Source organism: Mustela erminea, chromosome 10 (assembly GCF_009829155.1).
Source record: "Mustela erminea isolate mMusErm1 chromosome 10, mMusErm1.Pri, whole genome shotgun sequence".
Lineage (NCBI taxonomy): Eukaryota > Metazoa > Chordata > Mammalia > Carnivora > Mustelidae > Mustela > Mustela erminea.
The window spans coordinates 6,389,920-6,462,008 of NC_045623.1; the positions used below are offsets into that span (position 1 = coordinate 6,389,920).

At 41.5% G+C, this 72,089-nt stretch overlaps 1 protein-coding gene, 1 long non-coding RNA gene and 1 other non-coding gene across 3 annotated transcripts; all 3 read right to left on the reverse strand.

Moving 5' to 3' along the window:
• Window positions 1-6,763: 6,763 nt before the first annotated feature.
• LOC116567390 (neuroblastoma breakpoint family member 6-like) lies at window positions 6,764-25,081 on the reverse strand. Its single transcript, XM_032302416.1, is given in 12 exon segments — window positions 6,764-7,245; window positions 7,367-7,580; window positions 10,471-10,664; window positions 12,134-12,185; window positions 13,232-13,427; window positions 14,613-14,664; window positions 15,699-15,984; window positions 16,663-16,716; window positions 19,744-20,010; window positions 21,917-22,112; window positions 22,877-22,973; window positions 24,904-25,081. Coding segments are annotated over 9 exon segments (1,368 nt in total). The 3' UTR covers window positions 6,764-7,245; window positions 7,367-7,580; window positions 10,471-10,664; window positions 12,134-12,143.
• An 8,036-nt stretch (window positions 25,082-33,117) lies between these two features.
• On the reverse strand, window positions 33,118-44,028 carry LOC116567672. The gene is made up of 5 exons (XR_004276294.1): window positions 43,766-44,028; window positions 40,515-40,802; window positions 38,567-38,762; window positions 35,558-35,771; window positions 33,118-34,322 (listed from the first exon to the last, which is right to left on the reverse strand). It is a non-coding gene; the product is annotated as an uncharacterized LOC116567672 (long non-coding RNA).
• A 1,902-nt stretch (window positions 44,029-45,930) lies between these two features.
• On the reverse strand, window positions 45,931-46,002 carry TRNAQ-CUG. Its single transcript has one exon. It is a non-coding gene; the product is annotated as a tRNA-Gln (tRNA).
• Between the last annotated feature and the right edge of the window lie 26,087 nt (window positions 46,003-72,089).

Below are 72,089 nucleotides of genomic sequence, written 5' to 3' on the forward strand. Positions count from 1 at the left end.
ACACACACACACACACACACACACACACACACACACACACACACGTATCTCCAGCTCTTGTCAATATCAATATTATTTGGGTTTTCCAAAATTAAAATGTAGCAGCTGATCTCCATTTTCAGTGTGATCTCTACTATCAGGAAACTAGGGGACATATGTGGGGTTTCTAAGTCATTCGTAATGCTTTCTCAGAACTTTCAGAGTCACTGCAGAGAGGTGATTTTACAGTCTTCACTTCAAAGAGGACCATAAAAGTAGTTCTTGAATCATTTATTAAAATATGTTGTACTCTTAGGAATCGGTTAAGAAATTAAATGATATATTTCAAGCTGTAATAGTTGGAGAAAATAAGGAAACAATTAATTCCTAATGAAATTAACTCCTAATGAAATCTATAAATCTATAGATTTATAGAGTATGGCTTTATATAAGACAATCAGATGTTATCGGTAGCACATTAACTTGAAAGCTTTCTTCTGTAGTGTAGTAGTACTGTCATCCTTTTGTCACATAAAGCAAATATTTTCCTAAGTCTGCTACATCTCTAACTTATCATAATTATTTGTTTCCATGCCTCCTTTCCTATTCTGTTGTCCACTTCCAAGGGAAATTCATAGAGTACTGTTCTCCTACTTGGCCTCAGAGCTGAACACAGCTCCTAACTCAATATAGGAGTTTTGAATTTAATTAAGTTGGATTTTAAGGATAAAGCAGGCATTCCTAAATCGTAGAGAGAGCATAACAAGACTCATAGGATCAAAGGTAAAAACATGGACCAACTAGAAAAGACAACACACAAGGAGGATTTGGACATGATAGTGTTAAAAAAAAACAAACTCTGAAAAATATTGTAGTAGCCAATTACAGAAAACAAAAAACAAAACAAAAACAATTTGTTCAGCACAATGGAATATTTAAGTAGTTAAAACATAAGGTTAAGCTTTCATAGGACAACTATTTATATACACATAAATCCATTATGCATTCTGAAGAAAAATTTGGAAAAAAATTGACTTGCATATCTACATAGATGTGTCCATCTGCTGTTGAAAGCAAGATCATTTTGAGATTGCATGGAGTCAACCCTTGGGTTACTCAACAATCTTCAGGTGAACTATTACATTTTAGATTATAGGGAACAGGGACAAATTATCTCCTCTTAGAATGGAGAAATGGTATAATAAATTGTAAATGGATTTAAGTAGCAATGGGTGTAGCACAGAAAACTTACATAAAAGTTCCAAGTATGGATCAATATTCTTTGAAACTAAACAGTAGTACATTGCCTCTTAAATTCTATCAAGTCTTACTTTTGCTGTTCTTAACCAGAAATATCAGTATTCAAAGCATAGACTTTACATTTCCAAAATTTGATGTTAATTAGGTTGAAGACATTTTTTCACCAACAGGTTTGAACTTTTTGGATGACCATGATATTAAATTTCATGAATATAAAACAGAGTGAAAGTATTTCCTTTCTGGAGAATTAATGAATTTTATAAATTTCCTTTAAAAGTTTTTGTTAATAATACCAACTATCCACATAACCACTTTTTACTAAAATCATTCTATAATGTAAGAACTTTGACTTCAGAACTGTGTTTTTGTTTTTGTCTGATAGATACATACATATTTTAGTAATAGTATAAAAAAAGTCTCCAAAAAAGTCAATATAGAACACAAGAGGGGCTATTCATTTAGGACTCCTTAATTAGAAGCAAAATTTTTATGCATAGAAATAAATACAATTTAATTAGGCTCTTCATATATGAGTCCCATTTTAACAAACTTAAACACAAATTTTGGTAAGGAAAGTGAAAGTTACATTTATTTGGTCACTTAATGAATTAAAAATTTTACACATCTACCATTTGTTCTTAAAGTCATGGTGAATGTGTTAAAAGAGAAAAAAGGTGTTTGTTTTGTTTTTGTTTTTTTCTCAAATAATTTATTTTGTTGAGAAATCTTTTTTAATTTATTTTTTATTTAAAAATTTATTTTTATTTAAAAAATTTATTTTTTATTTAAAGAAGTCAAGCAGAGAGAGTCAATTATATGATTTCACTTATTTGTGGAGCATAACAAATAGCATGGAGGACATGGGGAGTTAGAGAGGAGAAGGGAGTTGGGAGAAATTGGAAGGGGAGGTGAACCATGAGAGACTATGGACTCTAAAAAACAGTCTGAGGGGTTTGAATTGGTGGGTGGGTGGGAGGTTGGGGTACCAGGTGGTGGGTATTAGAGAGGGCACAGATTGCATGGAGCACTGGGTGTGGTGAAAAAATAATGAATACTGTTATGCTGAAAATAAATAAAAAATAAATTTAAAAAAAAGGTACAGAAGATGAGAAGAAAAAACAAAGGGCAAATGCAAGCCCAGAAGAAGCTACACAGTGTCTTAGGGCATTAGGGAATTGCAAATTAAAACAGCAAGATATCAATGCACATCTAGAATGATTAAAACCCAAAACACTGACAAGACCAAAATACTGATGAGAATGTGGAGCAACAGAAATTCTCATTCATTGCTTGCATGAAAGAGAATGGTCTGACCACTTACATGTAGAATACAGTTTGGAATTTTTATTTTCATCACAGTCTTATCCCATGATCCAACAGTTACTCTTCTAAATATTTATTCACATGAGTTGAAAACTTATGTTCACACAAAAGCTGCACATAAAGGTTCTATCACTTTCTTCATTATTGTAAAAAATGGGAAACAATGAAAATGTCATACAATAGGTGAACAGATAAATTGGTACATCCCAAGAACAGAAAATTATTCAGCAATAAAAAGAAACAGACTATCAAGTTTTGATAAAACAGGGAGAAACCCTCAATATTTACTACAGAGAAGCCTGTCCACAAAGACTACATACAGTATCCTTCCAACTAAATAACATTCTGAAAAGACAAATATATGGAGATAGTAAAAAGATAAGTGGTTGCTGGGGATTAGGGATAAGAGTGAAAGATAAGTAGACAGAGCACAGGAAATTACAGGGCAGAGAAATATTCTGTAGCACATTGTAATGAACTACATACATGATACTATGCATTTATCAAAACTTCCAGAATATACAACACAAAGAGTGAACTCTAACATAAACTATGTACCTTAGGAAATGATAGCATATCTGTCAATAAAGATTCAGTTTTAACAAAAGTATCACACTAATGCAGTAAATTACTAACACGGGAAACTAAAGGAAACTATATATGGGGGCAAATTACTAACACGGGAAACTAAAGGAAACTATATGTGGGGGCAAATGATATATATCAAATTCACAGTTTTTGCTTCATTTTTCTATAACCCAAAACTATTCTAAAATATAACCTATTAATTAAGAAAAACACCTAATTTCCAGTCCCAGTTCCATATGTCATTTCTTGCCAAGTTATAACAAATGAAAACACTAAACAGACTAAAAAAGCAGTAACTCTTCATGGCTCTCTAAGACAGGACACAGGGCAAAAAATCAACTGTCTCAAACACTGGAGAGACAAACACAGGAAGACATGGGAGTTACAACTTACCACAGTACAGACTCTAGAAGAAATCACCACTGAAGGAGAACTAGGGTAGGAAATCCTGAAGTGTAGTCACTCAGTTCCTACAGGATCAACACAACTCTGAGAGTTAAAAACTCCCAGGAAGAAGAGACCTAAAATGCCCCTCACCAGATACACCTCCAGCAGCTTGACCAGGTTTCCTCAATAAGTAATGGAAAGAACCTCCCTCACTTGTGTTTTGGGCAGGGTCAGGGAAAATTTGAAGTTGGTAAATGTAGATAATTATTCAGGATGACATGCTCGATATTTTGGAAGTTATTATACTATTTCTTATACTTTAGTAAATGTTTGAAATTTTCCACAGTAATAAAAACAATGATAGAAATCTTTAAAAAATTGAAAATAAAAAGAACTAACCAGAGCAACCTGCTTTCCCCTCAACAAAGCCTGCCCTCAAGGGAAACTATTTAACCACAGTCTAACCTGCTGGGGTGTTAGGAGATTCAGCTCACCTGCTGAAAGAAAAATAGCCAAGTCCAGCCGGTCTAATTTTCTATGGGAAATAGCCAAGTATAGACCATTCTAGCCATCCTCTACCACCTAAAGGAAAGGAAAAAAGCAAACAAAACAAAGCTGAGAAATGCTTCTGAAGTTCAAAGTTCACAAGAGACATCCATTAACTAAAAGACTCACTAAAATATCATGAGACTTAATCATAGAAATATAGAATGCTTCCCTTCTCCTCATACTCATACTGTAACACCAAAGGTCTATTTATTTTTTCTTAAGATTTTATGTATTTATTTGACACACACAGAGAGAATACAAGCAGGCAGAGCAGCAAGCAGAGAGTCAGGGAGAAGCAGGCTCCTCATGGAGCAGGGAGACCTATGGTATCATGACTGAGCTGAAGGCAGCTGCTTAACCAACTGAGCCACCCAGGCATCCTGCAAAAGTCTATTTATAGCTGGTCCATTTATTAAGTACATCATGTCTGGCTATCAGGAAAAAACAAAGCATACCAAAAGGGCAAAGAACACAATTTGAAGAGACAGAGCAAGCATCGGAAACAGACATGGTAAGGATATTGGAATTATCAGGTCAGGAATTTCAAACAACTCTAATTAATATTCTGATGGTTATAATGCATGGAACAGAGAGCATGCAAGAATACATGGGCCATGTGAACAGAGAAATGGAAATCCTAAGAACCCAAAAGAGATGTTAGACACAGAACACACTTTGACAAAAATGAAGAGCACCTTGGATGGGTTTGTTAGTAGACTGGACACAGCTGAGGAAAAAAATTCCTGCAGAATCCTAGAGGAGAACATAGACAGTAATCTCTTCGAAATCAGCCACAGCAACTTCTTTTTTTTTTTTTTTAAGATTTTATTTATTTATTTGTTTGACACAAAGAGAGAGAGAGATCACAAGTAGGCAGAGAAGCAGGCGTGGGGGGTGGTGGTGGAAGCAGGCTCAATCCCAGGACCCTGGGATCATGACCTGGGCCAAAGGCAGAGGTTTAACCCACTGAGCCATCCAGGCACCCCAGCAACTTCCTTCAAGATATGTCTCCAAAGGCAAAGGAAACAAAAGCCAAAATAAACTTTTGGGACTTCATCAAAATCAAAAGATTCTGCACAGCAAAGTAAACAGTCAAAAAAACAAAGAGGCAACCCATGGAATGGGAGAAGATATTTGCAAATGACAGTACAGACAAAAGGTTGATATCCAGGATCTATAAAGAACTCCTCAAACTCAACCCACACAAAACAGACAATCATATCAAAAAATGGGCAGAAGATATGAACAGACACTTTCCAATGAAGACATACAATTGGCTATCAGACACATGAAAAAATGTTCATCATCACTAGCCATCAGGGAGATTCAAATTAAAACTACATTGAGCTATCACCTTACACCAGTTAGAATGGCCAAAATTAGCAAGACAGGAAACATGTGTTGGAGGGGATGTGGAGAAAGGGGAACCCTCTTCCACTGTTGGTGGGAATGCAAGTTGGTGCAGCCTCTTTGGAGAACAGTGTGGAGATTCCTCAAGAAATTAAAAATAGAACTTCCCTATGACCCCATAATTGCACTACTGGGTATTTACTCCAAAGATACAGATGTCGTAAACAGAAGGGCCATCTGTACCCCCATGTTTATAGCAGCAATGGCCACGGTCGCCAAACTATGGAAAGAACCAAGATGCCCTTCAACGGATGAATGGATAAGGAAGATGTGGTCCATATACACTATGGAGTATTATGCCTCCATCAGAAAGGATGAATATCCAACTTTTGTAGCAACATGGACAGGACTGGAAGAGATGATGCTGAGTGAAAGAAGTCAAGCAGGGAGAGTCAATTATCATATGGTTTCACTTATTTGTGGAGCATAACAAATAGCATGGAGGACATGGGGAGTTAGGAGAAGGGAGTTGGGGGAAATTGGAAGGGGAGGTGAACCATGAGAGACTATGGACTCTGAAAAACAATCTGGGGAGTTTGAAGTGGTGGGGGGGTGGGAGGTTGGGGGAACCAGGTGGTGGGTATGAGAGAGGGCACGGATTGCATGGAGCACTGGGTGTGGTACAAAAACAATGAATACTGTTATGCTGAAAATAAATAAAAAATAAATTTAAAAAAAAGAGGGAAAAAAATCTCTGTGCTTGAGAATATCTCAATAGGAGCCTTCAAACCTGGGGGTGGGGACTCTTCAAAACAGACACAATGCAATCAGTAGCAATAGATAGCATCAGTGTAGCTCAGGATTGCCTACTACTAAATTCTCTAACTTCCACAAATTTGATGAAAACATTGTCCTCAACATACACACTGAAAAGGAAAGCTATTCAGTTTGATAATTTCCAAGATGTTTTATTTGTTTTATGAAAACTGAATACTGAATACTGACCTGAAACTGAAAACTGAAAACTGAATACTGACCTGGCGATTCACAAGGGATTTACCCCTGGGGATAAAAATACATTTTATGTTTATAAAAAAATAAAAGAAATTAATAGAAAAAAACTGAATACTGGAATGCAACAGATTCAAACATAAAACAATCTTTTTTTTCTTAAAGATAGTTGTAAATTACAAAAAAGAAAAAAAGATAACAGGAACTATTGGCCAATGGTGCATATTTACTACTTAATAACTTCATATTTTCAATGGCACTAAAATTGTAGACAACCATAAAAAATAAAAAAAATATTATATATATAGGGGGAAACCTGACTCCAGCTGGTCCTGTGTGACACTCCCAGCTGAGACTTGGGTTCTCATTAGATTTTGCCTTGGGGGTTCTTTCTTGTCAGTTTTAACACGTCTTATTCACATGGAGAAGTTGAGGGTTCTGTGTCCTCCTAGTTCAGATTCCCTGAGTATCCCAGGAGGAGAATGCTTCTGCAAGTGACTCATTAAGACAATGGTCCTGGGAGAACGAAGCCTTGCAATTGGAGAAGCAGGGAAGGAAGGCAAAGAAGCCAAGAAAGAGTGTAATTTCAGGCCAAGTTCTAAGTGTTTGATGGGTGGAAATAATGCTGCTCTGCTGAGGAGGGCCATAGGGCCTGCTTCCCCATGGCCTCGAGGAGAGGGGTGAGGGAATCTCAGGACAGCCCCTGCAGGAACACAGCAGAGTTCAGAGGCAACCAGGTGATGGAGATGGAAGGACCAGCCGGGTGACAGCCCCCGTGTGAAACAGAGGTAGCACCAGCTGTGGGAATGACCAAACAAGGAAGAGAACAGACAATGTGTGCGTTTGAGGGGGAGGGTGGAGCTATAATCAGAAGGAGAGCAATAGGAATTCATGCCCCAAGAGCCAAAGACGTGATTACCTCTGCACCCTAAGCTTAAAGGCCACGGAATCTATATGCTTGTCTCCCCTTGTCAAACTACAGTTTTCTTTTGGGAATCTTCTGTTTCATGACACTGAGGATTTTCATGTGGCCAAAGATTAGACACGCATCCCGGCCATCCCTTGAGTCCTCACCAGCATCACACTCAGGCTTGGGAGGGTTCTTTATGCAGATGAAGCATCCAAAGCCAGCTCTGAAAAGAAAAGGACAACAACAGGGTGTGTTGTGATTCATGATCTTTCTGAGCCTCCACATACATTGATGTCAAAGAAGGACAGTGGGCAGAATGAGACAGGCCATCCGACAGTTCACAGGTGAGGGGACACCAAAGGACACACTTCAATTTTTCCCTGTTGTGTTCATCTCTCTCACACTCCCGTAAGGATAATGGTGCCAGGAGGCCAACATGTTCAGAATGGACAAATGTGAAATCAAGAGAAATAAAATTGGTAAAAAGAAATAGTTCTGGGGAAGAGAAGCCAAAGTCAAGGAAATTGTGCTGGAAAGAGGCTGTACTGTTGGAGGGAAGAGACTACAGAGCTCAGCCAAAGTCAAGGTTGAAGGGAAGCCTTTTGGGAGCAACCAGGGAAGAGAAAGCTGGGGAATTTACACACCACACTTCAACATGCTGTACATTTCATACATGTGCACTATGTGTAATATAAACATTGAACAGACATCATCTATGTGACATAAGTTCTAAATGTGTGTGTCTGTCTGTATGTACATACCTATATTTAACTGAGTCAATGATTAAATAGGGATTGGGGGGACATGGAGCATAGCATTCTAACCCCACTTCTGCTCATTTGAAATGGGAAAAAACACATGGAATCAACAGGAATGAAAAAAGTGGTGCTGAGAAACAGGTGAGCATGGAAGGGTATTGGGGGAGCTGGTGGGAACAAATTGGAGTAAAACCATCTGTCACAGCACAAAAGTTTGCATTCACTTCTAGTTGATAGGCTGAAATGTAATCCCCAGTGTGATGGTACTATGGGGTAAGCCTTTGGGAGGCAGATCCTCCCATAAAAGGGATCCATGCCCTATAAAAAAGATCCCACCAAATTCCATCACCTCTGTGCCCTGTGAAGGCAGAACCAGAAGGTGGCCACCTCTGAACCAGGAAGGCAGTGTCACCAGGCCCAGAATGTGCCCCTGTTTGATTGTGGTTCTGTTGTGCATCCAGAACTGTGAGATACTGATTTCTGTTGTTAAGAAGTCAGCCCGTCAGTGGCATTTTTGTTATAATAACCAGAGAGGACAAAGTAACTGGCATGGAGCCTGGTTTCCTGCTCTGGCCTCTGTGGGAGATGAGTCAAAGAGAGAGGAGGAGAGCCAGCGGGATGAGTCAGGGCTGGGACGGTGGGCACCAAGGAGAAGTGACAGGCTTGAGGGAGAGGACTGTAAGGATGGCAAGTTCTAAGGCCATTGTCGGAGCTGTGCTTCCAGAACACTCACTGAGCTCTTTCTCTGGCACTTCTCCCTGGTGCCATAGTGCTGCTGCTGCTGATGTCACCTCTCTGTGGGAACTGCATCTCTTCATTTCTCAGGGAGATTGGTGTCTGACAGAGGAGCCCCGGGCCACCCCAGACTCCAAGAAGGGACACAGAGTGCTGGAGGGTAAGGGACACAGACCGAGAGGAGGGTGGAGAAGCTCAGTCTTGAGGAATTTCAAGCAGCAGTGGATCCTGATGAACAGGAGGCTGGGGATGAGGCCCCACAGGTGAGGGGAGATGATGGGCTAGATGGAGGATTATAGGAGAGAGTGACGTGTATACTTAATGGAACAAAGTAGACTTTTATTTCCTTAGAAAAGGAAAAAAACAAAAATAAGCAGGAGATGGTGTTGTGAGGCCAGTATTTCCACTGTGACTGTGAGCACCAAACAGAGAAGATTGGCTTGAAGATGTTGAAGGTGAGGAAACTGGGCACATGAGCCTTTCTGAGAAAGGCAGGCAAGATGGGCTCTAGCGATGAGCCTGAAACCATTTCCAAGAGTTGAAGCACTATAGGGATCTGAGGATTAGACGGGACAAGTTGATACATATTGCTGAGCAATTTTGTTGGATCAGGGATCCTAGAAATTATATTTCATGTTCCCAATCAATGAGATGAAGACACCATTTTCTGTGGTTTTCAGTAAGGGGACTGAAGGAAACATATGTAAGAAGAGGAAGAAGTTGGCCAATGAAAGAGCCAGGAAGTTGCAAGCCCAGCACGTGGTTCAGAGCTGATACTAAACACCAGGCTCTTGCTCACCTTGCTGTATTGGAGCATCATGGGGCTTGACACACACCTGCATTCTGAGAAATGTGTCTGAACCTTTCTCATCCCTCCCTCCCTGGGAACCCAGACCTGGCTGTCAGCATCTCTGAGGGAGCTGTGCAGAACACAAGGATGTCAGGCATCCTAGTCAAGAGCCTCTAGGGGACCCCTGGTGAGAACAGATAGGGCCTGGGACCTCTCAGCCCTGATTGCTTTTGGGTGGGGAGCCTCATGGAGATACTCATCTCCTGGAGGAGCTGGATGAGCCGCAGCCTCTGTTCACACGACAGAGTCACTCCCAGGGTAGGTGTTGGCAGAGGTGTGGCTGGCTCCCAGGTGACATTGGGGACTGTCGTACAATATTTTGTTCACATTTACAGCTATTTCAAATAATTTGATAGAAAAGCAGAGATGAAAAGGCAAGCCCTGTCCCCACTTAGTGCCTGATAGGACCAAGTGGAGAGCAGTGAATAGTCTAGGCTGATGAGGGTCTGACGTCCACGCCTACTGGCCAAGGGTCCTGGGCAAGGGATGTGACCTTGCTGGTGTTCAGTGCCCTTGGCTCTCATAGGAGATGCCACACCAACTGGAGAATGTCCCTGTGAGGACCCTGTGATTCCAGCACAATAGAGCTCCTGGCTGTATGTAATTTAATATTGAATCCAAGAGCAGAGATCAAACCAGTGTGAGTCTACAAGGCTTTTTGGCATAGATCCATCTTTCGGCCTGTTTGGATTGTTGGATACAGAGAAGACAGGCTTCCTGAGACCCTCTCTCCCTGGGAAAATTGTTCCCCTCACAATGGGAGTACTTACCATCTCATGCAGATCCAAGAAGGTTTCTTGCTTTTCACATGTGGATGAGGCACTTGTATAAGGAAGGCCTCCAGGTGTCTGGCAGGTCCTGGCCAACTGAAGAAGTCAAATAACATTTGTCCAGTGACCTCTGTGGGACTTCATTTTCTTCTGTCACTGGCAGCTCCCTGTGGAGCCTTCTGTCACTAGGAGGACTGGAGATGCAACAAGAAGGCTGAGTCAATGTGGAGTCCCAGCTGGTTTAGACAGAAGGAGGAGGGACTGGTCACAGGAAACAAACGGGAAGTCCTCATCCAGGGAGATGAGCCATTTTGCTTCCATCTGGGGCCAGAGTGTGGATGTGCTGGGGATAGTTCAGGGAACCATGGAGGGAAAGAGAGCAGGAGGTGGTCAGAGCATGGCCAAAATGGGAGTTTAAAGGGAAAGAGTCTCAAATTCCCCAGTGCATGACAGTCACAACACACTGCACACTAAGAAAACAATCCAACCAGCACTAACTCTTTTGCATACGTTTTGGTGAAATTTACAGAAGACCCCAAGACACCCCTCACTATGGCAACATTGTGGATTCCCAGAAAGCTTGTGTGTCCAAGGCCTACATGTCTAAAGACAGGCATAAATTTTTTTCCTAAACACTCCTTTTGCCATGAATTCTTGCCGACATCATAATGCAAAACCAGCAGAGACAGATGGCATCTTAGGCTGGATCCAAATCAAAGAGAGACCGTGATAATGCCAGAAATCTTGTGATTGCTGTGTCTACCAGCATCAGTCTGAAACTGTCCTTTTGGATGGGGCTTTGCCTGGTTTGGGGATCAGAGTAATGCTGGTTTCATCAAAAGAATCTGAAAGTTTTCCTTCTGTTTCTATTCTTTGAAACAGCTTCAGGAGAATAGGTATTTCTTCTTTGAATGTTCATTAGAATTCCCCAGGGAATCCGTCAGGTCCTGGGTTCTTGTTTTTGGGAGGTCTTTGATCACTGCTTCAGTCTCATTACTAGATATTAGACTATTCAGGTTGTCAGTTTTTTCCTGTTTCAGTCTGGGAAGTTTAGAGATTTCCAGAATTGCATTAATTTCTTCAAGGTTGCTGAACTTCTTGGCATAGAACTGTTAATAATTTCTGGTGATTGTTTCCATTTCCTTTGTGTTAATTGTGGTCTTTCCCCTTTCATTCATAATTTTATTAATTTGGGTCCTTTCTTTTTTCTTTTGGATTAGATTGGGCAGTGGTTTATTGATCTTATTGATTCTTTCAAAGAACCAGCTTCTAGTTTCATTGATGTGTTCTACTGTATCTCTAGATAACTCACTGATCTCTGCTCTAATCTTGATTATTTCCCTTATTGTGCATAGGGTTGACTTAATTTGTTGTTGAATTTCTGGTCCTTAAGATGTAAAGAGAGCTGGTGTATTCGGGATTTTTCAGTTTTTTTGAGTGAGGCTTGGATGGCTGTGTATTTCCCCCAAGGGACTGTAGGTTCCAAGGTTGGGGGGGATTAGGCAAGGGGCCTATACAAGTGGCAGAGTAAAAGGGAGAACATTGATAATGGACCATTTTGTGGGTATCCAAATGGGTGAAATAGGTACATTTAGCACTTTCTAGATTTGCCTGGATCTCAAATGTCACCATTAAATAAAAGCCCATGATTCTTCAGAGTTACCTGGGGTAAATCAGGTCTTGGTCTTCTTCCTCCAAAAGATCATTATGACTTCCTACAAATAGAGAGAGACAGGGCCAATCACATTCAACAGAGCACCATTTATGCATTAAAATTAAATATCTGCTACAGCTAGTGCTGGGGCATAATTATCCTTAGTGGGGCAGAGGATAATGTGAGAGAAATTCTCCAGTAGGCCACAGGGAATGTCTTGGGAATGTGTCATGGTTTGCTTTTCTTAGCCATTGGGCATGAGTTCCCTGATGTGGTCGGGCCATATAGACAGAGTCTTGTGTATGGAGTGAAATGTTTTACCATAGATTCTGGGGAACATCTTACCTGAATTTTAAAAACTTACTGCAACCTTCTCACCTTCCCTTATCTCATGAGATACTCTATGTGTGATGGTTTAAAGGCATTTCAACACGAGAGACCAGACTGATGGATAGAATCTGCAAATCCTCAAAGCAAGAGGAATCTTTTGTGTAAAATCCATTGTGCTACACAGACATAGGAGACATGCATGGGCAGGGGCAATGCTCAGGCTCACTTTGCTTCAGGGAGACATCCAAGCAAGCTTATGGCAGAGATGCTGATGATCTGATACTCCAACAATGATGACTCACTCAAGGTAGCCAACATAGAGGGGCTGTAGCCAACTGTGGGGATCAGAGCAGTTAAACCAGGGAAACAACCAGTCCAAAGATATAGGTAAGGCTGATGACATCTTTGGACAGGCATAAAAGTGCAAGGACATTGTTTGGGTATGAAAACAAGAGCAGTACAGATGAGGAGAAACATTTAATGGAAATCAGGAGCAAAGACAGACACCTTGGCCGGTGTAAGACAAGTGAGTGTGAGTTGTCACATCTGCCTTGAATCCAGTGTCCTATGTTAGGACCATCTCAGGGCTTGAGATGAGGAACAAAGGGCAGGTCCATGACTCACCTGATGTCTGTGCTGAAAAGTCTATCCTGGAGCCTGACTGACATCCCTATGTCTACCAAACTTCTACACAGGGATGAGACATCTCATTGTAACCAGAATTTGGGATACCAAACATAGGGGGTCAACTTGGGAGTCCAGTTGGGTCTTTATCACCTTGACAGTGGAGCACTCGCTAGTTAATTCCAGAGCAGAACAGATGTCCAGATCTTTAAATGAGTTGATGTCAGCCCTCCTATAAGTTGCATGCTGGTCAGACGATTCAGGAGGGGGTGAATCAGTCAAAGAGCATTCACCCAGTGAGTCCCCTTGGGCATCCTGCTCTTCCACTTCTGGCAGCATCATGCTGAGCCTGGGAGGGTGGGGAGATCTGAACATTAAAGCAAGAAAAGGAGACGCCCCAGCATCCTACTGATTTTGATGGGAAGCGGAGATGCTGAGTTATAACAAAGGAGCACAGCCATTATTGGTGCAAAAACTATCCTCCTGTTTCATGAGCAGTGTGTGGCTGCTGTGGAGACAGTAGAGATATCTACAGAACAGAAGGATCTCAGGGTAGTGGCCAGATAACAGTTTCTGAGCAAAAAACTGAACGATTGTAAAATGGAAGTCATGGCTCACAGTAACTGTAGAGAATCCTAAAGATGGTTTCGACACTTTTGCATAAATGCTGTTGCTGTTATGTTCAGTGATCAAGTGAACACGACTTTTTTTTTTTTATTTCTTTTCAGTGTAACAGTATTCATTGTTCTTGCTCCACACCCAGTGCTCCATGCAATACGTGCCCTCCTCAAACCCCACCACCTGGTTCCACCAACCTTCCACTCCCCGCCCCTTCAAAACCTTCAGGTTGTTTTCCAGGGTCCATAGTCTCTCATATTTCACCTCCCCTTCCAATTTTAAAAGGCATCCTCAACCTGGAGAGATCTCATGTGTTCAGTGACTCTTTCTCTAACTACTGTGATAAAACATGAATTTTTTTCTAGGTATTCTTTTGCTAGAATATATCCTCAATGTGGTAACACCAAAGAGGGAGAGACAGCTATGCCTGTCACTGTGGATTTACCAAAAGAAGACAACAGGGGAATGCAGAGAATCCCACTGACTAATCAATTCACCAAGTTTAACTGAATGCAGGTTAGTGAGATGGAGGGGTCCAATTAATGGAATTTAGCCATGTAACACAGTGAAGACACACATCATGGTTAAAAGAGATATTTTCTGGTTGGAGAATGGATGAAATAGATACATTCATCAGTTTCTATTTTTTTCATTGAAATGCAGTCCTTAAATTTAACCACTGAAATAGCAACCCATGACTCTTTCTTTTTATTATTTACATATAATATGTTATTTGTTTCAGTGGTACAGGTCTGTGAATCATCGGTCTTATATAATTCACAGCATTCACCATAGCACATACCCTCCCCAATGTCCATCACCTAGCCACCCCATCCCTCCCCCACCCCCAGCAGCCCTCAGTTTGTTTCTCCAGATTAAGAGTCTCTTATAAAAACCCATGAGTTTTCAGAGTTACCTGGGACCTACGAAGTCTTGGTCTTCTTTCTCCTCACAATGGAATTGATTTTCTGTAAAAAGAGACCATGCCAGTCATTAAGCAGATCACTTTCAGTACAAAAGAGTCCAGTGTCTAATGCTGCTCAGGCACTCAGATATGCTTAATGTGAGAACATGTTCAGGGAGAAGATTACATGAGGATGCCTCGTGTATTGCCTTGTGATAACTGCCTTGATTTACCAGCCTTAGCCATTGGGTAGGAGATTATCATCCCACTTTCCCCTATCTGAAGTCTGTGTAAACACTTTAACTTCTCTTTTATTCACAGATTCTGGAGAGCCAGCCTCTTTGCATTCTAAAAGGATTACTGGAGTATTCAGTCTTCTCTCCTCAGATAGCTGGGTTGCTGAAAGCTTAGTGGAATTTATACACTGAGACTGAACAGATGGAATGCAACTACAAACCCTCAAGTTAAAGTGAGTCTCTGGTGCTACATAGATCTGTAGCTCAATTCGTGTGGGGGGAAGGAAATGCCAAGGCACAGCTGTGCTGCTAGAAATACACAAACAGGCTATCAGTGGAGGCACTGATGGTGGGTTTTCAGACAACTGTTTAGGAAGAAAGGCCAACCTAAAGGAGATAGAGAATGGGGCTAAGAAGAACAAAACCAGTTAACCCTGGACAAGAATGCCATTTGACTGTGGCAAGCATAGGTTCATAAAGGACATGGCTCAGAGATGAAATGTACAGCTTATTAAATGTGAGAAAAGAAATTTCATCCAGATTAGGTCTGACAGACATCTTCTCTGGTCATATTGCTGAGGTGAGTTGAGTTTGTGGTGCCTGACATGGGCCCAGTGACCTGACAGAGAAGCCAGGGTGACTGGTGATGCCCTGGGAGTAGGAAGAGAGGAAAGTTCCCTGACCCACCTGATGTCTGGGCTTAAAACTCAATCTTAGAGCCCAGTTCAGATCAGTATGTCTCTACAGAGCTTGCGCACCGGGATAACTTGTCTGGGCACGGAAGATGTCTAGGGTATAAAGAACAGGAGATCTGTGTGGATGTCCACTGGGAGCTTTATCACCTGGAAAATGAAATACTCACTGGCCCCTTCCAGAGAGGAACAGACTTCTGGGTTCTCAGGTGAGAAGATGGTGGTGCTCTTGTAAGGCCAGTAGGAGTCAGACAGGTCAGGAAGCACTGAGTATGTCAAGTAGCATTCATCCGGAGAGTCCCATGAGGTGTCCTTCTCTACCACCTCTAGCAGATGTTTGCTGAGCCTGCATGGTGGGGACAACTGAACATTAACCTCAGAGGGATCTGAATTCTCTGTCTTGTCTGGCTTTGAGGGAGGGCAGAAGGGAGTGGTCCAGAAAGCAAAGAGGTTAACCTAGGAAAGAGAGGAACAACTCTTCTTGTGTTTGTGGGACAAGGTGTGTGCTTGTGACAGCTGTGGCAGATAGAAAGGACAATAAGTGCTCAGTACAGAAGCCAAATAGCAAGCTTGTGAAGGAAGAGACTGAATTCTCTCTGTGCCATCCAGCCATGACTAACTACATACAGAGTTCCAGAATGGTGGCTTTCCCCCTTCATTCAAATGGCATTGAATTCTGCATCTAGTGGCCAACCACTGGCAGCTTTGGGAGCAGGTGACTGTCCCAGGTATCTCATGCCTGGGAAGGTCCTTTTCTCTAAATAAGGTGGCATGATAGAATATGTTTGTCTTCTTGCCATGATATTTTCATTCTATGAACACTGTCAATTGATAAGTCCAATAGGCAGAAAGTAGACATGCATGTCTCTGTAAAATAGACCGGGGACAATGAGCATGCACAGTGATTCCTGTGATGTATTAGTTCAGCTGGGTCAGCTGGTTGTGGGTTAGTTACTCAACTAGAGAAGTACTTCAGAAATGGGGAGCAATCCCAGTACCACAATGAAAACAGACAATGTTGTGAAAATGGATCATGTGTCATTGACCAAATGGGTAATAGAGCTCTCTTGAGCACTTTCTGCTTTTCCCTGGTTGCCACTTTGCAATTCACAGCCCCTAAGTATTCAGAATTACCTGGGGGCAACTGACTCCTGTCCTTTCAGTCCATCCTGATCCATTTGGGGTTTTCTGCAAATAAACGAAGACAAAGTGACACCAAGCAGATTCCCCTTCACAAATGCCCACTCCTGTGTCCCATGTAGCACAGGGCAGAAATCTAAGCAGAGTAATTATAGGCAACTGTGAGACAAATCATCCTGGAGAACTTAGGTCCTTGTAAGCAATCACTGGGATTGCTCTCTTGAGCCATTAAACAAATGTTCCTGATATGTCAGGCCATCATCACAGCATCCTGCCTTGAGACTATGCAAAGAACAAATGATTCTCTTCCCCCAGATTAGGGAACTACCCAGCTACTTCCTAGAGTGTTGCTGCACTATTCAGGCTTTTTCCATCTGAAATGCTGTTGGTTAGTTGTTTAGAGGAATCAGCCATTGAGATTAAACCAAAAAATGGAATCTACACACCATCAAATCAGAATAATCTTCAAAGCCACAAAGAAACAAGAGCTTTTTATGGGTGAGGAAAGTTTCAGGATCTTGCCTTGCTCCAGAAAATATACACTGCACGATAGCATGGATCCAGTTCTGATTCTCTGCTTACTTAAGACAAATGGAGACACAGACTAAGTGAGCAGAGTGAACCAGGATACTGACATCTCCAAATATATAGAAAAGGATGCCAGCTACCTTGGCAGGCATTGAAATTCAGGGATATGGTTTAAGAATGAAAATTAGGTCCTTGCAAGAGACACAAGAGATGAATTCAAAAGTAGGAGGTTTGGAAGTGACCTCCTATGCCTGGGCTAGAGTGGTACTCTCTGGCAGGGCTGCCTTGAGAGCAGTGATGAGCAGTGGCCCAGACATAAAAGTGCTGTGGCTTAGGCAGGAGTTGAGCAAAGCTCACTGACTCATGGAATATCTTATTTTGAACTCTGTTTTAGAGCCTGAATCAAAAGAGTTTGTAAGTATACGATTGACTTACGGGGGTCAAGTCCTTCAGTCTACATAGCATGTGAGGAACAAGATATATGGGTATTACTTGAGAACCATGTGCAGTTTCTGCCCCTTTGGAATGGGAACATTCAGAGCCTATATCCAGAGCAGAACCGAATTCTTATGCATCAAATGGGAATTTGCCATCAGTGCAACACTCGTTGCTTTCATGCTCTTCTTCTAAAATTGAAGGAGTCAAAACACATATATCCACTGTGTCCTGTAGTTCTTCCTTCTTTTCGCCTTCATGATGCTCCATGCTGTGGCGGGTAAGATAGGAATGATAAAAGATCAAATCAGAAGCATCAGACACCATTGCTTCCTAGCTGTTTTTGATCAGAGTGAATGGGTTGTGCTCACAGAAATCAATTTGGCTTCCCCTTGAAGGAAAAAACTATTCCAATATGAGGACCAGACTGTGGCATCCTATATGAGGATCAGTGAGAGACAGAGCTGTAGATGCTCTGTGCACTGGCCTCATAACCAAGTGATGGAGGAGGAGACTAAACTCTCCATCATAGTCATGACTCCCAGCACACAGAGGGAATCCAAAGCCATGGCTTCAACTCTTCTACATACACTGTATTAACTTTTATCTGCAGTGCCCAAACGACTATAGCTCCTGAGGCCTTACTCTCAGGCATGCTGACTCCAATGAATATTTTCCACTATTTTGATATGACATACATTTATTCTTCAATTTCCTCCCTTGCTATTAAAAATCCTGCCAAGGTGATGCTGTCAAACAGGCACAAAGCTGATATGCTTCTCACCTGTGTTTGCACCACTGAGGAGAGAACAGCTGATTACAGGAATCCCTGGGTTGGGTTAGTTCCTGTGTGTCTACTCTCCGTAGGTTACTCAACATGTGAGGGAGTAAGAAATTGAGGCCTCCGCAACTACCACATGGAAATAGAGGACATGGTTAAAGGGGATGTTCTTCTATTAGCCGTATGGATGAAATAGTTCTAGGCAACACTTTGTCTTTGTCCCTGGATGTGAGGTCTCCAGGGGTCACCAGGAAAATTCATAGTCTATAGTATTCAATTACCTAGAGCACATTGTTTGTTGTCCATTTTCTTCCCCAAGATCATCTTGACTTTCTGCAAGGAAGTTTGGAGACAGCAGGTCACACTAAGGAAATCACACCTCCCATGTTACCAACACAGTGACCACACACACTGCAAGGACATTAATATTCTCAGTGTAAAACCATACTGTTCTGGCAGGGATATTCCAGGATTCCAAGGGTAAGCCTTCAGAGAATTAGACATGACTGTACCCTGACCTGCTGGGGGAAATTCTCTTCCTTGTCACCTGCAAATTATCCCAATATCCTTCTCTAATGTGAGTCTGTGAGAAGAGTTTATATTTTCCCCCAGAGATGCAGGGGAAGAACCCAGGCACCTGCCAGAAGTGTTGCTGCAAAAGAGGATAATTCCATGAGATATCATGGTCTTCTAGCTTCTCAGGAATTTATACTTGAGACTAGATTAATGAATCAATTTTAGAAACCATCAAATCAAAAAGAATCTTTGGTCTTCTTCTAAAACAAAAGCCATTTGTGGTTTTAGTGATGCCAGATCCCAACCTTGCTTCACAGAAGCAAACACATGAGGTAATGACACAGTTGTTTTCAGGTGACTGCTTAGCTAAGTTGAGCCAGCATAGAGAAGAGAGCAACTGGGAGTGAGAGCAGTGAAATGAGGGAAAGCCCCTTATGTCAGCCAACAATGTTGGACAGGCCTAGAACCTCGAGAGAGGTTGATCGTAAAAAGAAAGTATCAGTGCATATTGCAAAAGACATTTGATCCAAGTAGGGTATCTGACAACACCTTTGTGGATGTCCTACTGAAGTGGATAGAGTTTGTTGCCCCAAACACCGGGGCAATGACCTGACAGTGGGGCTGGAGGGTCTGAGGCATGGCCCCTACTTAGGATGGTTGAAGGCTCCCTGACCTACCTGACCTCTATGTTTCCAAATTCATTATGTCCTGATTTAAAGCAATGTGTGTGTCTATAGGGCCTGTGTATAGAGATGACCTTCTGCAGTGTAGACAAGGTGTGTGGAACAAACAATATGGAAACTACCTGAGGGTACACATGGAGTTTCATCCCTTTTGGAATGGGAGCATTCACAGGCTAAATCTGGAGCAGAGCCTAATTCCTGTTCATTTAATGGGAACTCGCCATCACTGTAAGACTGGTCACTGTCACACCCTTCTTGCAGAGTTGAAGGAGTCAGAACACATTCATCCTCTGTGTCCTGTGGGACTTCCTTCTTCTCAACTTCCTGCAGCTCCCTGCTGTGCCGCATAACACAGGAATGAGAGAAGACCACACCAGGAGGATCAGACAGTGTGGCTTTCTAGCTGGTGTGGTGTTGATGGGAGTTAGTGGGGAGTGTCAGTAGAAGCAAAGGGCCATTGCCTACAGAGGGAAAAAGCTATCCATTCTACAAGAGACAGAGTGTGGCTGCCTTGGGGTGGGAGAGTAGCAGCAGCAGCAGATACTCAGAGCACCAGCCACAGAAGGACTGAGACTACAAGGCATGAGACTCAACCATCCCAGTATGGTACAGTCACCACATGAAGTGCAGATGAAGACCAGCCCAGGGGCAACCACCATGTACCTATGTCTGTGGTTACAGCTCTGGACTCCTTACAGCCTGCAGAAATGTGTGCCTTCTTGGCACCTTTGTATTAATTAGTGTCACATGACTCCCTGAGTTTTTGGTTTTCGGTTAATTACTTCTCTTGGTGTTTAATTTTGGTAGTTGTCTCTTTAGCAATTCCTTTGCTGCTCACCTTCCTACCAAGGACCTTAGAGACTGTGGAAAATAAATATGCATCTCCTTCCATCGTCCATTTACAGGGAAGAATGGCTATTTTGTAGGTACGGAGAATCCTAAGGCTGTTAATTCATCTTGGTCTTCCAAGCCCCATAAAGACAACAAACAACCAGACTCACAGGGCATCCTGGGTTGACCATCTGCAGTCCTGCTCATCCTTGCATCTGGCACCTGGGACTCTCTTGATCTCACTTACTTTTCTTTCTACGTCCTTGTACATTCTTACCCACACGTTAACAGTTCCTGAATATGCATTGTCACCTGGATCGTTGTTTTTTATTCTTCTTAATCCTCCTGATTGTCCTAATGATCTGCAAAGTAATCCAGAATTGTCCCTTCAGCTATTTCCCACATCATCACTCTAAGCACAGCAGCTTTTATGGCCCTAGAGACATAAGTGTCTTTGCATGACTAGATGTTCTACTGAGTTTAGGGCAGTGTCTTTAAGATCTGCTGTGACCTGAGTTTCTGATCCATCAGGCAGTGTGTCTGTGATTCTGAGGCTCAGCATCACTGAACCTGGGCAACTGTTTCTCCTGTCTCTTGTTGTCCATATCAGGGGATTGTTGTCCAGGTTCAGATGAGATTGGGCATGTTCAGGGTGGTATGGCCGTAGACTGCCCAGGTTCAGTCTTAACTTCCACAAGCATGTCTTTCAGCAGGCCCCAAGTCCCACCCAGACACAGACTCTGTGCATTCACAGCACTCACACAGAGCCTCCTCCTCACCCTCATGACAGGACAACCAGCCTTTCCCACATCCCTCCACCAGGGACTTCATGAACCCCACATGGGCTTCAGTGTCCTCCAAGGGGACGTCTGTCTATGAAAAGTGTTCAATCTAAACTGTGTTCCCACCTTCAAATCATACTGACTCCAGTACCACATCCAACTCCACATGGTCAGGGTCTTTCTTTTTTACTGAAGTGCATTCAAGAATTTTCCCATTTGATCACTATGGTGACAAGAATTTATTTGATATACATTACAGATGAGGGGATGGCTATGGATAAAGTAAAACTCACTCTCTCACCCACAGTCAATGCAGACTGGGCTGAATCTGGGAACCTCCCACTTCTGCATGGGATCCTTGCATACTAACAAGCTGCCTCCTGTCACATTTCCCTTTCTAGGCTCTAAATCTGTTCCATGCTGCCTCCTGCCCCAAAGACTGTGTCCCCTCAGGGAGGAAGCAAGGCAGGTGGACCATGTGATGTCCACCCTGTGCATTGCTCCTCTCTGCTACCACCTCCCAGTCCTGGTCCTTTCATGGCCCCACATGTGGCGGGAACCCAGGAAAGCTGCTGCAAACAGTATGAGGGCAGGAGGGGAGTCTCTTGGGAGTCTCTTGGGATCCCAGGGACTTGGAGCAGCGCAGTGCAATCAGGGTTTGTGGCTATCTTACCTGGACTGAGCGTTCAGGCAAGGCACTTGGCCTGCCTGTGTCCCTCAGCCATTTGCTCTTGGAAGTCCTGTCCTTGGCAATGCTCATTGTCATTTTGGGTGAAGAGGTCCTCGAGGTACTTATTGAGTAGTTGGGAAACATCTTTCCCTTCCTCTAGCTTCTCATACAAACGGGTCAGCTCTTTATCCTGATCTTTAACTAGGATATGATATTGCCTAAGGTGGGACAGAGAAAATTGTTAAATCCAAGTAATTGAACAGTAGATAATAAAAGCTTTTGTGGAAGTTTCTGGCAGAGTTTCCCCAAGGAGTCCTTGAAGCTAAAGTCTGGCCTGTGTGGTGACCTGTCTGTGGCAGAGAAAGAAGAAGGTAAAACAAGGCCTCCTCTGTATTCAGAGCGTTCTTCTGGTCATGCCTGGACTTCCCGTGCATCTTTACTTCTGTAAACAAAGGCAGGTGTCCTCCTAAGAACACATCAGGAAGATATCCCTTCAGATGCTCACTTGGGGCACACACATTTCCCTAGAAAACTACATATAGTGCAGTGTGCAGTGAATGGACACAGCGCCAGACACAGAAGTGTGGACAGTATGGCTCACATTAACTGGTGTGCTCAGGAGAATGGCAGGTCAAGAAGACAGCATTTTCTGAGAGAAAGGATGGCAGACTGCAGTCAGCCAGGTCCTGACAGTGTGCAAAGTAAGTGGGGTCTTGGTCTCACAACATTGTCAAAATGCTAAATGTCATGAATTGTTCCCTGGTATGTGGTGACTTTGATTTTTTTTTTTTAAAGAGGAAATGAGGCTCTCAGTCATTAGATTCCATCATTTACCAGTCACTATTGTCTACTGGTTTTGGACATGTTTGTATAATGTGACTGCCATGATGGTTTCTGCCCCTCTCCGGGCCCAGACTTTTGCTACCCCAAGTCAGAAATGTCCACAGCTTCCCTCTAGCCTCCCACAGAGAGCCCTCCTTACCTGAGCTTCTCAGCCAACGTGTCTGCCTGCTTGCCCATCTCAAACACCATCTCCTTCCCCAGCACGGATTCAATGATGTTGGTGGACTGTTCACACTCTGAGAAACAGAGACGGCTGCCTCAGTGGAAAGCTGGACATGCTGCTATGCTCTCTGCCTTCAAGGGAGGAGGCAGGGTCTATCCCAGGACAAATGGAACCGGGCAACCAGGCTCTGTACTGGGAGCTCCACGTCTTTTTTGTCAGCTTCCCAAATACAGGACAGTGGATTATTCCCCGTTTTAGATTCCAGGAAAGAACAGCCCCAGGACACAGAGAGGAACTAAATGCCCTGATTAACTGGTATTTGGCAGAATCAGAATTCGTATCTCCTGATACCAACACTGATTATGGCCCAGCAAGGCCTTGCAGCCTCTTAAGGAAAGCACTAAGCAGGGACAGGATGTAAGGCCCCAAGGATTACATGACTGATGGGTACCCTGAGCTGGGATTCCTATACTGAACAGTGTCTCAAAGGTAAAAATTCTCCCAGAAATGCCTGTGTGAACTAGAATGCAAAAAACCAGAATGACTTGAAAGGAACATGGCCAAATCCTCATTATGTTTGTGTCATTGGAAGCAGTAGAATCATGAACAGAGTTTACACGGTTCCAGGCTCTTTTGTGAGAGCTTAACAAAAAATTCCTCAGGATTCATTCCAACTCAGAGAAGTAGGTCTCACAATGGTAGTAGTTTAACAGAGAGGGAAACTGAGACATAGGAAGATAGGCATCAGGGATTTGTCAGTCCAGGCAGACTGACTCAGAGCCCATGCTCTTCACCCCTGTGCTGTGTTATCTCCACCCCAAGTCCTCGGGTGGTAACTGTCTTCATCATCTTCACAACTGGTTTTCCACAGTTACATGGAAAGTTGCAATCGGAACTTTGCTTCTCCTTCCCTGAGAGGTCATCATCTCTTCACTTTCCTAAAGAGCAGTTTTCAATTTTTACTTGTCACCACCTCACTCATTTTTAATTATACCTCCCTTTGTTGTATTGAAGGCAAACTGTGAGTAAATGACAAAAATTCAGCCTCAGCATTCCTTCTTGTCACTCAGCTGTGCATGTGCTCCATTCTCATGGTTCCTTCTGCCACCACAGCCCCCTCCTAATGAACAGGCAGCTGAGCTCCCCAATTCAGGCTGACTGTGGGGGAGGGCTTGCCCCACGCACTAACTTGGGTGGTTTCTGGACCTGTGGATTTCCCCACTCACCCTCATTCTTACTTGGCCACGTGTCTCATGGCTCAGGCCTGGACCTGCTGACCATCCTGCCTCACTGAAGGTTGCTCAGCTCAGGGAGAGACACAGGAAGTAGCAAAGATTGTCTCATATTCCCTGAGACACCCCAAGTCTTCCAACCAGGTATCACCTGTCCTCCATGGACTCGGGAAGCAGATCCTGAGCACGGGTTCCCTCTCACCTGGGGAGTCCCTGCGTGGATGGCATCCTTCATGGATATCACAGTTTCGGGGAAACCAGACCCCACCTCCTTCTCTTGGAAAGCAGGTAGTGTCACCTGCTATAGTCCTACCCCCTCCCCACAACCCCGGTGCCGCGTGGACCATCAGCATGTTTCTGCAGTGTAGCTAGCTTGGTGCTTTGCCAATGGAACATCCAAGAACCAAGACCTGGTGGAGTTCCTTAGTCCCAGACCAACTGAGATGAAGGGTCTGCTATAGGACAGAGAGGATCCTGACAGGACCAGTCATCTCTGTGTCTGCACCAGGAATCAATCACTGGGATGAAAGCTCTAACCCACCCTATAGGTCACTGCTAACCTGGGGAGGATGCGAACATACTTGTCTTCCGTTTTCTCATCCTCAGGAAACTGAGGGTCAAATACCCACTTCTACCATTACTGCATTGTGGTCGGAATGAAATTTATGGTGACATTAGAAATGAAGAAGATAGCATCTGAAGAGGCTTTTCATTTCTTAGAAGGAGTACACACATCCATGACTTTGTAGAGCAGGACCTTGTAGGACTTACTGTATTTCTACAGTTGGTTGGCCAGGAAGTAGGCAGTAGCTTCAGATATAAAGAATTTCTTCTTAAGGTCTCAGAAGTCCTGCTTGCTTTTTTCCAGCTGGAATTGAAGCCCTTGGTTTATTTTCAGGAGACTGGTTTCTGCCCCTGTCCTGCACAGAGATGCAAGAGGTGCTGCCATGGTGATGTGTGGCAGGAAAGGTAGGGCTGGGCACCAAGGAGAAGAAACCCAAACACATGATGGGTTAAAAACCAGTGCCATCAAGTAGGTTTAATCAGGGCTGAGGGGTGAGGAAAAAGAAATTCTTAACTTACTGTTGGGAACAATTTGAACAATACTCCATAGCACTTGAGAATCGGTAACCACAAAAACAAGTTTCAAGATGGCAGAGTTGGGAGCCAAAGGCACTGCTCGTAGCTCAGGCTCCAACTGGAATGACCAAGGGAGCCCCCAGAATGGCAGCTAACACTCTGTACTTGCACTAACAGAATGGAACGTCCAGAGTGTCAGTGGAACTTTGGGAGACCCTGCCTTCCAGTTGCCAAGGCCATGCTGGTATACAAAGCTTCTTGGTCTCCCCTGAAGGTCACCACTGATGGGTCCCACCCCTCAGTGGCCAATGTCAATACTTGTCTACACTTGTGCTGATAGCACAGTTCCCATCTCTTTCTAAAACATTATCTCAGCATAATTCTCATTGTTCATTCTTAGGTGTGTATAATATCATCAAGGGAGAAATACTTTCCCAAGAAGTTTTGGTTTTTCTTTCTCTTTATTTATTTGAGAGAGAGAATGGGGGCATGGGTACAGGGAGAGAGTGTGATAAGGGGCTCAACGTCACAACCCCTGAGATCATGACCCTAGCCTAAACTCAAGGTCAGATGCTCAACCAAGGGAACTACTCAGGCAACCCACCCAAGAGGTTTTCTTTTTTTTTTTTTTAAGATTTTATTTATTTATTTGACAGAGAGAAATCACAAGTAGTTGGAGAGGCAGGCAGAGAGAGAGAGAGAGAGGGAAGCAGGCTCCCTGCTGAGCAGAGAGCCTGATGTGGGACTTGATCCCAGGACCCTGAGATCATGACCTGAGCCGAAGGCAGTGGCTTAACCCATTGAGCCACCCAGGCGCCCCCCAAGAGGTTTTCTTAAGGGCTTTCATGAACTCATCCCACTACTCTTTAAGGTAACACAGATCTTAAGGCTTTTCCAGTAAAAGAAATTTGTAAAGTCGTAGACTATCACGATGTTCTTCTCTAGGTCTTTTCTAGTTTTTTTTTTTTTTCTCTCTATCCATTAGAAACACAAGAGAAGCATGCTAGCAGTTTAGTTATCATTAGTTGCTTTGTATTTGAAAAGCTTTTCAATTTATTTAGATCTTCCTCCATTTACAATACTTTATTAGGATGTATGTAGTAAATAAAGCTTTCTTTTATGCAAAAACAAAACAAAGCAAAAACAAAATCAAAAACAAAAACAAGACAGAAAACAGAGTTAGTTTATGCAATTAACTTTGAAAATTTTTTTCTGTCCCAACTTTCTCAATATTCTTTCTGCATCTCTGTGTTATGTAGACTTCTTTTCGCATCCTATGGACATATGATTTCAATTTTCTTAGCTATTTACCTTGCAGTGGAATTGCTATTTCAAAGGTAACCCTGTGTTTCACTTTTTGAGGAACTGCCAAGCTATTTTCCAAAGCAAAGCAATGACACCATTTTGCATTCCCACCAGGTATGTGTAAGAATTCCATTTCTCTATAAGTTTCCTGACACATGTATTGTCTCTTTGTTTGAAGTCACACTAGTGGGATGAAGTGGGATCTCACTGCACTTTAGATCTGTATTTTCCTTTTTTTTTTTTTTTAAAGATTTTATTTATTTGACAGAGATCACAAGTAGGCAGAGAGGCAGGCAGAGAGAGGAGGAAGCAGGCTACCTGCTGAGCAGAGATCCTGATCCAGGGCTCAGTCCCAGGACTCTGGGATCATGACCTGAGCCGAAGGCAGAGTTTTTAACCCACTGAGCCACCCAGGTGCCTAGATCTGTATTTTCCTAATGACTAATGATGCTGAGCATCTTTTCATGTGTTCACTGTTGCATTGGTATTATCCTTTGGAGAAAGTCTACTGAAACTCTTTTTCCCTTTCTTATATTGGCTGTCCTTTTCCTGACTGGTTAGTTGTAAGAGGTTTCTTTCAATGTATTCTATATAGCAGACCTTCATCAGATAATACGATTTACAAATATTTCTCCCACTCCATAGATTGGCTTTTCACTTCCTTGATAGTGTCCTTTGAAACAAAAATGCTTTTAACTTGAATGAATCAATGAATGAAATCCAGTTTATCTATTGATTTGTTGGGTTGCTTGTACATTTAAGAAATCAGCTTCTATCCCCAAATCATGAAGATGCATACCTCTATGTTCCTTAAAACATTGTTTTTGAATGAGAACTTTCCTGGGTTTTAGTGGGTGGTGGACGTTATTTAATAATGTCTCTTGAAAAAAAAGTCTCTTGTCTGTTGATTGATATTTCTCTCAGTTGATGCTCATGTACCCGTTTTCCCTACTGTGGAGCATGCCATGGCTTATAACGGTGATTTTCGAAATGGCATCTATCAATATCCTGGCTTTGGTTCAAGGGAGAGTCCTGGTTCTAGAGTGGTGCTGGTCTTAAACTCACCCACAGTTTCACAAATTGCTCAGTGCCTTTGGAGGTGAGTAGTTGATCTTTTTGAGGAACATGTGTCTGGTAGTCCAGATCATTCTAGGGTTCTAGGACTTTCTCAGCCCCCTCCAGACTGGTGGGGCTTCCATTAATCTCTGGTCTTAATGGAAAGTAGACCTGCTTCAGGGTCTTGGCAAAGTTGTTCCATACAAATTGGTTCCTCTCCAATCTTTTTATATATACATTATTTCTTTCTAGAACAGGGGAAAGGATATTTATATCAGAACAGCTTGTCTATTCTTTGCCAATTGTCTGTCTTTTAAAAAATGCATAAAGGAGGGGCACCAGGGTGGCTCAGTTGTTAACCATCTGACTTCTGCTCAGGTCATGAGCTCAGGGTCTTGGGGTCAAGCCCCATGTCAGGTTCCCTGCTCTGCACAGAGCCTGCTTTTCCCTCTCCCTCTGCTACTCCCCCTGCTTGTGCTCTCTCACTCTCTCTAGCAAATAAATAAAATCTTAAAAAAAAAGAAATCCATCTATATCCCTACCTCAATCAATATTTCGATACATTTTTATGCTGGGTAAGATTTCAAGGGTTTTATGTTTGTTTATACATTCCTCTGTTACTGGACTTTCATGTTCTGGTTTGAGGCAGTTATAATTTAGGCATAATAATAAAACTGTTATGAACTTTCACATGCTGATTGTTCTATAGACATATTGTGTAAATACCTACGAATGGAATGACTGTCCATAGGATTTATATTTCATCTTATAAGTGGAAGTCAGCTATTCAAAGTGGTGGTACAATTTTTCATTCCCACAGCTACATGAGACTTCCAAGTGTTTTTTTGTGAGATTTCAGACTTTCTGACTTTAGACATACAAGTAGATACACAAGGTATCTCATTGTATACTGATTTCTTTCCCTCCTGACTGACTAATGAGTTGTGCCTCTTGTCATGTGCTAATGAACCATTCATATATCTTGTTTTGTGAAGTTTCTGTCAAGTCTTTCGGCCAATTATTTTATTTTATTAATTATCTTCTCAGACTACATGATATCTAATTCTAGAGAAAAGTCCTTTGTCAGAGATAAACGTACTTCTATACTGTGGCTTCCCTTTATGTTCTCTTAAGGTTTCTTTTCTTCGAGAGTTACATATAGAAATGTTAAGATAGATAAATTCATTTTCATATCCAAAGAAATGATTCATTGCTTACTTCAAGCTTGCAAAATTATATGGTTGTTTTTTTTTGAAAATAGAAGAACCACTTAGTGAATTTCAGGGTTTGAAAGGTTTTTTTTTGTTTGTTTGTTTTTGTATTTAAACTGTTTCAACAGGTATATTGATGTATAATTTCCATGCAGTAAAGTATGTATAATTAAAGTCTCACATTTAATAAGTTTGAACATATATATGCATCACCCCAGTAGTGGGTATATCTATCACCCCCAAAAGTTTCCTTGTGCTTCTAGCAATTCCTCCCTCATACTCCCACCTCAGGAAACCACTGATTGGCTTTCTGTAACAATAGAATTATATGCAATTTCTGAGGTTTTATATAATGAAATAATATGCTATGTACATGTTTTGTTCTGATGTCTTTTTGCTCAGAATAATTATCTGAGAAAAAAAATTTTTTCTTACCCATTTTGTTATGTATGTGAAGAGATTACTCTGTAAAACTGAATAATATTCCTTGAGCTGGGTATGTCACAATTTGTTTGGGTCACTAACCTGTGGATGGATTTGAATGACAATTAAAAATAAGAGTTTCAAATAAAATAAAATAAAATAACCATTAAAAAATAAGAGTTGCAATCAATAGATTTTTTAAATATATCTTTTTTTTTTTTCATTTGAGTGGAATGGTGATGGCCAATGGTAAGTATAGGTTTAATATTCTGACGAATTTCCCAACTGTTGGGGTGCTTGGGTGCCTGAGTTGGTTAAGCATCTGGCATTGATTCTGGCTCAGGTCATGATCTCATTGGTGGTGAGACAGAGTCCCAAGTAGGGCTCAGCGCTCAGCAGGGAGTTTTCCTGAGATTCTGTCCCTCTACTTTTCCCTCTGCCCCTCCCCCACTCACTTTCACTTCCTCTCTCTCAAAGAAGTCAGTCTTAAGGGGAAAAAAAAGTTTCCAGAATATTTTCTAGAGTAGTAGAATTTAGTCTTCCCATCTGCAGTGTATGAGAAATCTAGCTCCCTCACATCCTTGCCAATAATTGGGATGGAGATCCTTTTCATTTTTGCCATTTTATGGGCAAATAATGGTTTAAATTGTATTTTCCCAAGGACTAATGATATAGATCTTGTCATGTTGTTATATACCTTCCATATATATTCTTTGCTGAACTGTCTTTATGCATCTTTTACCCATTTGATTTTATTATTTTAATTTTTAAAGGTTTTATTTTTTCATTTGAAAGAGAGAAAGAGAGCAAGATCAGGGGTGTGGGGCAGGGTGAGGAGGGCAGAGGGAGAGCACTCCCTGCTCATGGGAGATTGAGAGAGGGCGGCAGGGGCTAGATCCCAGGATGCTGGGATCATGACGTGAGCCAAAGGCAGCTGCTTCACCAGCTGCGCCAGCCAGAAACTTTTATTTTACCCATTGGATTGGCTTCTTATTGACTTTTGAGAGTTCTTTCAATGCTGTATTAGGAGACCTTCCTCAGGTATGAAATTCATAACTGTTTTCTCCGTATGTGTGACTTGACTTCGCATTCTCTCACCAATGGCTTCTGAAGAGACAAAGTTTTAACTTTTGATGAAATCCAGTTTATCAATTTGTTCTTTCAAAAATCACAATTTTGGTGTAATATCTAAGAAAACAATGTCCAGGAGCACCTGGGTGACTCTGTTGATTAAGTGTCAGCCTTTGGCTCAGGTCATGATCCCAGGGTTCTGGGATCCAGCCCTGCATCAGGTTCCTTGCTCAGTGGGGGGCCCATTTCTCCCTGTCCCTCTGCTTCTCCCCTGCTTGTGCTCTCTCTTTCACTCTGTCACATAAATAAATAAAATCTAAAAGAACAGAAATCATTGTCCAACTTAAGGTTATAAGGATTTTTTTTAAAGGTTTATTTATTGGGGCGTCTGGCTAGCTCAGTTGCTTCCTCATCTGCCTTCGGCTGAGGTCATGATCCCAAGGCCCTGGGGTTGCCCACACCCCCCCTTCACCTTTCCCTCCCCAGGTTGGGTTCCCTGCTCAGCGGGGAGTCTGCTTGTCCCTCTGCCTGCCCCATGTTTTTAACTTTTAGAGAGACTGACTGCATGTGGGGAAAGGACAGAGGGAGAGAAATTAAAGCCGACTGCCCACTGAGAGCACAGCCAACTCTGGGATTGATCCCACAACCCATGAGATCAGGATGTGAGTCAATATCATGGGTCACATGAGCCACCGACTGGGTGACCCAGGTGCTCCTAAAGATTTTCTCCTATGTCTTCTTCTGAAAGTTTTAACATTTTAGAGTATCAATTTAGGCTCATGCTCTATATTAGGCTAATTTCTGTATGATGTAAGTTATGGATCCAATTTTATGTATTTATTTTTATATGCATACCCATGTCATGTCCATATTCATGTGTTGAAAAGATTACACTTTACCCCTTGTTGAAAGATTATATTTTTTAAAAAATTTATTTATGTGAAGGTGGCAGAGGAAGAGAAAGAGAATCACAAGCAGACCCCCTCTTAACATGGAGCCTGATGAGGGACTAGATCCCAAAGATCCTGAGATCATGACCTGAGTCAACATCAAGAGTCAGACGCTTCACCAGCTGGGCCACCCTCATGCTCTAAAAGATTATGTTTTTTACAGTGCCTTGCTTCTCACATTTGTCAAAAATCTGTTCACTATGTAAGTATTAGTTTGTTTTTGGATTCTGTAATCCATTTCATTGATCTACTTACCTGTCATATGCCAATACCAATCTGTCTTGATTACTATGATTTCAGAATGGTTCTTCAAATCAGGTACAGCTAACCCTAAAACTTGGTTCTTTGCTTCACAAGTGTATGGCCATATGATGTCATTTAAATTTGTATATGAATTTTAAAATCAACTGGTCACTTTCTACCAAAGACACGGGCTGAGATTTTGAGAAAGATTGAATTGAATGTATAGATCAAATGGGGAAAGTTGATGTTTGAACAGTATTGAATCTTGCCACCCCCAAATAAGGAAGTTCTCTTCATTTTCTAAGGCTTCATTCACTTCTCCGTGAAATATTTTGTGATTTTCAGTCAGATCTATCCCTCAGTATTTCAAGCTTCATGCTATTACAAATGATACCGCTTTTCACATTTCAGTTAGGCACTGCAATCACATAAATCACACCTGAGTTTTATACATTGATGTTGGGTCTTGATGCAAGCAAATGCATTTCAGATTCAAGCTGGATCTGGCAGTGACCGTATCTTTGGAGATTTAGGTATTTGTTAGGTGAGAAGGATCTGATTCCATTCCCTTGCACTTTTCTCAGCAGCCCAACGAAAAGGAATAATCCAACCCAAATCCAGTCGTATGCCAGGGAAGATTGTCCAGAGTCGTGTGGACAAATGGATGCAAAATGTTTTTTATGTCCATTAATACACTTTCCTTGAGAGTAACCATTCAGTTGGCAAGGCTGCCAATTTATCTTGTGTGTAGCTGTAACACCACAGTTGCAAAATTTAGAGACTGATGTTCCCACTTATTATTTAAATTAGTCTTCAGTAATCTATTGCCGGCATTATGTACTGCCAGAAAATTTGGAACAGTATGCAATGATATATCCATCAAATGCCATGAGTTTGTGTCCAAATCTGATTTTTCTCATTTCTGATGTGGTCTATTATAGGATGGCACCAACAGCATGAAAATAAGTAATAGTGACAGGCTGAGGGGTGTGTGTGATCGACTTGCGTGATCACTTGTGTGCCTGAGTTGTGTGACTCAGTTGACTTATGAGACAAAGGCTTACACTCCAGATCTGAAGTAGGTGTCCACTGCCATCTGTCTGTAAGCATCAGGTCTGGATTCTGCAACAGAATCTGTAGTCCTTTGTGTCAGCTCCATTCCCCCAAGGAAGAGTGAAGATGTTTGACTTAAGTAATGATTGGTGTGTGTAGCATATTTAAGATACATCTTTAGTCAAAATTAGTCTAAATTCCAATTACGTGAATGACTTTTAGATGAGTTTTTTTTAAGATTTTATTTATTTGACAGACATAGATCAAAAGTAGGCAGAGCAACAGGCAGAGGGAGGGGGGAAGCAGGTTCCCCGCTGAGCAGAGAGCCAGATGCGGGGCTCTATCTCAACCCTGAGATCATGACCTGATCCAAAGGCAGAGGCATAACCCACTGAGCCACCCGGGATCCCCCCTGGCCAGTTTTTGTTTCCCAATGCTCTGCCAATTTCACTGGACCTATGAGTCAATATAAACATAGATTTATTCCAATTTGTTCATAACCAACTGATCATTGTGTAGATGACATACAATTCCATACATTCTTTCTTTTACCTGTTTATTTTTTGATGCCGAAATGATATATTACTCGCCTCTTCTGCTCTCTGTTGGAAAAAAAATAAAAAAATCTGCTTTACCTTGTTGTTCATCAAAATCATCATAGGATGTGTTTAAACCTGCATATTTGTGAGCATTGTTATTTTTTAAAGATTTTATTTATTTTAGAGAGAGTAGTATGATCTGGGAGAATAGAGGGGGATGGAGAGGGACAAAGAAGCTGAAGTAGATTCTGTGCTGAGCATGGAGCCCAACTCAGTGTTGATCCCACTACCACCAGCTCATGACTGAGCTGAAACCAAGAGTCAGATGCTTCACTGACTGAGCCACCCAGGTGCTCCTTGGTATCTATGAATAGAAAAGTCACTTTTGTTTGAAGCCAATAGTGGATAATCTGTGAAAGAATGACTGCAGTTCATGGACTAAACATTTAGTGTCCATTGAATCCAAAATTGTGCTAGACATGTTTTCCCAAGATTGTGTAATATTACCATGAGCCAGCCCACCTGCAACTTCAAGCCCCAAACCTTCTTCTCCAAGACCTACGAGACACTGTCACAAACTCAACCCATCCCCTTCTTGGGCCACTGCCCAAGTTATCTGTTCTATTGCATAACCCTACAGGCAGAGTAACTTTCCAGTTATGTGCATTAAGAGCATCCTGTTTCTGTACAACCAATGGAAGTAAGTGGTTTGCTTTGTTATTTGGCACCTAGAGCCATGATTAGGGTCAGATTTGTAAGGGCATAACTCCCTGCAGTAAGAATGGACATCTCCAACCCTTATCCAAACATCCTTGATCCCTCTAAGCCCACACTTTCTTGGAAGACCTCCACCATGAAGGCAGCTCCAAGGTTGAAACTAGGGGACTGGGGCAGAGCTTCATGGTCGCATCCTCCTCCTCTGAGAACTGGGTGTTTCCAGCAGTACAAACAAATCCCAATCTGTCCTGTGGGGCTCCTCGGCAGGGGCACAGGTTCACTATGGACTAAGTTACTCTCCTGGTCCTCTGTGCTCAGCTCAGGCAGTTCCTTGCAGAGTTGGATGCTGGTGTATTCATTCCTCAGGTTCCCCTGATTTTTCTGAACTCGAATGGTCCTTATTCTTCTGTTCTTTTGCAACCATGTGCTCCACCATTGCCTTGTCTTTCTTTGTGTTATTCTCATCCCCCAAACCTGCTGATATCCAGTCTTCCATCTGCTCCCTCTGTTCTCTGCTTTCAGTGTGGACTCAGCTCAGGTTCCTGCAGGAGACACACAGAGAAGGGACCAAGTCAGGTCTCAGCTGCAGTCCCCAAAGCTTTGTAACAGGCACCTCAATTCCTCGTGCACTCAGAGAAACTGAGCAGGAAGGGACTTTGGAGAATTTGAATATCAACCTTATCTTACACATGAGGAAACTGAGGCCCACAGACATTGGGAGAATTTCCCAAACTCCCCTTCCAGCTGATAGCAGCAGAGCCCCCACATAGGCCTTGGCTGTAAGCTTCCGTGTCTAGGCTCCTACACACCCTCCAGAAACCTACTTCTGAATTTCAGGGGACACTGAAATTTAAAGTTTAACTTAAAAATAAATAATTTTGAAGAGACTTTGGATCAAATGTAGGTATTTCCACTGTTTAAAATACCAGAAGGGCCTATCTGGGGACAGATCTTTTCTCACAATTATATAATGCTATTAATTATACTCACTTTTAAATCACTGGCTAAGAGATTAGGATCACATAACAGGAAAGTATTAAATAATATCTATCATAATCACAAGTAAAATGCACTTATGTGTTTATCTATAAAATATCTAACTCCAGTGTCAAAGTTCATTTTCCTGAGACTGGCATTTGGTCTACCTTGCTCACTTCATGTCCCCAGCGCTTCCTGCCCAGTGAAACATTCACTAAATACTTGTCCAGTGGATAAATAACAGTTCCCAGCAATAATTATAGTTTACTGATCTCTAGTCCCAACCATATTTTCATTCAAACCCTATCCCAGGTCTGTGCTGAAGCAAGAACAGCACAGCCTTAAGAAAAGCAGTGTGAGATCCCAATGCCACATAGGCTTTAGTGGACGATATAATTACCTCTTTGAGCATATTTATCTTAGGTACAATAAAGTGTGTAGGATATAAATTAGAGAAGGCAGCATGAAGCACGGGAATGTTAGATATGAAATGGGATATCATGTAACAGTCAGGGCTCCCATCCCTGGGCACCAGCTGCAGAGCTAAAGAACACCTCCATCAGAGTCACTATGGTGCCTGTTCCATTCCCCTGGGGGTAAGGCCTCCATAGCTGCACTTCAGACAAAAAATTGAAGGAGAGCCTCAGGTATGAACAAAGTCCATTTTAATCAAACGGCTGAGGATGGAGACTCTGAAAGACCCAATGCTCACAAGACTAACTGCTTTGAGCAGACCATGTCCTTCATCCAAGATGGCTTTCAGTGGGGTGATGGGGACATTTCCAGGAAGGGCTCCTACCTGATGTGGGTCCTGCTCCCACAATTTGGGTCTGTAGGGCTTCTGCTGCCCTGTAGGTTTCCTCCTCTGTTCTAATTGCTGGGGATGTCAGCCATCAGCGGGGGTCATTCCTTTGTGAAGTCCTCCATCATTTATTCTCCTCCTGGAGAAGAGACAGCAGAGATCAGTTCTGGGGTTCCACAATTCTAGCCTTCTCCTAAGGCACATGGGTAAGCTGAAAGAGTCATGACAGATAGAAATCTGGTCAGGGAAGAGGATCCCAGATGAGTGAGATGGTGAGGGCAGCCGCTCCTGGGGGACAGAACCACAACAATGTCACTATCAGACCTGTTCAGGTGGGGACAACATACCAACCATTAAGGGGAGGATGCTGTATGAGAAGGAAATGGAAGAGCCAGAGACCTATGAGAGAAAGGAAAAAATAATAATTAAATGAAGATGCAAACAAATGGGAGCCCAGAGGCAAAACCTCATGTCTTGAGGCCTTGAAACCTAACCAAGGAATTCCTGCTGAATTTTGTTTGGGTGGCTTTCCAAATTATTTTGGATCAGTGACCTTTTAATATCTTCCATTTTGCCTCTTTTTCAGCTAGAACCTGAATAAGTGTTATTCTTTATGTGTCTCACTATTGCACTTGTGGAGGAGTGCATATCAATGGTTCTATAGTTTCACAGGTCCACAGAGAGAGGGGAATTGTACTCTGTGCTTAATGGACACCTTCAGGAGTCATCCACACCTGATATAAGTGATTCAGATGTGATTTTGGAATTTTGAGCTGATTACACAACATTTTTTTTTTCTACTTTGAACTGATGCTGCCATGGAATAAAACTTGGGAACCTTAGGGATAAGGTAAATGTATTTTGCATTTGGAAGGGACATGTATTCCTGAACCCAGAGGCTGGACTATAGTGAAGAGAAGTTAAAATGGTTTCCAAATATGTCTCCCCCAAATCCCTGGAACTTGTTAAAGTGACGAGACATTGCTCCCATGGCGATGTTGTTATACAGCATGGCTGACTTTAAGATGGGAAGATTATCTGGGTGGACCAGATCTAATTGCATGATTCCTTATATATGAGAGCTTTCTCTGGCTAGCAGAAGACAGAATCAGAGTGAATCATGAGAAGGACTCAGCATACAATTACTTGTTTGACAATGGAAAAGGCGCCATGAAAAAAGAATGTAGGCAGCTTCTAGATGCAGAGCATGGCCTCTGGTTGACTGTCAGCAAGAAAACAAGGACTTCAGTCTTACAACCACAAGCAAATGAATTATTTTTTCACTTATTTTAATTTTTTAATTTACACTCAATTAATTAACATATATTATTAGTTTCAGAAGTAAATGTCAGGGAGTCATCAGTCTTATATAATACCTAGTACTCATTACATCACATACTCTCCTTAATGCCCAGCACCCAGTTACCCCATCGCCCCACCTATCTCCTGCCAGTAATCCTGTTTGTTTCCTATGATTAATACTCTTTTGTGGTTTATCTCCATCTCTGGTTTTGTCTTCTTTTCTTTTTTCCCTCTCTTCCCCCATGATCCTCTGTTTTGTTTCTTTAATTCCACGTATCAGTGAGATCATATGATAATGGTCTTTCTCTGACTTATTTCACTTAGCATAATACCCTTGTTCCACCCATGTTGTTGCAAATGGCAAGATTTCATTTTTTTAATGGCTGCATAATATTGTGTGTGTGTGTGTGTGTGTGTGTGTGTGTGTGTATCACATCTTTTTTATCCATTCATCTGTCTGTGGATACCTGGGCTCTTTCCATAGTTTGGCTATTGTAGACATTGCTGCTGTGAACATTGGGGTATAGGTGCCCCTTTGGATCACTACATTGGCATCTTTGGGGTAAATACCCAGGAGTGCAATTGCTGGTCATAGGGTAGCTCTATTTTCAACTTTTTGAGGAACCTATATACTGTTTTCCAGAGTTGCTGCTCCAGCCTGCATTCCCATCAACAGTGTAAGAGGGTTCCCCTTTCTCTGCATCCTCACCAACATCTGTCCTTTCTTGACTCATTTTAGCCAATTTTCAGCCATTCTGACTGGTGTGAGATGGTATCCCATTGTGGTTTTGATTTGTACTTCCCTTATGCCAAGTGATGTTGAGCACTTTTTCATGTGTCTGTTGGACATCTGGATGTCTTCTTTGCAGAAATGTCTGTTCATGTCTTCTGCCCATTGCTTGATTGGATTATTTGTTCTTTAGGTGTTGAGTTTGATAAGTTCTTTATAGAATTTGGATACTAGCCCTTTATCTGATAAGACATTTGCAAATATTTTCTCTCATTCCGTCAGCTGTCTTTTGGTTTTGTCAACTGTTTCCTTTGCTGTGCAAAAGCATTTGATCTTGTTGAAGTTCCAATAGTTCATTTTTGCCCTTGTTTCCCTTGCCTTTGGAGACGTGAAACAAATAAATTCTACCAGTAACTGTAGTGAGCTTGGAAGAGGAGCCTGAGCATCAGATGCAAACATAACAAGCTGACATCCAGATTTCAGACTTGTGAGGAAACTAGTCACCCAGGCAGAGCAGGTGCACCTGGGAGAGGCATAAAAAGCCTGTCCCTGTCGCTAATCCCCAAAGGAACTTGATCTCCATCCCCTACACGCAAGCCTCCAGATAGGCAGGGAGAATGTGATCCCTGGCGACTCCTGACCCCTGAGGCTGGGGGAAGAACCCGGCAGGTGGAAAGCCCCAGGAAGGCCAGAGGGAGCAAAGGCTGTGTGCACACACTTCTGAGAGTCAGCAGGTCTCTTTCCCCAGATGGTTCCATGGTGTAATGGTGAGCACTCTGGACTGTGAATCCAGCGAACTGAGTTCAGGTCTTGATGGAGCCTTGCCCTTTGTGCCAAGCTGCCACCGCCTTTTGCTTTCCTCTCTGATACTGAGCCAGTGGCACGTGGCACACCTTCCCCGAGGGCGTCCTGACCTTGCACCCATTCACCTGCATGGGTAGAAAATGACGTCAGTGTGAAACAGCTTTTCTTACCTCTGTCGTGCTGGGTGAGAATGCAGTTTCTCGGGTCCTGGGTTGGAGCACAAGGTTGAGTGTCTTTCATGTTCTTTTCCTCCGGTCCTTTCCTCTCTCAGCTCTCCGAAGAATCCCGAGTATCTGTTCAGGCCAGTAGGGGTCGGAGTTGTCCTAAACTCAGCCTGGGGAGTCGGTCTGGTTGGTCAACCCTAAACTGCAGGAAATAAGAGATTCTGCTGGGGATTCTCTGGGCCTCATCTGCTGCCACCCACAGTCTCCCCCTTCTTACTCCCTTGGATCTACTCCACCAAGACACCATAGGAAAAGGAGATCACTATCTTTTCCTTCTATTCACAGAGTCTTTGAAGTTTTAAAGCTTTTGTAGATATTAACAGATTCTCAATTTGTTGGGCTGGAATGGCAGAGAGATAGAATCCTGAAAAGAACTAAATATACTTTGTAAAAGTACCATAAAGTTAGAAGAATAAGACTACCCATTTTTGGAGTTAGTATAAAGCTTCAGTTAGCAAGATATTGTGGGGGAGCAAAGGGATAGACATACAGACCAATGAAACAGAATAGAAGGTCCAGAAATAGGACTACAGAAATATGTCCACTTGATTATTGACAAAAGTGTAAAAGCAATTCAGTGAAGAAAGACTTTTATTTTCTTTTCAACAAATTGTGTCGGCATAATTTGACATCCATATGAAGAAAAAATCCACCTAAACCATACAGTTTATGAAAAAAAAACCATAGAGAACAGACTAAATGTTTTATAGAAGAAAATCTTCATGGAATGGGGTTAGGCAGTGTTTTTAGGGATGTCACTCAAAGTGCTATCCAGAAAAAAGAAATAAATTAATTGTACTTCATTGAAATTAAAAATGTTTTCAAAAAAACAGCTAAAAGAATGAAAAGTTACAGATTGAAAGAAAAAAAATCATGAATAGGACAAAAGGCTGGTGACAAGAATATATAAAGAAATCTTAAACTAACAATAAGGAAACAAACAATAATGAAAAAATAGGCAAAAGACAAGAACAGACTTCTCTAGAGGATATAAGCACATAAACATCGTCAAGCATCAGGGAAATGCAAACTGAAACCATAATGAAATACATTACACATCTATTAGAATGACAGTACCAAGCATCTGGGATAAGGAGTATCTAGAATTCTCTTAACACTGCTGGTGAGAATACACAATGGTATAGGCACTCTGGAAAAGATTTGGTAGTTTCTCATAAAGTTAAGCATGCAAGTAGTATATGATCTAGCAAACTTGGGTTGCCAGGAATCTGCCTCAAAGAAATGAAAACTAGTGTTCACACAAAAATCTCTACAGGAATATTCATAGCTGCTATATTTGTAAGAGCAGAAGCTACAATCATCCAATGTGGTTCAAAAGGATACCTGATAGACAAAACAGTGGCATACCCACTGGATGGAATATTCTGCAGTAAACAGGAACTGTTGATCTACAAAACAAATCCCAAATCCACCTTGCTGAGTAAAAGAAGCCAGTTTGAAAAGGCTACATACTGTATGGCTTCCATTCTTATGACAGTCTCAGAAAACAAAATAGAGAGATCTATAGATCTCTATCTATATATCCCACAAATCGATAGAGATATATATAGTGATGGACAGATCGTGATTGCAAGGGCTTACCGTTGGCTGTGAGTTGTAACAGTAACAAGATAGCACAAAGAAGGTTTTTGGAGAGATGAAACTATGTATTGTAATTATGATGATGACTACACAAATACACATATACGTTAAAATTTATGGAGAATCTGTACCAACAAAAGTCTGTTTCACTATGATAATAAAGACATCAGTGGAAGTCAGACACTACAGACTAAACAAGTGAGATGTGAAAAGCTGGGATTTATGCCTCCACCTAAGGGTAGCAAGAATTCCCTCTCCAAGGCAAAGCTGGGTGCTTTTCTTAGAGTCTTACCCATCAATGAAAGTGAGTGGTTCCCGGTGCAGGCTCTTTCTCCCTCAAAGCGGATCTGGCTCTTTGCTGTCTTTGCCTCCAGTCTCTGGGGTAAGAGTGGGGACTCTGGGCGCTGCAGACCTCGCCTCTGGGCGACTTTTCCGCCTTTCCCCAAGTTAGGCAGGTCTCTCTCTGTCCCTGTTGGGAGCTGAGGCTGGGAGCTCCGCCACGTGGGACCTCCAGAGCCGTATTCAGCTGTTCGCAGTCTTCAGTTTCATTGCGGGAAATCGCACCCTATCGCCAGCTTTACTGGGATGGGAGGTTGTTTAAAGAGGAAAAGAGCGAGTATTCAAGCCAGGGTTACTAGGGTCGCAAGGCGGAGTACTAACCACTGTACGACCAACGCAGGCCGTCGACAACCTGCTGCGCTGTGGTCAAGATCTATAAACCGACCTAAATTGCCTCAGCGTTTTTTAACCAGTTTTGCTTTCAGTGGCTAGAGTTGGTGCCTCTCAGCTTTATTTTCACTCCTCCTCCCTTTGCCCTTTCTTTCTCCTACTCCAGACCGCCCTCACTCCCATCCACTTCCTATGCTCTTCAGGTCCCCTCATCACCTTTCTCCCTGCGCCCACCCGCGTCCCCTAGGCTGAGGCCGCAGCACCGCCCTGGGTGGGGAGTTCTGCGTGGTGTCCTCTAAGGTTTCCATGATCAGGACCTTGACCTGGCTCTAAATCAGCTTCCGGTATAAAGATTTTAAAGAATGGCCGACTTTGACTTTTTCCCATACAGGGAATTCTCTAGCACTAAAATTAATCGTCCAAGGTGAAATTCCTGGTGCCTCTCCTGTCCCCTTCAGGCCCCTGCAGCAGAATGGACTCCTTCACGGGGCATTTATTTGGCGCCATAGTGTCAGGCAATATTGTAAGCGAGGGGCCTGCATCGTGAACAAACCCAAATCCCTGCCCCCATGGAGTCCCCATCTAGTGGCCTCCAAGGGTTGGCGCGGTGGAGGAACAGCTGATTATGGTTCTTCACGCTCGCGCCCTCCTCCCCGCCTCCCGCGATCTGGAGGAACTAGAGAAGAAGACCAGTACACGTGAAGTGGAGCATAGAACTGGACAATGGATGACTTCCAACCAAGAGGCTGCGGTTGTCACCAGGGCACCTGATGTTTGATCTTGAGAGTTCACAGGCTGGGCTCCAAGTCATCACCCAAAACTCTTGGCCTCAATATCTCCCGTGCATTTTCAGGCTTCAGGAGCAGGGAGGGAGGTTAGACCAAACAGAAGAGTTGAGGATGCCCTAGCTTGGGCACAAAAATCACTTCTCTGTACCTCTGTACAATGAGACGATTATGGATAATATAATTTCCCCCCAGTTTTACTGAGGTTGAAATGAGATACAGCACTTTCAAAGTTTAAGATATACAGTATAATGACTTGATTTACTTATATTGTGAAATGATTACAATTGGGTGAACGTCCATCCTCTCATATAAATAAAAATGTTTTTAAATGTATTTTTTCCTTTTGATAAGAACTCATAACAACTACTTAATACCTTTCAAATATACTATACAGCAAGGTTAACTATAGCCTTCAGGTTGTGCATTCTTGTCAGACTTCGACCAGGAACACAAAACCATAATGTATATAGTATAATTGACCCCCAGCCAAGGAGTGATTACATGGAGTGTCTCTGTGGTGCAGTTGGTTAGTGCACTGGGCTGTTAGCCAGAAGGTTGGTGGTTCAATCCCACCCAGGGACGCTTGGGTTTCCGGAGAAGGTGGTTTTCCACCCTTTTCCCTTTCTCTTTAGGATACCAAATTTATGCTTTCTATTTCCCAGGCACCACTAGCAATGAGTCCCCCTTTGAGAAAAATGTTTTGGAGCTCCAGAGCACATATAATCTACAACCGCCCTTACATCTTCCCCTACTTTTCCAAAGCCTGGTTTACAGCTTAACGTATTTGAAACACTGTAAATCCCTAAAACAGAGAACAAGAGAACCCAGCTCACATCCAATGGTGAAGGTACAGGCTCTAGGAGGGAAACTTAATCAGTCCAAAAAAGTTATGTGACTTTTCTGTGCTTCCATTTTTACATGTGAGATGAGTGAAATGGAGTATTTTGCTTGTCCAGAGTTTTAATGAGATGTGTGGGGAAAGCATGTAGCCAATGACTTTCACAAGCAAATGTTCAAAACACATTAGCTCTTACCAGCGCCATTGCCATCAGCATTTTCATTACCTTCTTTTTCTTTTTAGCTAAGATCCTTCTTGATATAAATAAGTCGTTATTCAAACAGTCTCTCTAATTGATGATCATGCAATTGGCTCCAATATTGATTATCACACATACTACTGCAGGGAACATGCATATACTAATATGCATTATTATGCCTCTCCTTCTCTCCAGAGTCCCGAACATGGAATTGTCAATCAAAGTTTGTGACTGCCTGCCTAACTACCCTGAAAAGAAAATGTAGGTCATAGTTCCCACATTTTATGAAAATATTCTTTTCTCTAATGTTTTGCCAAATTTGGATAGTACTTACCTGCCATTTCATTTGAACCTATGTTTGCTCACAGTTTTATAGACCTACAGTGGGAAATTGTTCTGTGCAAGACATCAAACCCAGAATTCCTCCATGAAAAGAGCCAATAATATGAAAAGAGCCAGTAATATTCGAGATACAACAATACACTTTAAATTTACACATACATACATATATGGCAAAGGAATTAATTTTGTATTTGGGACAAGTTTTTATCAAAGTTATGCATACTCATAAGTTTGTTTAGAAAACAGCAACCCGGGGCTCCTGAGTGGCTCAGCTGGTTAAGCCTCTGCCTTCAGCTCAGGTCATGATCCCAGGGTCTTCAGATCGAGCCCTGCATCAGGCTTTTCAGGGAGCCTGCTTCCTCTTCTCTCTCTCTCCATGCCTCTCTGCCTACTTGTGATCTCTGTCTGTCAAGTAAATAAATAAATGTTTAAAACCCAGCAACCCCCCCTTCACTGTTCCTTGTTTTTCAAACTGTAGATATTATCTCTCACATATCCCTCTAATATCACCTCCATACCAAACATGCCTCTTCTTGCTTTATCGTCCAGTATATCTGTATCATAATTTTATCGATCACCTATCATATTAACTATGTAATCTCTATATTCATAGTTGGGCCACATAGGATACAAATAGGAGGAACAAAGACCAGTGTTTTCACAGACTCTTTTCTTCAAGTGGATAAATCTGAGGTTTATTTACTCACCCCACTTCTATTTTCATATTCCAGGGAATTTTCATATTCTAATCACTGGAGGTGATTGATGGAGCTTAGGTCCATGTCCTCACCTTGAGCAAACGGGGGCAGAGTACCTTCATGAATAGTACACGGAAGACATTATCCAAGAAAGGAACAATTCCAAAAACAAAAGAAGAAGTATCCTGGAGTGCTGGGTGGGCAACAAGAAGGACAAGAAGAAAACTCTATCACTCTGCAATGGATGTGTGGAGTACGATCCAGGGCGAAGGGAAAGGAATTTTGAGAGATGTAGGCCTTGGATATGCTTCTGTGGGTTGAAACCATACACATATGTGGGACTGTGGAGGGGCTGGGAGTGAAGGAGCATCTACCCTCCTAGCCTGAAGGGGTGAGGGGCTGTCTTTATCACAAGACAGACTCTGGGCTTGAGCCAGAGCAGTTCAGGTGGGAAAATAAAGGGTAACTTCTCCTTGAAGCAATGTCTGGGGCTCAGGTCTTGGTAAGGGCAGAGGCTCTAGTTGGCCAGGGAAGGGTACCCAAATCTACGCATCAATGCAGTTCCATTAAAAGGATCTCTCCAGTACAGAAGATGAAGGTCAGAAAGGAAGGTCTGCAATGATTTGGAGAAAGCCCATTGCTTCACTCTGACTGGTCCCCTTGCTCAGTCCCCTGGCCAGACCCCTAGGATCCACGCTCTGGGAAGGGCACAGTCTGCTCAGCCACCACATGTCCAGCAAAGAACTAGTCCTTGGCCATCTTCATGCTCTTGGGTGCCTCGACTCTCTCCAAGCCTGTCCTGCCGGCAGTCCTCTTGCAATGGGAGAGAAGGGAAGGAAAGTCTGCTTTCCAGTTAACGCCAGAGAATTCAGTAAGGTCCTAACTTGGTTCCCAATAACTTGCAGGTCTATTTAACCTCCTACTCCGACTTCCACAATTAATAAAAAGAGCAAGGACAACGCCAGCTTTCGTGCTTTCCAGGTAAAGCCAAAGTTCTCGGGGAATCAACGAGATTCAACCTAAACGCGGCAGCGCTGCAGAATGAGCCCGCAGCGGCAGCGGAGTCCGCAGGTCAACAGACCGGCTCCCCGCCCTCGGATCCCGCCCCTTCTCCGTCCGATCTCTTTTCCTCCTCCTGTCTCCGCTTTCCGTTTCTCCCCTCCAGCCTTAGGGCTCTCACTCCTTTGCTTTTCAGAGCCGCAAAGCGAGCCCTTGGAGAACAATTGTATTTTACATTCCTTTGTAAATGGGCGGAAGTTCCAAAACTAGGAGAGATGTGGCAGTGGACATTTTCACTAGCTATGAGGTCCTTCAGAACTTGTGACCAAATTTTTCGACCGAGCAGAAGAGAACGAGCGTGTTTCCATCAGGTCCAGTCGTAAGGCGTCTTCTCCGTGCAGCAGAGTCGCCCCAGGAGCGAGGGGAACCCTACGGGTCAGGACTCCGAGCTGCCCTGGCTCGTGTTACCTTCCGCCCTGGAGGAGCCCCGAGGGCGGCAGCAGGTGAGGCCCAGAGAATCCCCAGCAGAATCTCTTATTTCCCGCGGTTTAGGGTTGACTGACGCGACAGAAGCCCCACGCTCCGGTACAAAGTTTAGGACAACTGCGACCCCTACTGGCCTGAACAGACACTCGGGATTCTTCTGAGAGGGGCGGGAAAGGGTCCGAGGAAAAGGAAAGGAAAGACGCCCACCCTTGGGCTCGAACCCAGGACCCTAGAAACCGCATTCTCACCACCGCAGGGCGGAGGTAGGAAACGCTGTTTCACGTTGCCATCGTTTTCTACCGTGCAGGTGAGTGGGTGCAACGACAGGACGCGCGGCGGGAGCCCCTTGCCGTGCAGCCGCGGGGTTTTACCCGGGCCCGAGGGGGACCCCGACGAGAGGTGGCAGTGGCCCGGTGCCCCCTCTGTGGCCGCAGTGTCCGTGGCGGGGCGGCGGACAGCTCTCTGAGACGCGGGTTTCCGGCTCCCTGGTTCCTGAGGAGGAGGCTGAGGAGCGCGAAGGGCGCGGCTGCGAGGGACCCCCTGAGCGGGGCGGGGGGAGAAGCACTGCGTTATGTCCCCGGAGTTTCCCTCCCGGGATGGGGGCGGGACATCGGAGGGGGAAAGCACGTGCGCCTCGTTGGGTATCGGAGAGGAAAGTAAAAGCGGGCGGTGGCTCGGCCTAAAGGGCAAGGTTCCACCGAGACTTGAACTCGGATCGCTGGATTCAGAGTCCAGAGTGCTCACCATTACACCATGGAACCGCAGGGGACGCCCCGCGCTGACTCTGAGGTGTGTGCAGGCAGCCTCTCCTCCCGCAGGCGTTGCTGGGACACGCCTCCTGCCGGGTTCTTCCCCCACCTCAGGGTCGGAGCTGGGCTCCTGGACACGCGAGGAGTCTCCGGGGCTCACGTTCTCCCTGCCGCTCCGGGGACTTGCCTGTCGGGATCGAGATCAAGTTTGTTTGGGGGTTAGCGACAGGGACGGGCTTTGTACGCCTCCTCCAGGTGCACCTGCTTTGCTTGGATCACTAGTTTCTTGCCCTACGGTAAGAAAGAAAGAAAGAAAGAAAGAAAGAAAGAAAGAAAGAAAGAAAGAAAGAAAGAAAGGAAGAAAGAAAGAAAGAAAGAAAGAGAGAGAAAGAAAGAAAGAGGGAGGGAGAGAGAAAGAAAGAAAGAGGAAGAAGGAAAGGAAGAAAGAAAGAGAGAGAGAGAAAGGAAGGAAGGGAAAAAGAAAAAGAAACAAACACACAAAGCAAACAAACAAACAATAACAAGTGTTCCTTTCCTTCCCTTTGCACATGTCCTCTTCCCACTGTCCGGAAGCTCCGGTGACCCACAGAAAGGGACCAGGGACTTGCTGAGATTCTAGTCCCTCCCGTTCCATTCCTGGTCCTATTTCCTTCCCGTCGTTCTTGCTGTCGTCCTCACCACCCATTTTCTCTAGCTGCGCGGGGCCTTCAGTGGGTTTAGGACCACCTGGGGTTGAGGCGACTCCATAGTAAAGAGCCGGGCTCCGCGCAGCTCAAGGCGGGCTGGTCACCTCCCGCCAAATTGAACCTGGAGCACGGTTCTCCGCGACCCGTGATGGGGAATGCGCTGCGTCCCTATCGCCCTCTCGTGGCCACGCCAGGTACAGCTCAAAGAGGGCCAGAAGCGGTAGGAGCCACAGGTGCCAGAAAATCAATGAACACTGCGCCATGCTCAGGACCTGGAAATTAAAAGTCCGACAATCCACCGACTAAAATAGATCCATGGAAAATGAATAAGATACGCTCCTGTCTCCTAGCTACAAGCCCGGTTTGGAAAGGCGATTGAGATTGGGGTTTGGGACTCAGACTGGATAGTTCCCCAAATGTGAACCTGGGGATCATAGCCAGGCAGAAGACTGAGTCCTAAAACCCTCAGCCTTCTGCAGCCAGCTCGCTGCTTTTTAAGTATCCGGTAAACCAGAGATAGCCAAAGCTCTCCTGCCACCATGTTTGCACACCCCAATATCTATCTGAGCACTCGGAGGTTCCTAACTCTTGAGCAGAGAGTTGGGCGAGGCAGGTGAAGTGGGAAAGTCTGGTGGGAAAAGGATTCGTCCCTTAGACTGAGTGAAGTATGCTAGTCAGATTCTGGGAGAAATGATCAGTGAGCCAGAGCTGTGGTTTCTATCCTGCTAACAGTGGAAATTAGTGTGGAGGAGAGGAATTTTCCCCCTACGGATTCTTTCATCATGTAATTTACAAAGAGAACACATCAATGTGATCTTTGGGTTAAAAAAAAAAAAAGGATGAAAATAAAATGAGAGAAAAATACATCAGATGCCAGTGCGGAGGCACTTTAATTGGGGAAGGGGAAAGGAGGGCTTCTTTGGGAAGAGAACTCTGAGTGGGCACCAGAGTCCTGAGAAGATCTTAGAGGATAAAGCTGGAGCTTCATTCTAGCCAGTTGGGGCAGAGGAAGAAGGTTGGCAGTTGGACTGAGGGCATTCACCTACAGGTGGGTTATTTGGGGATCTATTCCCAGCCTCAGTCTAGGTGCACCTGGGTGGTTCAGTTGGTTGAGTGTCTGACTTGGTTTTGGCTCAGGTTATGATCTCATGGGTCATGATCGCAAGGGCCCTGTGAGGAGCCCCTTGTCAGGCTCTGCTCTTAGCTGGCAGCCTGCTTGAGGATTCTCTCCCTCTACCCTTCCCTCTACTCACTCTTTCTCTCTCTCAAATAAATGCATGAATCTTTTAAAAAGAAAAAAAAGAATATTGGATACAGTCTGTCCCTGAGGCTCTTGATGTTTCTTTCAGAAGTCTCAATTTCTAGTTTGTAGAAGGGCATTGTGTAAGGGAAAAAGCAGAATCACTGTGTAGGATAAGACTGAATGGCTCTGGATAATTCTTATAACCAACCTCAGCATGGTCAAGAAATATACACAGAAGAGGGGCACCTGTGTGACTCAGTAGTTAAGTGTTTGACTCCCGGTTTCGCCTCAGGTTATAATCTCAGAGTTGAGATATCAGCCCCTCTAGGTCCTCTGCTCAACAGGGAGTCAGCTGGAGATGTTCTCTCTTCCCTGCCCCCTGCTGTGCATGTGCTCTTTCTCTCTCTCAAAATAAAGAAATAAGTCTTTAAAAAAAAAAAAAGATAAGATAAAGTAAGAAATAGAGACTCCTGGATGGCTCAGAACGTTAAGCATCTGCCTTTAGCTCAGGTAATGATCCCTGGGTCCTAGGATAGAGGTCCTTCTTGGTCTCCCCCTGCTCAGTGGGGGGTGTGCTTCTCCCTCTCTCTGCACCTCCCCCTGCTGGTGCTTTCTCACTCACTCACTCATTCTCTCTCAAATAAATAAAGTTGTAAAAAAAAAAAAAAAAGAGAGAGAGAGGTAAAGAAACATTAATGAATTTGATCAGTGATTATCCTGAGACTTTGTACCCATTAAGATATTAAGTTATGTCATCCTTGCTAACAGGCAGTTTGAAAAGCATTCATCCTTGGGGTCACCCAGATAAAATGGCATTAAATCCTTTAGAGTCTCTCTCTTTCTGCCCCTCTCCCCATCCTGTCTCTCTCATACCACACACACACAGGCATGTGCACGTGCACACACACAACTGCCTCATTAGCACAGATTTAGTTTAAGTAGCACTAGGCATTTAGTAAGTTACAGACCAGTAAATTTAACTAAGCAGTTGTAAAATCTAATGTGCACTACCTTTTGAAACTTTAAGAATTACTGAGCCACAATGTTTCCAATATATTTTCAATGGTTTAAGGAGAGTACAGTAGACCCTTGAACAACATGGTTTCAACTGCATGGGTCCACTTATGTGTAATTTTTTTTCAAAACGTACAGGAATGTAAATGTATTTTCTCCTCCTTATGAGTTTCTTAATAACATTTTATTTTCTTTTGCTTATTTTATTGTAAGACTACAGTATATAATACACTTAACATGCAAATATGTGTTAATTGATTATGTTACTGGTAGACTTACCAGCCAATAGTCAGTTATTAGAAGTTAAGCATTGGGGAGTCAAAGATTATCTGCAAATTTGTGACTGTGTGTGTAGGGGGGGTATCAATGCCCCTAACCCCTGAGTTGTTCAAGGGTCATCTGTATTTGATTTCCTTCTTATTTCAACCTTCACACTGATCAACTCTGTTATTTGATTAGCTGCCCAATGAACATATTTCATGTCATTCTCCTCCATTTTGTTCTTGCTTTGGGATCAGAGCAATGTGATTTATGTACACTTAAGCCCAAACAAAGCTTTCATATTTTTGTGGAATTCTTTCAATGCTTGTGTAAAATACTTCCCTGAGGTCAAGATTTTCAACTCTACCTTAGTTATACTTAACTTCAATGTCCTGCTGACAACAGGGTAAATGTGTGGATTTGTCACCATGAGCTCCTCTAAACAAAAGGCTTCTTTGCATAGCTGTGTTCATTGATACACAGTTCTGCAAGTTCATGCCATGCTCCTTGGCTACCAAGAAATTGTTTGAAATATTCATGGTAATCATGAACACCTTGTATATGTCTCCTAGGGCTTTTTGAATATCCATTTTGTGTTCTCTTGCAGTAGCTGGATCTTCTTATATTAGTTGGGTCTTATAAAATTGGGTTACGTGACTGTAGTGCAACATAGTTATTATGTTTCCATGGATTCACATTTCGCTTATCTCTGTGACTGCTAGGAAACTTTGATACCTGAAGGTCAAAACCGTGCCAAGCCATACCTTGAGCTGCAATCATCACCTGTTCACATTTTATCCAAATACCATCTCCAGGCTTAGAAGCAGTCATGGATTAACTTTTCAAAGTCTACCCTTTGATCACTGTTTCAAGAATTTTCTTCTTTTTTACACTTTAGCTCACATTTCTTCCCAAGTGATGTCATAAGGTTTTGAGACCTTTGCTTTCTGTCCAGAACCTAGAGGCAGCCAGGTGAGAGGATGAGACAATTCATTTGTTCTTTCAGTGCAAGGGGCCAGATATTGAAAATGAAACCATTATGAAGATGGCTTTTCCTTGGCACACAGCATTGGAGGGGCTCTCATCACCACTTCATGCTCCCTTGTCTCACTGTCTGACATAAATTGTTTAAACATCATCAAACCACAGGATAATTCTAGGTTGAAAGGAGCTTCTTATCCTCTTTTTATAGCTGAGAAAATTGAGGTAAAGTGACTTCATCAAATTGGCACAATTTGGCAGAAATAATGCTAGAACCCTGGATGCTCAGAGCACAAGGCAGACAGCCCATTTCCCATGTACCATGTGTTTTCTCTAGAGAATATTAGAAATTATAATTTTGTGATCATTTTTTTTATGTCACAATTCCTAATCCCAGTCCTTCTATCCCGAATCATCACAAAATGGCTTGTCTGGTGTAAGCTCTCAATAAAATTAGGTGTGTGATATTTTGGACAAGTAAGCCAGAGCTTTGTTCCCACATTCAAACCTACAATTGAACCATATCAAGATATTATTATGGATTATGTTCTTTATTTCCCAGAGTTACTGACCTGAAGTGTCAATTTGTTTAATATTTCCCATAGCTTTGAGAATCTCTGATAATGCAAATCATAGAGTCTTCCCTGCCTGTCAAGGAGTTATTACTGAACTTGTTTTTCTATAGCCTGTGTCATGCACATAGTGAGTTCTTTTTTTCCTAAACACAAAATTATAATAATGAATATCCTTTCTCAAACAATACATGTACCTCTTTCTCTGCCTCCTCCATCCCCATGTTATTTCAGCACCTGTCCTTTCTTCTGTTTTATTGAGAAACCGTGTCCTAGTTATTCTCTTCCCCCTTTTCATGTTTCAAAGCATTTTTCCTTGATGTCAAAATAGATTCACTGATCATCTAGGAGGCAAGTCTTCGGATTTTCAACTACCTGTTTACTTCTTCAGCCATCGTATAAGAGTTACCTCAGAAATTTGTAGGGGGAAATGAGGATTTCTTTGCTTTATCCCTATGCCCAGAGATTCTTAACAAGTTCTGCATGTGATTTCGGGGTCAGTGATCCCTAAGTTTGCAGCCAACTGGAGAATGAGGAATTCACATTGATTGAGTGAGTGACTTCTCAGACATTGAAGTTAATCCCTTTCTCTCTCTCACACACACACAGAAACACAAGCACACACAAAATCATCCAGAAGCTCTATATGTAATGTTACATTCTCCATTTTGTAAAATAAAATAATGAGGCTTGAAGAGATTAATGAAGTCGTCTACTATTCCATATTAAGTAAGCGGTATTCAAATCCAGTAATGTCCTTCCCCGATCAATGGTTTTATCACTTCACTCCAGCCCCAGTAAAGGACTGAGTGAGGAATACATGGAGATATAAGAAAAATTGGTAAAAATTAGTTTTTTCTAATAACCTTATTTATTCAACAAATATTTATTGACTATGTGGTGGGGACTTGTGTAGTAGGGGGACAAGATAGGTCCTACTCACATGAAGATTATCTTCCAACAACCAAATGTTATACAGATAGTTACTAATGATTACTTATGTGTTCCTTGGTCCAGTTTGATCAGCTAAGGACTGAACCCTAGCTAAGCATTTAAAGTAGACCTATAAAGTCCATGAGAATACATTTTTCTTAGGCAAGACTCTTCTGATGTATTTGTCTTAAAAGTGAGAAAACATTGTTTATTTCACAGGGTTCTGACATTCTAATATGAGGCTGTGTGGCATGGTGCAAAGAACACTGACCTGGGAAGCTCCTGGATTTATGAAGGTAGGTAGCTCTGCCACCAAGAAGCTACGGGAGCTCTAGCAAGTTTGCTAACGTTTGCAGGTGTCAGTTTTTTCATCTGTAAGATTAGGTTATTGTCCTTAATTTTTCTAGTTTTCCAAGTTTCTTATAGGAGAACAGCCCCACCGTGGTACCCTGGAGACTGTGCGTGTATTCATGTAGCCACACAGGTAAAGGCTTGAATTGCAGCTTATCTAAGTCTTGGTAGAATATCTTTTCATCCACTAGAACATGAGAGGATGGAAGGCTTGTGAGAAGTTGCCCTGAAGATTCGACTCACCTCCCTATTTCCCCTGATAGGCTACCAGCATCTACCAGGTTTTACTGAGATATGATACCTTTTGCCTGCCCTCCTCAAGGTACAGCTGAGACTATGAAACCATTTAGCTGCAATCCAGAACTGGCTCCTTAGCCATGGGTTTTTCTGCTGCTCATACTGTTGTTATCAGCCCCTTTTCTTTTGTTTTATATGTTTTGGTGTATAGGACAGAGGACCAGGAAGCTGGTACATTTGGCTATTCTTCCTTTCGCTGTCTATGGAAGTAATAAACTGAATCTAAAAGTGGTGTGTTGTATTTTTGCCAGCTGAATCAGGCAGTTCTTGGCCTCATCTTATGTGCTTGACAGTTCCTTCCTGTTCCAGTGTCCTCTGTGTCCATGATGAACTATGGTGTATTTTAAAAGGGTCATTAGGAACTGCAACCAAGACCAGGCATAGCCAATGGTGTGTGTGTTTACTGAATAAATGCTGTGCTTAGCCTATGCCCTAAGAACACATAGCTGAGAGGGTAGTTGGAAGAAAGATTATAGGTTTAGAAAATGAGAACAATTTGCAGAAGTATGCTGCATCTTGATAGCCAAAGGGGATAGGATTGAGGGAAGTCTTCAGGCTAGGATCAGAAAGCTTGAGGGAAAACGAAGGAGTGCTTAGAACAACATCCAACACGTTAAGGAGGAGCCTGGGCTGAGCAGTGAGGACTGGAAGAAGAGCTCACCACACATTGAACTTAGTACCTGGCCAAGGACCACAGGTGAACTCAGGGTTCCTTTAAACTGCTTGGAATAATCACCTCCAAGAGAAGGAGGCTGTAGCCATTAGATTCTGCTGCACACCCTAGGACTTGACCTTCAAGTTGTCCTCCCAGTGGATGCCCAGCAAATAACTATTGGATTAGAGGAATGAAATGCTTGAAGAAGTGTTGAAAAAGTTTATCTTAGTGGTTCTTCTTTTGGGGATCAGGAGGGGCTAAGGGTAAAGGATCATTACATGTAAATAAATAGTAATAATTATATTTTTCTGTACTTTCAATTTACAGAGGGTTTTATTCACATTGTATCATCAATATTTATTGAGTAATTAATTTTCCTGACAACATGCTGGGCCCTGGAGGCAAAGAGGTCAGTCACATTCTCTTTGAGGACTTCCAATTGGTAAGAAAGAAGTACTCAAAAAAGAGATAGTTTTATCAAAATGTGGCAACTCTCCTAACTTTTGGATATGATGGCAACATAGAGGAGGAGCATATAGTTCAGGACAGGGACACCTCTTGCTAAGGAAAAGGTGAAATAGTGAGAATTTTCAAGGACGATCCCATTCTCATTAGAGCTCACTACAGAAGACTGTCCCAAAGAATGGATGGCACAAGGCAGGGTCTTCTATAAAGAAGGGTCTTTGCTGCATCACTGGAGAGTGCTGAGAATCCCTTGAAGGATTCTTGCAATATGAATGTGTGTAGCTTAAAGTCATTCAGAGTAGAAAAGAAGAATTAAAATTATCTTTGTTCACAGATGTCATGATCTTATGTGTATAAAACTTTAAAGATTTCACACAAAAAAAGTGTGGTAGGCAGATTGCAAAAGCAATATACAAAAACAATTTCTGTCTCTATACCCTGACAATGAACAATTGAAAAAGGAAATATGGGAAATGGTTCCATTTGCCTCAGAAAGAATAAAATACGTGGGAATTAACCAAGGAAGTGAAAAACTTCTACGGTGAAAACCAAAAACAGTGTTAGAAGAAATTAAAGAAGACATAAATAAATAGAAAGCTTGTGTTTATGGATTGGAAGACTTCATATTGCTAATATACTACTCAAAATCATCTACACATCCAATGCAATCCCTATCAAAATTCCAAAAACATTTTTTGCAAAAACAGAAAAACCCATCCTTCAATTCATTTGGAATCTCAAGGGACCCCAAATAGCCCAAACCATCTTGAGAAAGAACAAAGATGGAAGACTCCTCATGTTTTCTGCTTTCAAAACTTAACAAAGCTACAGTAATCACACACAGGATAGTGTTGGCATAAAGACAGATATATAGACTAGTGAAATGGAATAGAGAGTCCAGAAATAAGCCCTCACATATGTACTCAAATGATTTTCAGTAAGGATACAAGGACCATTTAGTGGGTGAAAGGACGGTCTTTTCAACAATTGGTTCTAGGAAAAAATGGATATTCAGCTATAAAGATTGAAATTGGGCCCTTATTTAACACCATATACAAAAGGGAACTCAAAATGGATCAGAGACCTATGTGTAAGAGGTGAAACTATAAAGCTCCCAGAATAAAACATGGCAGGGGAAAGGTTCATGGGATATGACACCAAAGGCACAAGCAGCAAAGGAATAAATAAATAAATTAGACTTCATCAAAATGAAAAACTTTGTGAATCAAAGGACTGTGTCATCAGAGTAAAATCACAGAAAAGGAGGAAGTATTTGTAAATCATATATCTAATAAGTAGTTAATATTCAGAAAATATAGAGCATTAAAATTCTATAACAAAAAACAGACAACCCAATTTTTAAAAAATGGACAAAGGAGTCTAATAGACATTTCTCCAAAGAAGATATGGCTAATAAACACATGAAAAGATGCTCAACATGACTACTCTTTAGGGAAATACAGATCAAAACTACAGTGAGACACCACTTCACACTCATTAGACTGGCTATTATAAAAAATGTAAAACCTCCAGAACAAAACAGACATTCCCAGAAATGACAAGTATTGGTGAAGATGTGGAAAAATTGGAACACTAGTGCGCTGTTGGCGGAAATCTAAAACAGTATAGTCACTATGAAAAATAGTATGGCAGTTCCTCAAAAATTAAACACAATTAATGTATAGTCCAGTAATTCCACTTCGGGGTACATACCCAAAAGAATTAAAAAGGAGGAACACAAACAGATATTTGTACACCCATATTTAGGGCAGTAGTATTCACAACAGCCAGAAGATGCAGGAACCCCACTGATGGATGAGTAGATAAAAACAATATGATATATACATGCAATGGAAGATTATTCACCTTTAAAAAGTACATGCTATGTAAGATTCTATTTATACAAAATTCAAATCCAGGTTTATTTCAAAGTAAAACAAAAACAGGCATTATTCAAGCTCTTGAGGCACCCCCTGTTTTGGAACCTTTGTTTTCCAAATAGCAGGCAAGGTGCTGTTACAGCAACATGAAGAAAAACACAAAAATGCAAAGTTTGAACAAAGTGCCCAATGAGGGGTGACCTTATTGACTCTCCTAATCTCCGCACTTGCTTCTTGTAACAGCTGAATGACTTGTCTCAACCAGGGACTCTGGGTCTCAGGCAGATTTCAGCCTCCCCAGACTTCCCCAGTACCTGAGCTCCTGCCTGGCTCAGTGCAGACAGGACTGCCAGGATCTCCAGAAACTGCTGAGATCAGAAGCCTTAGTCAATCAGCTGGAGGAAAAAAGAGGCGTATTTAATAAGTCCTGTAATTTGAGCATTCTCGCAGTGATGAGTGATAATGTATCTTCTTCCTGAGAAACTAACTGCTTTCCAGATTTCACTCAGATATTCCCAACATCAAAGTAAATGCAATCTTCATCATTTTCCTAAAATAGACCTCAATTTTCAGTTTAAAAAAGAGAAAAGCTGGGTTTTACAACAACATGGTTGGAGCTAAAGGGTATAATGTTAGGCAAAATAAGTCAGTCAGACAAAGATGAATACCATATGATCTTATGCATATGTGGAATTTAAGAAACAAACAAACAAAAAATTAGCAAAGAAAAAAAAAAAAAGAGAGAGAGAGAGACAGACCAAGACATAGACTCTAGAGAACTAATGGTTACCAGAGGGGAGGATGGTGGGGGATGGGGTAAATAGTGGATGGGGATTAAAGAATACAATTATCATGATGAAAAATAAAAATAAAATGAAATGAAAAGAATAACAGTTAAACAAGTTTTATTTTGTTTTTGTTTGTTTGTTTGTTTTTAAAAGCCTGAGATACAAAGGAATAAGACACTGTAGGGTAAAACTGAGGTCAAAATCCAAGGTTACTGATTTCTACAGACACTCAACAACCTTGCCTCTCTAAGGAATGTGATAATCACTCTGCTTTCTGTTCTTTTATTTACTGCATCTGATTCTCCAAACATAGCATCTTTGCTGGTCTAGGTATCTTGGGACTCTAACTTAGGACTCAATTCAGGCACTTACTGAGATCCTGTGGGCGAAGTACTATTCTAGTTACACTGGGGGACACAGAGGTGACCTTATACAATGTGTGACTTAAAGGGCCTTAGAAGTGTTTTTAAGTGAGTCTACCCGTATATGAGAACAGCAGTATTAGACAGAGATGGCCTTATTCTGCTGGAAGGAAAACAAGATATCTGAAGAAAATTACCTCCCCTGTCACCTAAGTCCAGAATCTAATACTCTCTGAATCTGACACTCACCTGTTTCCCAAATGAATCAGGGTATGTGCTTCTGAGCTTGAGAATGTTGCTGGGAAAAATCAAATACTCCATACTACCTCTTCTATCTCTTCCTGAGCTTGTAAGTGAAGTTATTTTCTTACAGAGGATCTTTCAAATTAAAGAAAAATCTTTGTGTTCTCAGGGACGGGCTTTTTTCTTACCTGGTCTGCCAATCTTAATATTTTCCTTGACGATTTTAGTTTGTTGAAATTGAATGTAATTACTGTTATAACTGGGTTTATATCTACTACTTTATTACTTGGTTTCTATATATTCCATTTATTTTATATTCCCCTTTCTCTTCTTTCTTTGCTTGCTTTTGGGATAGATAAATATTTTTTGTAATTACATTATTTTCCTTGTAATTTGCTAACGTTTACCATTCTTTGAGAGCTTACTTCAGAAATATCAACATGTATACTTGATTTATTAGATATATATTTTTAAAGGTTTGTTTATTTATTTGAAATAGAGAGATAGAGAGAAAGAGAGAGAGCATGAGCAGGAGGGCCAGAGGGAGAGAGAATCTCAAGCAGACTCCACACTAAATGTAGAACCCAATGAGGGGCTTGATCCCATGATGCTGAGGTCATAACCTGAGCCAAAATAAAAAATTAAATGTTTAACCAACTGAGCCCCCCACGTGCCCCAATCTATTATATTTTTATACAAATGATTACTTTCACAATCCTGCTAGAATCTTAGAGAACTGTTCCTCCCTTTACCTACTTCTATCTTTTGCATTGTTGTTGACAAACTATTGTTGTCCATTCCTGAAGTCATTAAATATTTTATACCCATGTGTCAACCTTTTCCAGTATTATTCATTCCATTCTACATTGCTGCATTTCCAATGAGGATTTCATCTTTTCATTCTTTCATAAAAATTATTTTTAATATACTTGTAACATTCTGTGCTGGTGCTGAATTTCTTCAGTTTCTGTTTGTCTAAAAACATTTATTGCACCATCATTTTTTTTCACTTTTTCACTTTTTTCTGCTTTATAGAGGTATAATTGACATATAATTAACTTCATATATTTGAAGTACATGCGTGATGTTTTGCCATATGTATATTTATCTGTGAAGCATTACCACAATCAGGATAATGATTATAACTATCTTCCTCCAAAGTTTCCTCTTGCTCTTTTGTAACCTCTCTCCCTCCCTCCTGTCTCTACCGATTACACCTTCTTCCCCAGGTAATCATTGATAGGATTTCTGGATCATACATCTGCTCTTTTTCTGTTTGAATTCTTTTGCTCAGCATAATGATTTGGAGTCTTAAGCATGTTATGTTGTGGTGGCTAATTTTATGTGTCAACTTACCTGGGCTAAGGGATGCCTGAATAGTTGGCAAAACATTATTTTTGTGTGTGTCTGTGAGGGTCTCTGTGGAAGAGCTTAGCATTTGATTCAGTAGACTGAGTAAAGACATCCACCCTCACCAATGGGGGTGGGCAGCATCCAAGCTTTGGATGGCCCAAATGGAACAAAAAGGCAAAAGAAGGGAGAACTCACTCTGTTTTCCTAGGCTAGGACATCCACCTTTTCCTGTCCTCAGGCACTGGAGCTCCTGGTTCTTGGGCATTTGGACTTGGACTGAATTGTATCACTGGCGGTCTTGGATTGGTTCTCCAACATGCAGAGGACAGATTGTAGCACTTCTTGGCCTCCAAAGCCACATGAGCCAATTCCCATTTTATGTAAATGTGTTTGTACACACACACACACACACACACACACACACACACACATGTTTACATTTATATTTCCTATTGGTTCTTTCTTTCTGGAGAATCCTGATTAATACCTGTATGTGTCAAAAGTTGTTCTTTTTATTGCTGAGTAGTATTTCATTGTATGGATATGCAACAGCTTTTTAATTCATTTACTTGTTGAGGGACATCTGACTTTTTTCTGCCAGTAGCTGTTACCAAAAACGTTGCTGTGTATAAGTTTTTGTGTGAATATATGCTTTCATTTACCTTGAGTAAATAGGTGTGGAATAGCTGGCTCATATAACAGTTGAAATTTTAAAGAAATAACCAAACTGTTTTCCAAAGTACCTGTACCTATTACATTTCCACTAGCAGTACGTAAGATTTCTCATTGCTCCACATCCTCATCAGCACTTGATATGGTCAAGATTTTAAAATTTCAGCCTTTCTACTGGGCACTTACTGGTATGTCATTATGGTTTAAATTTCCATTTTCTTTTTTTTTTTTTTTTTTTGCTTTTAATATTTAATTTATTTTTTACTTTTTTTTTATTTCCAGCATAACAGTATTCATTATTTTTGCACCACACCCCGTGCTCCATGCAATCCGTGCCCTCTATAATACCCACCACCTGGTACCCCAACCTCCCACCCCCCGTCCCTTCAAAACCCTCAGATTGTTTTTCAGAGTCCATAGTCTCTCATGGTTCACCTCCCCTTCCAATTTCCCCCAACTCCCTTCTCCACTCTAAGTCCCCATGTCCTCCATGCTATTTGTTATGCTCCACAAATAAGTGAAACCATATGATAATTGACTCTCTCTGCTTGACTTATTTCACTCAGCATAATCTCTTCCAGTCCCGTCCATGTTGCTACAAAAGTTGGGTATTCATCCTTTCTGATGGAGGCATAATACTCTATCCCCAGGGGTACAGGTCTGTGAATCACCAGGTTTACACACTTCATAGCACTCACCAAAGCACATACCCTCCCCAATGTCCATAATCCCACCCCCTTCTCCCAAACCCCCTCCCCCCAGCAACCCTCAGTTTGTTTTGTGAGATTAAAAGTCACTTATGGTTTGTCTCCCTCCCAATCCCATCTTGTTTCATTGATTCTTCTCCTACCCACTTAAGCCCCCATGTTGCATCACCACTTCCTCATATCAAGGAGATCATATGATAGTTGTCTTTCTCTGCTTGACTTATTTCGCTAAGCATGATACGCTCTAGTTGCATCCATGTTGTCGCAAATGGCAAGATTTCATTTCTTTTGATGGCTGCATAGTATTCCATTGTGTATATATACCACATCTTCTTGATCCATTCATCTGTTGATGGACATCTAGGTTCTTTCCATAGTTTGGCTATTGTGGACATTGCTGCTATAAACATTCGGGTGCACGTGCCCCTTTGGATCACTACGTTTGTATCCTTAGGGTAAATACCCAATAGTGCAATTGCTGGGTCATAGGGCAGTTCTATTTTCAACATTTTGAGGAACCTCCATGCTGTTTTCCAGAGTGGCTGCACCAGCTTGCATTCCCACCAACAGTGTAGGAGGGTTCCCCTTTCTCCGCATCCTCGCCAGCATCTGTCATTTCCTGACTTGTTGATTTTAGCCATTCTGACTGGTGTGAGGTGATATCTCATTGTGGTTTTGATTTGTATTTCCCTGATGCCGAGTGATATGGAGCACTTTTTCATGTGTCTGTTGGCCATCTGGATGTCTTCTTTGCAGAAATGTCTGTTCATGTCCTCTGCCCATTTCTTGATTGGATTATTTGGTCTTTGGGTGTTGAGTTTGCTAAGTTCTTTATAGATTCTGGACACTAGTCCTTTATCTGATATGTCATTTGCAAATATCTTCTCCCATTCTGTCAGTTGTCTTTTGATTTTGTTAACCGTTTCCTTTGCTGTGCAAAAGCTTTTGATCTTGATGAAATCCCAATAGTTCATTTTTGCCCTTGCTTCCCTTGCCTTTTGCGTTGTTCCTAGGAAGATGTTGCTGCGGTTGAGGTCAAAGAGGTTGCTGCCTGTGTTCTCCTCAAGGATTTTGATGGATTCCTTTCGCACATTGAGGTCCTTCATCCATTTTGAGTCTATTTTTGTGTGTGGTGTAAGGAAATGGTCCAATTTCATTTTTCTGCATGTGGCTGTCCAATTTTCCCAGCACCATTTATTGAAGAGGCTGTCTTTTTGCCATTGGACATTCTTTCCTGCTTTGTCGAAGATTAGTTGACCATAGAGTTGAGGGTCTATTTCTGGGCTCTCTATTCTGTTCCATTGATCTATGTGTCTGTTTTTGTGCCAGTACCATGCTGTCTTGATGACGACAGCTTTGTAATAGAGCTTGAAGTCCGGAATTGTGATGCCACCAACGTTGGCTTTCTTTTTCAATATCCCTTTGGCTATTCGAGGTCTTTTCTGGTTCCATATAAATTTTAGCATTATTTGTTCCATTTCTTTGAAAAAGATGGATGGTACTTTGATAGGAATTGCATTAAATGTGTAGATTGCTTTAGGTAGCATAGACATTTTCACAATATTTATTCTTCCAATCCAGGAGCATGGAACATTTTTCCATTTCTTTGTGTCTTCCTCAATTTCTTTCATGAGTACTTTATAGTTTTCTGAGTATAGATTCTGTGTCTCTTTGGTTAGGTTTATTCCTAGGTATCTTATGGTTTTGGGTGCAATTGTAAATGGGATTGACTCCTTAATTTCTCTTTCTTCTGTCTTGCTGTTGGTGTAGAGAAATGCAACTGATTTCTGTGCATTGATTTTATATCCTGACACTTTACTGAATTCCTGTATAAGTTCTAGCAGTTTTGGAGTGGAGTCTTTTGGGTTTTCCACATATAGTATCATATCATCTGCGAAGAGTGATAATTTGACTTCTTCTTTGCCGATTTGGATGCCTTTAATTTCCTTTTGTTGTCTGATTGCTGAGGCTAGGACTTCTAGTACTATGTTGAATAGCAGTGGTGATAATGGACATCCCTGCCGTGTTCCTGACCTTAGCGGAAAAGCTTTCAGTTTTTCTCCATTGAGAATGATATTTGCGGTGGGTTTTTCATAGATGGCTTTGATGATATTGAGGTATGTGCCCTCTATCCCTACACTTTGAAGAGTTTTGATCAGGAAGGGATGCTGTACTTTGTCAAATGCTTTTTCAGCATCTATTGAGAGTATCATATGGTTCTTGTTCTTTCTTTTATTGATGTGTTGTATCACATTGACTGATTTGCGGATGTTGAACCAACCTTGCAGCCCTGGAATAAATCCCACTTGGTCGTGGTGAATAATCTTTTTAATGTACTGTTGAATCCTATTGGCTAGTATTTTGTTGAGTATTTTCGCATCTGTGTTCATCAAGGATATCGGTCTATAGCTCTCTTTTTTGATGGGATCCTTGTCTGGTTTTGGGATCAAGGTGATGCTGGCCTCATAAAATGAGTTTGGAAGTTTTCCTTCCATTTCTATTTTTTGGAACAGTTTCAGGAGAATAGGAATTAGTTCTTCTTTAAATGTTTGGTAGAATTCCCCCGGGAAGCCGTCTGGCCCTGGGCTTTTGTTTGTTTGGAGATTTTTAATGACTGTTTCAATCTCCTTACTGGTTATGGGTCTGTTCAGGCTTTCTATTTCTTCCTGGTTCAGTTGTGGTAGTTTATATGTTTCTAGGAATGCATCCATTTCTTCCAGATTGTCAAATTTATTGGCGTAGAGTTGCTCATAGTATGTTCTTATAATAGTTTGTATTTCTTTGGTGTTAGTTGTGATCTCTCCTCTTTCATTCATGATTTTATTTATTTGGGTCCTTTCTCTTTTCTTTTTGATAAGTCGGGCCAGGGGTTTATCAATTTTATTAATTCTTTCAAAGAACCAGCTCCTAGTTTCGTTGATTTGTTCTATTGTTTTTTTGGTTTCTATTTCATTGATTTCTGCTCTGATCTTTATGATTTCTCTTCTCCTGCTGGGCTTAGGGTTTCTTTCTTGTTCTTTCTCCAGCTCCTTTAAGTGTAGGGTTAGGTTGTGTACCTGAGATCTTTCTTGTTTCTTGAGAAAGGCTTGTACCGCTATATATTTTCCTCTCAGGACTGCCTTTGTTGTGTCCCACAGATTTTGAACCGTTGTATTTTCATTATCATTTGTTTCCATGATTTTTTTCAATTCTTCTTTAATTTCCTGGTTGACCCATTCATTCTTTAGAAGGATGCTGTTTAGTCTCCATGTATTTGGGTTCTTTCCAAACTTCCTTTTGTGGTTGAGTTCTAGCTTTAGAGCATTGTGGTCTGAAAATATGCAGGGAATGATCCCAATCTTTTGATACCGGTTGAGTCCTGATTTAGGACCGAGGATGTGATCTATTCTGGAGAATGTTCCATGTGCACTAGAGAAGAATGTGTATTCTGTTGCTTTGGGATGAAATATTCTGAATATATCTGTGATGTCCATCTGGTCCAGTGTGTCGTTTAAGGCCTTTATTTCCTTGCTGATCTTTTGCTTGGATGATCTGTCCATTTCAGTGAGGGGAGTGTTAAAGTCCCCTACTATTATTGTATTATTGTTGATGTGTTTCTTTGATTTTGTTATTAATTGGTTTATATAGTTGGCTGCTCCCACGTTGGGGGCATAGATATTTAAAATTGTTAGATCTTCTTGTTGGACAGACCCTTTGAGTATGATATAGTGTCCATCCTCATCTCTTATTATAGTCTTTGGCTTAAAATCTAATTGATCTGATATAAGGATTGCCACTCCTGCTTTCTTCTGATGTCCATTAGCATGGTAAATTCTTTTCCACCCCCTCACTTTAAATCTGGAGGTGTCTTCGGGCTTAAAATGAGTTTCTTGGAGGCAACATATAGATGGGTTTTGTTTCTTTATCCATTCTGATAGCCTGTGTCTTTTGACAGGGGCATTTAGCCCATTAACATTCAGGGTAACTATTGAGAGATATGAATTTAGTGCCATTGTATTGCCTGTAAGTTGACTGTTACTGTATATGGTCTCTGTTCCTTTCTGATCTACCACTTGTAGGCTCTCTCTTTGCTTAGAGGACCCCTTTCAATATTTCCTGTAGAGCTGGTTTGGTATTTGCAAATTCTTTCAGTTTTTGTTTGTCCTGGAAGCTTTTAATCTCTCCTTCTATTTTCAATGATAGCCTAGCTGGATATAGTATTCTTGGCTGCATGTTTTTCTCGTTTAGTGCTCTGAAAATATCATGCCAGCTCTTTCTGGCCTGCCAGGTCTCTGTGGATAAGTCAGCTGCCAATCTAATATTTTTACCATTGTATGTTACAGACTTCTTTTCCCGGGCTGCTTTCAGGATTTTCTCTTTGTCACTGAGACTTGTAAATTTTACTATTAGGTGACGGGGTGTGGGCCTATTCCTATTGATTTTGAGGGGCGTTCTCTGAACCTCCTGAATTTTGATGCTCGTTCCCTTTGCCATATTGGGGAAATTCTCCCCAATAATTCTCTCCAGTATACCTTCTGCTCCCCTCTCTCTTTCTTCTTCTTCTGGAATCCCAATTATTCTAATGTTGTTTCGTCTTATGGTGTCACTTATCTCTCGAATTCTCCCCTCGTGGTCCAGTAGCTGTTTGTCCCTCTTTTGCTCAGCTTCTTTATTCTCTGTCATTTGGTCTTCTATATCACTAATTCTTTCTTCTGCCTCATTTATCCTAGCAGTGAGAGCCTCCATTTTTGATTGCACTTCATTAATAGCTTTTTTTATTTCAACTTGGTTATATTTTAGTTCTTTTATTTCTCCAGAAAGGGCTTTTATATCTCTCGAGAGGGTTTCTCTAATATCTTCCATGCCTTTTTCGAGCCCGGCTAGAACCTTGAGAATTGTCATTCTGAACTCTAGATCTGACATATTACCAATGTCTGTATTGATTAGGTCCCTAGCCTTCGGTACTGCCTCTTGTTCTTTTTTTTGTGTTGAATTTTTCCGTCTTGTCATTTTGTCCAGATAAGAGTATATGAAGGGGCAAGTAAAATACTAAAAGGGTGGCAACAACCCCAGGAAAAAATGCTTTAACCAAATTAGAAGAGATCCAAAATCGTGAGGGGGGAGAAAGGGGATAAAAAGAGGTTCAAAAAGGAAGAAAGAAAAAAAAAAAAAAAAAAAAAAAAAGAAAAAAGAAAAGAAAAGAATTAAAAAATAAAAAAAAAGGAAAACACCTAAGAAAAATGTAAAAAAGAAAAAATATATATATTAGATAAACTAGTAAAAAATCGTTAAAAAAGAAAAAGGTAACAGTTAAAAAAAAAAAATTTTACCCGAAGGCGAGAAAAAAAAAAAAAAAAAAAAATGAAAAAGAAAAAAATTAAATTAACTGCAAGACTAAAAAAAAATCACAGGGAAAAAGCCATGAGTTCCGTGCTTGGCTTTCTCCTCCTCCGAATTCTGCTGCTCTCCTTGGTATTGAAACCGCACTCCTTGGTAGGTGAACTTGGTCTCGGCTGGATTTCTTGTTGATCTTCTGGGGGAGGGGCCTGTTGTAGTGATTCTCAAGTGTCTTTGCCCCAGGCGGAATTACACCGCCCTTACCCGGGCCGGGGTGAGTAATCCGCTCGGGTTTGCTTTCAGGAGCTTTTGTTCCCTGAGCGCGTTCCGTAGAGTTCCGGAGGACGGGAATACAAATGGCGGCCTCCTGGTCTCCGGCCCGGAGGAGCCGAGAGCCCAGGGCCGCACTCCTCAGTGCGCCCTCCGAGAACAGCGCCCAGTTACTCCCGTCTGCCTGACCTCCGGCCGCGTTCCGAGCTCTCCGAGCCTGCGACCAGTTCAAGGTAACACCGAGCTGTGAGCTTACTGTCGGCTCTGTCTCTGTAGCCGGCTTTCCCGTTCCAATACCCGCAAGCTCTGCGACACTCAGACACCCCTGCTCCTTTTGTGACCCTGCGGGACCTGAGGCCACACTGAACCCGCGTGGGCTTCGCCCCGATTTAGCCTCTGGAGCGATGTCCCTCAGCGGAACAGACTTTTAAAAGTCCTGATTTTGTGTGCCGTTGCTCCGCCGCTTGCCGGGAGCCGGCCCCTCCCCCCGGGGTCTATCTTCCCGTCGCTTTGGATTCACTTCTCCGCCGGTCCTACCTTTCAGAAAGTGGTTGTTTTTCTGTTTCCAGAATTGCTGTTCTTCTTCTCTTCGATCTGCCGATGGATTTTCAGGTGTTTGCAATCTTTAGATAAGCTATCTAGCTGATCTCCGGCTAGCTGAAGCAGTCTCAGCCAGCTACTTCTCCGCCATCTTGACTCCTCCCTAAATTTCCATTTTCTTAATGAGTAGTGATATTTAGCATTTTTCCACATGCTTATTTCCCATTAGCATACTTTTTTGGGTGAGGCATTTGTTCAAATATTTTGCCCTTTTTTTGGTGTTATTTACATTCTTTTTTTTTAAGATTTATTTATTTGAGAGTGCCTGGGTGGCTCATTGGGTTAAGCCTCTGCCTTTGGCTCAGGTCATGATCTCAGGGTCCTGGGATCGAGTCCCACATCAGGCTCTATATCAGCAGGCAGCCTGCTTCCCCCACTCGCCTTTCTCTCTCTCTGCCTACCTTTCTGCCTACTTCTCATCTCTCTCTGTCAAATAAATAAGTAAAATATTTAAAAAAAAATATTTATTTATTTGAGAGTGAGAGAGAGAGAGAGCATGAGTGACCAGGGGAAGGGCAGAGGGAAAGAGACTCTACAGCAGCCTTCATGCTGAGCACAGAGCCAGGCTGGGGGCTTGATCCTATAACCCTGGGATCATGACTTGAGCCAAAATGAAGAGTTAGATGGTCAACTGATTGAGCTACCCAGCCCCCCCAATTGTATTCTTATTATTTAGTTGCAAGAGCTCTTTGTATAAACAAGATCTTTTTCAAATATATATTTGGCAAATATTTTTCCCAGTCTGCTACTTGCCCTTTATTTTCATAAAAGTATCCTCTTAAGAGGAAAAAATTTTAATATTTTAAAGTCTAATTTGTTGATTTTTTTCTTTTTTGTGTGTTTTTATGTCATATTTAAGAAATATTTACCAAACCCAAAGTCATTAAGACTTTATATGGTTTTTTTTTTTTAGAAATTTTATACTTCTAGCAAAATTGAGTCTATGAAAGTTCTCAAGTTAATTTTTGTAATGGTGTAAGGTTTTTTTGGGGGGCGTGTTTTCTTTCATTTTGTTTTCCATATCGTTGCTTAAATGATTCAGTACCATTTCCTGAATGGATCATCCCTTCCCCCAATTAATTACCTTGACACATTTGTTGAAAATATGAACTGATGTGTGGATCCACTTCTGAACTCTTCATTATGTTCTATGGATCTATTCATCTATTTTTAGACTGATTCCACACTGTTTTGATCACTGTAGCTTTATAAGTCTTGAAATCAGATAGTGTTAATCTTCCAGCTTTGTTTTTTTTCCCAAAGGTGATTCAGCTATTCTAGGTCCTTTGCATTTCCATAGAAATTAATTTTTTTAAAAAAAAACATACTGTTTTAGTAGAAACAGTAGTAGAAATTAGTAGAAACCCACTTTAAATAAAAGGCACTTATAGATTAAAAGTGTAAGAAGCATCAGGGAGATGCAAATCAAAACCACAGTGAAATTTCACCTGATACCTATGAGAATGGCTAAAATAAAAAAGACAAGTATTGACAAAGATATGGAGAAAAAAGATCTCTCAGGAACTGTCAGTGGTAATGTAAATTTGTTCAGCCCCTGTGGAAAACAGTATGGAGATTCCCTAAAAGATTAAAAATAGAAATACCACATGATCCAGTAATAAGATCCATCACTGGTTATTTACCCAAATAAATGGGAACACTAATTCAAAAAGACATATGCATCCCTATGTTTGTTGCAGCATTCACAATAGCCAAGATATAGAAGAAACCTAAGTGTGGAAAAATGAATGGATTAAGAAGATGTGAGTGTGTGTATGTGTTTGTAATGAAATATTGCACATCCATAAAAAAGGATGAGATCTTTCCATTTTTGACAACATGGATGGCCCTAGGGGGTATTATGCTAAGTGAAATAAATCAAACAGGAAAAGAGAGAGACCATATGATTACACTCTTATGTAGAATCTAAGATATGAAATAAAGGAATAAACAAACAAAATGCAAAATTAGACCTAAAAAGGCAGAGAACACACAGATGTTGCCAGACGGAAGGGGGTGGGGAAGACAGACAATTTGGCTGAATAGGAGTGGGAGATACAGGCTTCCAGTTATGGAATGAATACGTCACGGGAATAAAAGATACAGCATAGGAACTATAGTCAATGATATTGTCATAGTGCTGCATGATAATTGATGATACTTGTAATAAGTATAGCATAGAGTATAAAATGTTGAATTACTGTGCTGTACACCTGAAACTAATGTAACATTATGTGTCAACCCTACACCCCCCAAATGAAGGAAGTGTAAGGATTGAAAATGATAAACTATGCTAACATTAGTAAAAAGAAAGCAGGAGTGGCTATATTAATATCTGACAAAGTAGATTTCAGACCAAAAAATATTATTGGGACTTAAGAGAATCATTCGTTAAAACTGATAGTAGGGTCAGTTATTAAGAACCCATAAAAATTGGGTTCTTAATAACTTAATGGTTAAGCATTGAATAATAGAGCTTCAAATTATGCAAAATGAAACTGACAAAACTGCAAGAAGAGATAGACAAATCTATAGTCAGTGTCAGAGATTTCAGTAGCCCTCTCTTCAGTAACTGGTAGAACAAGCAAACAGAATATCAGGAGGGTATAGAAGTTGAACAGTCCTATCAACCAAGATTCGTAATTGACATTTATAGAATACTCCATCCAAAAGAGCAGAGAACATATGCTTCCAAAGTACACATGGAACATTTACCAACTTTGATCATATTGGGGCCATAAAACAAGTGTCATTAAATCTAAAAGGATTCAAGCCATTCAAAAATATGTTTATCAAAATAAATAAATAAAATATGTTTCATTGTGGGGCACCTGGGTGGCTCAATGGGTTAAGCCTCTGCCTTCCACTCAGGTCATGATTTCAGGGTCCTGGGATCGAGACCAGCATTGGGCTCTCTGCTCAGCAAAGAGCCTGCTTCCCCCTCTCCCTCTGTCTACTGCTCTGCCTACTTGTGATCTCTCCTCTCTCTCTCTCTTTTAAATAAATAAATAAATAAATAAATAAATAAATAAATAAAATGTTTTGTTCTTATAGTGGAATTAGAAATCAATGACAGAAGAGATGACATATGGAAAATTCTCAAATATTTAGAAACTATAACACTTCTAAATATTTCATAGATCAAAGAAAAAGTTGAAGGGAAAGTAGAACTATTTTGAACAGAATGAAAATGAAAACATAAAATACAAAACTTTGTGAAATGCAGTATTATTTTCACTGGAATGCAATTCTAGAATGACAATTTTTTCAGCACTTGCAAAATGTTATGCCACCTCTTCTGGCCTCCATGGTTTTGATGAGAAGTCTTTTGTCATTCAAATTGTCTCTTCTCTAGGAAAGTGTCATTTCTTTCACTGGTTTCAGTGGTTTTTTTTTTCCTTTAGTTTCAGAAGTTTGGTTATGATGAGTTTTGTGTATTTCTTTGGGTTTATCCTGTTTAGGGTTTGATCACCTTCTGTAAGCTGCAAATTTATGATTTTTGCCAAATTTGGGAAGTTTTTAGCCGTTATTCCTCTGGGTACTTGTTAAGCTCCACACTCTTCTTTCCTGAGACTCTCATAATAGGCATACTAGATTTCTTGTTTACAAAACTACTGTTCTTTGAGGCTCTGCTAATTTCTTTTTAGTTTATTTTCTCTCTATTGTTCATCCTAAATTTTTTTGTACTATCTTCCATTTCATTGATTCTTCCTCTGTTTCATCCATTCTAATGAGTCAGTAATACTGAGATTTAAAATTTTAGTTATTGTATTTCTCAGTTCTAAAATTTCCATTTGTTTCTTTATAGCTTTTATTCTTTACTGAGATTTTCTATTTCTTTGATGGAACTTCTTTCTTCATTTGTTTTGAGTATGTTAGTGGTTGCTCATTGAAGCATGTTTATGATGGCTGCTTTAAAGTCCTTGTCAGATAATTCTAACATCTGTTTCAATTTGTTGTTCTCGTGTACTAGTTGTTTTGTTCTTATTCAAGTCGAACTCTACCTGGTCTTGGTGTGACAGGTAACTTTTGCTTGAAACCTGGACAATTTGGGCATTATGTCATGAGACTCTGAGACTCTGGATCTTACTTCAACCTATTTTCACTAGTTTCCTCTGATGGTATTGAAGGTGAAGGTGGGGTAGAAGTCCAGGTTCCCCACTCAGCCTTACTGACACCCAGGAGAGGGCTCCATGTTAGCTCAGCAGGGATGGGAGTTCTAGCTCTCCGTTATGTCCCCCTGATACCCTACACCCCCAGGCTGGGAGGGATAGGAGGGCTTCTTTACTGGTCTCTGCATGGTCTCTGTGTCTTGCTAAGATGCCCCTTTGCTGGTCCATGGACTAGAGGGATCAGGAAATTCATCACTGTCTCATTCCTTGCATCCTAAGGTCCCTAGTCAACCTGCCTTTTTCTGTCTTTCAGTGTCTTATGTTTGTTTTATATATAATGACCAGGGTTTTAGTTGTACTTAGAGGGAAGAATAGGAAATAGTATGGCTTACTGTCTTCCCAGGCAGAAGTCACTCTTTTCAGCTTTTTATTGTAAGAAAAAGTCCTTATTTCACCTTCATTTTTTGAAACATATTTTCACCAGATAAATAGTTCAAGGTGACAGGGTTTTATTTTATTTTATTTTTCTCTTAGTACTTTGAAGATGTTCTTCCACTGTGTTCTCAATTGTATTATTTCTGATGACAAATCTCCTGTGTTCTTATCTTTGTTCCTCTCTATACAAGTAGTTCCCCCCCACCATTCTTTACACTTTCTCTTTTAACAGGTGTTGAAAGATGTGATTATGATTTGCCTTAGTTTAGTGGGATTTTTTAAAAAAAATTGTGTTTGGGTTTATTGAGCTATTTAGAGCTGTGGTTTTATGGTTTTCATCAAATGTGGAGAAAATTGTCACTATTTCTTCAAATGTTTGTTCTGTTCCTCTTCCTATTACATCTTTTGGGTATTCTACTTATTATATCACTTAAAATTTTTCCATAATTCGGGGCACCTGGGTGGCTCAGTCGGCTAAGCGTCTACTTTCAGCTCAGGTCATGATCCCAGGATCCTGGGATCGAGCCCCGCATCGGGCTACTGGCTCAGCAGGATCCTGCTTCTCCCTCCCCCTCTGCCTGCCATTCTGCCTACTTGTGGACTCACTTGAGCTCTCTCTCTCAAAAAAATAAAATCTTAAAAAAATTTTTTTTCCATAATTCACTGATGTGCTCTTCATTTTTACAAGTCTTTTTTCATCCTGTTTTATTTCATATAGTTTCTATTTTTATGTCTTTGGGTTTGATCTTTCTTTTGTAGTGTATAAACTAGTGCTTATTCCATCCAGCATGTTTTTCCTTTCATGATTTTGTTTTCTTCTCTAAAGTTCAAGGTCATATCTGATATGTCTCTACTTAAAATGTTCAGGCTGGCCTGGGTGTCTTAGTTTCAGCTCAGATCATGATGCCCTCATTGGGCTCCGTGCTCAGTGAGAAATCTGCTTGAGATTCTCTCCCTCTGCCTCTCCATGCACTCTTACATGCTCTATCTATAAGTAAGTAATTAAGTAAATAAATAAATCTTTTAAAAATTGTTCAGTCTTTTCTCTAGATCTTTGAACATATAGGATATAAAGTTATAATAATTGTTCCACTGTACATCATCTGGTATTTCTAACCTCTTGTGTTAGTTCTGAGTCAATTTTAATTGTTTATTTATTTATCTATTTATTTTTATTATGTTAAGTTAGCCACCATACAGTACATCATTAGTTTCTGATGTAATATTCAATGATTCATTAGTTGTGTATAACACCCAATGCTCACCACAAGACATGCCCTCTGTTTTTTTTTTAAGATTTAATTAATTAGTTAATTAATTTCACACAGAGAGAGAGACAGCACAAGTAAGTAGAGCTGCAGGCAGAGTAAGAGGGAGAAACAGGATCCCTTACTGAACACAAAGCCTGATGTGGGGCTCCATCCCAGGACCCTGGCATCATGACCTGAACTGAAGGCAGATGCTTAACTGACTGAGAGACCCAGGTGCCCCGAAAAATGCCGTCCTGAATACCCATCATCTGGCTATCCCTACCCCCCCAAACACCCTCCCTGTGAAACAAGGATTTTTTTTTTCTCATTATATTTTGATCGTCCTGTTGCTCTGAATAGCTTATATATTTTTAAGCTGGATGCAAGACATTATAAATTTTATTTTAATTTGTACAGGATATTTATTTATTTATTTGTTTGTTTATTTATTGTCTATGTTCTTTAGCTTTGTTGTGGGATGCAGTTAAATTCCTTGGAAACAGTTTGATCCAATGGCTTTTGTGTTTGAGGTGTAAGGGAGATGATAGCAGTGCTGTATTAGTTTCCTATCCTTGCGGTGAGAAATTACAACAAACTTAGTGTCTTAAAACAACACAAATTTGAGCGCCTGATTGGCTCAGTTGGTTAAGCAA